The following is a 51,673-nucleotide window of genomic DNA, read 5'->3' on the forward strand; positions in this document are numbered from 1 at the left end:
AGAGAGAGAGAGAGAGAGAGACAGAGAGAGAGAGAATTTTATCGTTTTAGCTCTTATGTTTAGGTCTTTCATTTATTTCGAGTTAATGTTTCTGTATAGTGTAAGATAAGGATCCAGCTTCATTCTTTTTTTTTTTTTTGAGACCTAGTCTGGCTCTGTCGCCAGGCTAGAGTGCAGTGGTGCCATCTCGGCTCACTGCAACCTCTGCCTCCTGGGTTCAAGTGATTCTCCTGCCTCAGCCTCCTGAGTAGCTGGGAGTACAAGCACGCCACCACACCCAGCTAATTTTTGTATTTTTAGTAGAGACGGGGTTTCACCATGTTGGCCAGGATGGTCTCGATCTCCTAACCTTGTAATCCGCACACCTTGGCCTCCTAAAGTGCCTCCCAAAGTGCTGGAATTACAGGCGTGAGCCACTGTGCCCAGCCCAGCTTTATTCTTTTGCCCTGTGAATATCCAGTTTTCCCAATAGCATTTGTTGAAAAGACTGTCCTTTCCCCTATTGAATGATCTTGATACTCTTGTTGAAAATCATTTAACCATATATGTAAGAGTTTATTCCTGGCCTCTCTATTCCATTTCATTGGTCTGCCTGTCTGTCTTTATGCCAGTACCACACTCTTTTGATTACAATGGCTTGTAGCAAGTTTTGAAATCAGAAAGTATGAAAACTCCAATTCTGCAGTTTTAGTTCTTCTTTTAAAGATCATTTTGGCTATTCAGGGTCTCTTGAGATTCCATATGAATTTTAGGATAATTTTTTAATTTATATAAAACAGTCATTGGGGTTTTGATGGGGATTGCGCTGAATTTGTATATCACTTTGGGTAGTATTGTCACCTTAACAAAATTAAATATTTCAGTCCATGAGTACAGGATGTTATTTGTATTTTCTTTAATTTCTTTCAGCAACCTTTTATAATTTTCAATGTGCAAGTCTCTTGCCTCCTTGGTTAAGTGTATATTTAAATATTTTATTATTTTTATGCTATTTTATTTATTTATTTATTTATTTGAGACAGAGTCTCGCTCTGTCACCCAGGATGGAGTCCAGTGGCACAATCTTGGCTCACTACAACCTCCGCCTCCTGGGTTCAAGTGATTCTCCTGCCTCAGCCTCCCGAATAGCTGGGTCTACAGGCGCCCCCCACCACACCTGACTAATTTTTGTATTTTTAGTAGAGACCGGGTTTCATCATATTGGCCAGGCAGGCAGATCAGAAGGTCAGGAGTTTGATGTTATTTTAAGTGAAATTGTTTTCATAATTTATTTTTTGGATTGTTCACTTTTAGTGTAAAGTAACAAAACTGATTTTTATGTGTTGATTTTGTATCCTTCAACTTTGCTGAATTCACTTATGAGTTTTTTGGGTTTTGTTTTGTTTTGTTTTTTGTTTTTTGAGACGGAGTCTCACGCTGTCGCCCAGGTTGGAGTGCAGTGGCGCGATCTCGGCTCACTGCAAGCTCCGCCTCCTGGGTTCACGCCATTCTCCTGCCTCAGCCTCCTGAGTAGCTGGGACTACAGGCGCCCGCCACCGCGCCCGGCTAATTTTTTGTATTTTTAGTAGAGACGGGGTTTCACTGTGGTCTCGATCTCCTGACCTTGTGATCCGCCCGCCTCGGCCTCCCAAAGTACTGGGATTACAGGCGTGAGCCACCGCGCCCGGCATAATGGGTTTTCATCTCTTAAGACCATTGTTCTGTTGCCTTTTCAGAGACTCACTTGGCTCTTTCTATGAAGATTTGTTGTCTGTCTGGGGTTTGGGTGGGGTATGTTATGCTGAAAAAATAGGTCTAGACCTAGGGGATAAGATTGCTCCACCCAAATGACAGTGAGCTGGTGGCAGCGAGAGGCATGGGCTGCAGTGCCCTGAGCGGGTGGTGAAGCCTCCCACGCACACGGTTTTGCAGGATGAGCAGGGGTGTGGAATGGAAGCGGCGCTTGGAAAGCACAGTTGGGTTTCAGACACAGCATCCGAGACCCGGCCAGTCACAGCAAGAGGGGGCAATGGAGATGGGACGGCGTGAGTGGAGACAGGCCCCTGCATGCAGGCCGGCTGCTTTCTGACTGTGGGACTTGTGGCCTAATCTCTCTGTTCCTTTCCTGAAAGTGCCTCTTTCCTGATAGGGCATTGTCCCAAGTCCCCAGCTTGCAAGGGCTGTCGTTTTGGAAAAACAGGACATGCCCACACAGGAGCGTTCAGCAGATCCCAGACCACCCAGCCCAGGGTAGAGGCTGTTAGAGGGCATTTAGGCTCAGCAGATGGGTGGAGGGAGGCTGTCCAGTCCCCAGAGACCACACACGTCCTACCCCAGCCGTGGTGTGAAGCTGGGGCTGTCTTCCTTGACCATGGAGCGAAAACCATCCAGGACAGCTCTCCCCCCTCCACGCCACCAGCTGCTCCTGAGCCAGCTCTGTGGGTGCTGGGAGCTGCGCTGAGGATTTGCACCCGTCCCTGCCAGCCTGTGGCTTTCTGCTGCCGTGGTGCCCCTGCCCTGAACTCCCTCCAGGGCGCAGGAGCTCTGGGGCCTCACACCCACCCCACTGTTGGTCCTTGATTCCTTGACTCACACAATGTGTGCTCTGGGGCTGGGGCTGGGGCCTGGCTCCCTGGGGGAGGGTGCCTGTGGGGGTGACATGCCCCACGTTCCTTGCCTGAAGGCCACCTCGGGAGCTCTTGGGTCCTCTCTGTGGAGACCAGGCACTGAGGCTGTGGTGGAGGGCACGGAATCCGTAGGGACTCAGCTTTCTGCTCAGGCCCTGGGATGTGTGTTGGGTGGGCTTCTTCTGGAAAGTTCTGGTGAGAGTCCAAGGAAGAGAGGAGTGCCCTGGGCAGCCCCTCCTACCTTGTGGCTGGACCCGGTGGATCTCATGGGCCCAGGTAGAGATCTGTCTGAGCCTCAGTCTTCCCATCTCTGAAAGGGGGTGGCAGTCTGCCATTTGGTTCTGTAGAGGAACCAGTGATTTATTAACCGTGACCCCTGTGACCGCGTGATCCCTCAGCCCCGGGCTGTGTCCGTGTCTTACGGGAGCCATGGCCACTCATAACCCTCTGGCATTCCGCGGCCTGGTGCAGAGGCCAGTTCCTCATCGGGGAGGCGAGCCCGTCAGCAGCTAATCCGCTGATGCCGATGGGGACTGGCAGCGGGGGCCAAAGGCAGTGAGGCGGCTCCGAGGGGCCTGCTGGCCGCAGAGACCCTGCGTGACCGGTCACGGCTGCCTGGGATTGCGGAGGTTAAAAGGCTGGGAGGGCCGTGGAACAGGCGCCAGCTAATCCGTCTGGAAGATCACGAGCTGGAGACTGAAGCTCCTGGAGTTGGTGTTCTGTGAAGCCTTGAAGGCCACAGGAGTGGGTGGCCGTGGAGTTGATGCCGCCGCTGGTCATGTCGGCAGGGCAGGGACCTGTCTCCTGTGACAGGGCCTCCTGCTGAGAGCAGGCCTGGTCCTTGTCCGGGATCCCAGTTGTCCCCTGGGAGTGGCTCTCCACTGGTCAGCCCAGGCCGCTGCTCAGAAGTTGTGTCAGGTGGACATTGGAACGTCCGATCTCTGGGGCCAGCCCAGTTTGCATTCTAGCTCTGGCCCCTTTCCCGCCTAGAGAAGTTGGGAATACTCAGCCTTGTTTTCTTGTCCTGCCTCATGGAGTGGTGGGAGATGAGAGTCCACTCTGTAAGCTCCACGCCATCACCCTCCACAGCAAACAGGGACAGAGGTTCTATGGGTAACCCAGCAACAAGGAGGGCAGGCAAGGCTGGCCGGGACCCACCTCGGGGCTGGGGAACCTGGGACCATACCAGGGGTGGCAGCAGAGCAAAAGAGAGGCCCCAGGCTTGCAGCCAGACCAGCTGGGCCAAATCCTGGCTTTGCATCTCATAGGCTTCTGCAGCTCAGGTTCCCCATCTGTAAAATGGGCACACTGATAGTCCCTGTGCGGTGCATAGGCACTTGGAGTTGCACCCACAGTTTCACTGTGGCCTTTGTACTGTAAGAGGCTGTAATGTGGCCCGTCTCTCCCGGAGACAGGGAGGAGACCTCCGGAGCCAGCTAGGAAGTCAGCCCTGTTCTCTCTCCAGGAATCGGAGGGAGCTTCCCGCAGAGCAGCTGGTCTGTGCAGGTTGGGTCCTGTGATCTGGGACATCACCAAGCGTCATCACTGGCCTTCCAAGGTGATGACCTGGAGCATGTTGTGCTTTGGCTGTGGGGGTCTCCTGATTACCTTCGGCTATGGCCTTGGGACCGTCCAGTGCCTTCCTGACTGTGCCCACTTGACAAAAGGCTGTCTCTACCAGGATCTCCTGAAAGCTCTGGCCCTCCCTGGCCAGCTGCCAGGGTATAGAGACTGTGCACGTCTGTCCTGCTGCCCAGGTCGTGAGACCCTGTGGGTGGCAGCCCGACCCCACCCCCAGCCATCTGAGAACCTGGAGACCCAACCAAGAGGAACTCAGGGTCAAGAGGAGGAAGGGGTGGGTGCCGCGTGATGCTGGCCCTGCGCAGAGGCCCGCCTGGCTGGGGGCCCAGGCCTTGTTCCTCAGATGCAGTGGTTCCTCCCTTCCCTGGACCCCACCAGCTGCCATCGCCCCCTACATGGCATCTCCGGGGGTGTAACTGGGGAGCCCTGTGGAGTTTCACCTCCGTTCCCACTGCAGCCTCAGAGCTGGGTGCGGCTCGCAGGTGAAGACCCCACGCACTGTGCTCCACCCTCCCCTGCCTCCCTGCAGCCTCGCTCAGCACCGCTGTCCTGCGTTTCACGTGTTTCCTGCCCTTGTGTTTATGCTTTCGCTGTAGATGTGTGTATTCCTTAAACGATACACACTGCCATTTTGATGTTACTAATTTTCCAGAACCCTTATCAAACTCTGCTTGACCTTCTGCAACTTGCTGTCTTCACTCAGCCTTGTTTTGAGATCTATCCCTGTTGGTCCCTGACATGCATGTTTAATTCATTGACTGCTGGACTTAACATCAAGGTAGTCCGGACGGATCTGTGCTCGGTTCTAATGCAGCCGCGGGGAGCATTTCACTTCGGCTGTCACAGTCCAGGTGCGGCCACGGTGCTTGCTCACCGTCCTTACGTGTCCCTAGAAGTGTGTCAGAGGGAGGTTCTCCTCACCACCATGCTGTGCCTGTGGTTCCCCATTGTTTGGGCGGGCACCCTTGGCTCATTTCTGCCAGGCCAGGAGCCGGGAAATGGGACCTCTGTGCTCTTAGTGCGTGTCTCCCCTTGGCGGAGAGACGGCGTCTCACCATGTATTTATTGGCCACTGAGGTCTCCTCCACCAGGCTGTTCATGTCTTTGGCCTGTTTTCCCTGCAGCGTTGTTTGTTCTTTGCGTATCGGTCTGTAAGGGTTCTGTGGGTAGCATGCTGTCCGCTTCTCTCCTCCTGTTCATTGTTTCTCCGTGTGTGGGCTCGGGCCTGTGGCATCCCGGTGCCTGCACCAGGTAGGGCCAGGCTGGCCCAGGCACATCCCATCCTGCAGCTGAGGCAGATGCCAAGAAGAGGTATGCCTGCTGACCTCTGAACCCCATGGGACCCTGCTGGCGGTGAGAGCTCAGCCGGGGACTCAGTGTGAGCGGGTGGACAGACGGCAGCTGACCAGCATCCTCCCTGCAGCACGCACCCTCCAGGGCTTTCCCTGGAGATCCTCAGTAGTGCCCACAGTGGCACCTGCACGGCCCCGAGCCCAGGAAGACCAGACAAGCAGGTAGTTCTTCCTGTGCCAGGGCCCCCTCACAGCGATTTTGCCCCATGTTTTGGGGTCCCTTTGAGATTGAGTTGGAAGGAACCCCAACTAAAACCAGCTAAAACCAGAGCCTGGAACCCACAGCTCTGAAGTCACCCCAACTCCCAGTGAAAATCTAGGTGGGCCTTTCCCAGAGTGAAGCCTGCCTGTGTCACCCCCCAGCCCTGCCAAGGAGCTGGATGTCCACACCCTGTGCCTCAGCCTCCCCCCATGACACTGACGACACTGCTGTCTGTGCCTCCAGCCTGGTGCCTGGCCCTGCCCTCAGTCCCCAGGCCCCTTGGGCACTGTCTGCTGCAGGAGCACCCAGGGCTGCCCCTGCAGGACACTGCTCTGTAGATGAAGCTTCTCGCACCCCCTCGGAAAGGAGCGGGGGGGTGGCAGCCCCCCCATCATCCCAGCCTTGGAATGTGCCCCCGCCCCACGTGGCCGCAGCCCCATATTTGCGGCACCCCTGCTGCCGTGCCCCTACTGGCCTCGGACAGAAGGGCCTACACCTCACCGTCCACCTGAGAATTAGAAAGCGCCTTCTGCTGGAGGGCCTGCAGGAACAAAGGTTTGCAGCCCCTACACAGCAGGGGTAGCATCTCCCCTCTGAGTTATGAGCTTTGGAGGCTCCTGTGTAAATATTTACCTCTCTGGAGCATTGGTGACCTTGGGAGATCGGGATCTGTAAGCACTGAGGTTTTGTGTTTGCGTCATCGTGGCCAGGGTGGGGTGGGGGTGTCATCCTGGAGCAGGGAGCCGCCGGGCTGCGGAGCGTGCAGCTGCACTCTCCCTGGAATCCTGGTCCACATTCCCTGGCAGGGAAACCTTCGCAGCGGTGCAGCCACGTCCTCCAGCCCGACCGCAGCTGATGGAGGGAAGGCCAGGGAAGGTGCTGTGCTGTGGGGTGATGCCAGCGTGGTGGCACTGCTGAGGAGCGGAGGCACAAAGGAGGGTATTCCTGTCCCAAGGGTGCAGTCGGGGAGTGGAGAGGGGCTGTGACCGACTGCCACCCACTCCAGGCCAGGCCAGTCTCATTCAGGCCTCACTGTCAGGGGCCCCGTTTTGCAGATGAGTAAACTGAGACTCAAAGAGCCTAACTCACTCATCACCTAAGGCCACCGGTGGCAGAGCTGGGATTCACACACAGGCCCGTGCCTCCTGGATTTCCCCCAAACTCCTCCCAGTGACAAGGTGCAGGCAGGTCACTCCCCAGAGTGGGGGCCAGGCGTCAGCCAGGCATGGGGCTCATGTCCACCACGGTCCCTGCCTCTGGGAGGGTAACGCAGCTGTTCTGTGAGTGGTGGGCTCTCCAGGGAGCCCAGGATGGTGCAGGGACCCTGGGCAGGTCCCAGGGGACCGCCGGTCCACCCTCCTCAAGGTCCAGCAGAATGAGTGGCCACCTGCTGGAAGCAGCTGTCACCAGGTGTGATGCGTCAGCTCCCCTGAGAGGATCAAGGGCAGGCAGAGCAGATGGTCTCCCGGGGAGTTGAGAGGGTTGTGATGTCACCTGTAAGGAGAGGCCCTGCCCAGGCACTAAGCCGCGGAGAAGGTGGGCCCCGGAGTGAGAGCGGGTTCCAGCTCTGCCTGGAGAACAAGGGCCTCAATGGGCCAGACTCCAACCCTTGCCACAGCCTCCTTCCTTCCCGCCCACCGCAGCCCCCAGGGCTCCAGGCCCCTCCTCTCCTGCCTCTGTTCCCTCCTGGCAGGCAGGAAGGTGAGCAGGTCTGAGCAGTTGGTTTTGCTCACGCAAGTCCAGACAGGGCTGCTTGTCGGCCCACATCCTGAACCCTGCGAAAGTATAGGCCTCCCGAGTCATGCTTTCACCATCCAAGCAGGCCCGTCGGGAAGCCAAGCCAGGCAAGGAGGGGTTTGTTCCTCTGCTTTCCTGGAAGCTGGGCTGGCAACCTTCCCAGCAGAGAGCATTGTTCTTATAAAGTGGAGGGGTGTCAGCTTTCACCCCGTGGGTAAAAGGCAGGTAGTGGGACTGGTATGGCTGTTCCAGGACAGGAGCAAACCCCCATCCTTAAGCAAGTGGGTCAGATGGGGACCCAGGCAGGCAATGAGTCAGGCCAGCAAAGGCTGGAGAATCCCAGAATGGAGAGCTTAGGAGGCCCTCATCGCAGGGAGCCGCCTCCTGCGTGACATTGACCCTGTGCATTCCACACAGATCACAGGTGCTGCCCTGGGCCACCAGGAAGACCCTGGGGACCACGTTCCATGGTTTGCCACAGAGCCAGGGGATGATGGCCTGCAAGTGTGTGTGGCTGCCCAGTCACCCGTCCTCCCCAGTGCAGCCCAGCCCAGCCCGGGTGCAGGAGAGGAAGGCAGCCACTCCTGAGTGTCGTGAGATGCTGAGTGCTCCAGGGTGGGTCCTCTCACTGACCCCGTGAGGGCTGCCACCGCTGTGCAACGCTGCCGTGAGCTCTCTGATGGAACCGTGTCCCTGTCCCTGTCCTCTGGTACCTGGGTGCCTCCATATCTTCCCAGTGGCAGAGGGGTTTTGGGCAGCATCTGACTGCAGTGACTGTGTGCATTGCTGCAGTGCTGGGCTCCTCTCCCGAGGGGACCCGCGGGCAGAGGTCACCAGCCAGATGGGCAGGGCCAGGGTTTGAACCAGCCAGCCCAGGGACCTTTCTGGAGTCCTTTGCAGCTGTCCGTTAGCAAGGCAGCCTCCAAGGGATGCCAGGGCCTTGCAGTCTGTGACAGGTACTTGTTTCGTCCTCCTGCCCCTTAACCAAAGACAACTTAGCACCCAGGCAGTGGTCCTTGTCCTGAGGGGCTAGAGGCCCTCCTCTCACCAGGCCTGTACCACGCACCATCTCCGTCCCTGGGGAACACCCACACGGGGAAGACCCAGTTTCTGAAGGCTCGGACACACCTCCAGAGGATGAACATGGCTGGCAGCATCCCCTGGGGTAGGGGTCAGGGAGGGGAGCTGTATTCGGGTTCTCCAGAGGGACAGAACTTACAGGATATATAGAGGCAGGTGACAGAGGATTTGTTAGGGGAATTGGCTTATGCAATTAGGGAGACTAAGATGACCCGAGATCTGCCATCTGCAAGCTGGAGAACCAGGGAAGCCAGCAAGGAGGCTTAGTCCAAGGCCAAAGGCCTGAGAACCTGGGGGCTGCAGTGTTGGGTCCCAGAGCCCAGAGGCCTGAGAACGTGGAGTTCTCATGTCCGAGGGCAGAAGATGGGTGTCCCAGCTCCAGAAGAGAGAGGAGATTCGCCCTTCCTCCACCTTCCTGTTCTGCCGAGGCGCGTGGTAGATGGGAAGATCCTGCTCACGCTGGAGAAGGCGGTCTTTCTTTCTCAATCCACCAATTGAAATGCCAATCACAGACACACCCAGAAACAAAGCTTTACCAGCAGTCTTGGTGTCTCTTAACCCAGTGAAGTTGACACCTAAAAGCCACCACAGTGGCCTTTGAGTGAGGAACTGAGCACCCACACTGGGCTGCAGTGGCATTCTCCCAAGGGAGCCTCAGCCATTTATATCTAGGCACCTCCCAGATGTCGCCTTTAGCAGGCAGGCTAGATATCATGAAGCAGAAGGACGTTGGCAGGGCCAGCTGGTGGCACGTGCCCACTTGACGGGGCTGCCCAGCGGTGTCCCCCCACCGTGTACGCAGGAGCATCTGGGCCAGACAGGTGCATGTGCAGGTGGGACTTGAAGCTCAGGGTTTTGCGTGATTGGGTGCTGGACCTGGAAACTACGTTTTAGATACTTCGGTTTTGTTCTTACTGTAACAGTAATGCATGTTGATTCTAGAACTTGTTCGCAAGCACAGAGGCACTACATAGAGCTGTCCCCAGCCCTCAGGCGGCCCCGTGAGTGTTGTGCTGTTAGGGTCAAGGTCAACCCGCTCCCAACTTCTCCACGTGGCCCCGTGTCCCTGGGCACTTCACACACCCTCCTGGCCCTGCCTTTACTGTTCTCTGGGATGCTGCAAAGCACGCCTTGGCTGCATGTTTGGTCTGCATCTTGGGGCGCCCTTTCAGAGAACATGGGGAGTGGAGGTGTCCTGGGTGTGTGCCTCGCCCTTGAGCATCAGGGTGGGGCAGGCCAGGCCCCGGAAGAGCCTGGCATTTCCTCCCAGGAATGGGCAGCAGGTCGGACGTGTGTGGGCCCGGCTCCCAGGGTTTACACTGTGGGGGACTAGAGAAACCTGTGGTCAGCACTTTGGAGGAGCACACAGGGAGGGGTGAGGACAGGAGGGCGTTGCAGGCAGAAGGTGCTGTGAGCAAGGCCGTCAGGGGAGAAGAGGCTGGAGCTGGTGAGAGGCCAGGCCTTGCCCTGTGCAGAGCAGGGAACTGGCCGGCTGTCTTCCCAGAAGAGGCCTTGGGAGGGTGGACTGAGATGGGGGCCAGTGCAGAAGAGGCCCGACCACAGAGCCGTTGCAATGGGAGAGCTAGCTGCTAGGGCCCGGAATCAGGAAATGCCTGAATCAGGAAATGCCTTGAAGCCCAAGCGTGGCAGGGGCTTGGTGGGGAGGATCCCATGTGCAGCTTGAAGGAGTGAGGGGAGGGGAGCCAACCACCAGGCACAGGAGTAGCGGGGGGTTTGCAGAGGGAGCCACTGTGTCCAGGAGCCGCTCCTGTGTGCAGAGCCATTCCTGGGCCCCAAGAGAGGACTGGGTGCACCCTTGGGGAACCGCTAGCCCTACACCTAGAGGAGCTGCAGATGGTCACAGGGCCGGCGCTGGGAGGGAATGGATCAGATGGGAGTGTCCTCAGCTGGATGCTTAGTGAGAGAGCCCCCCACACGCACTCCCACAAGTGAACACACCAAGCATACATCAGTAAACATGCAGACACACACGCACCCCCAGCCTTGGCTGTACAGCCCCAGCTCAGCCTGACCCGTGTGTGCTGCCGGTGGCATTCTTTGACCTCAGGGTCCCCAGTTTAGCAGGTGGCCAGTGAGTCATGGGGCCTGAGACCAGGTGTCCTCCCCTAGCTATGCCTCTCAGACCCCCTGAAGCAGCAGCGCCAGCCCGGAGCACAGCACCTGGTCAGAAGTCCCCAGGCACAGCCTCCACTCTGGTCACACTGAGCGGCGACACCCACTGCCTCAGGATGTCCTAAGGGATGGGACTGGCTTCAGGACTCTGGTGAGAATATCTTCTGATTGGAGCATGACTTTATCCAGGGAGAGGAGCTGGCGGCACCGTGGAGAGCCCAGTCCTCTGCCTTCCCTCCCCTCAGGCCAAGCTGGAGCCTCTGAGCTGTTCCCATCAGGGAGACACCAGCCAGCACGGTGTCCCTGACTGCCTGGCAGCCCTGATGCCTGCGTGAGCCAGTGGGGCCCAGGGACGCTTGCTGCCCAGTGTCCATGAGTGCAGGAGACCCCGTGGAGGCTGGGCCCAGCGGGCAGGATCGGCTGCAGGCTTCAGACCAGCACACATGTACCCCTGAGGGTGAGAGGCTGGAGGACTCCCAGGGCTGAGCAGCAGCTGACAAAGCAGGCATGCCCTCACACACACACACACGCACGCGCACACTCATGTGCACACACCCCCCGCAGCAGCTCATGCTTTGGTGCCGGTGGTGACTCAGAAACATTCTGGAACAAGAATTCCTCTTTTCCTTACAAGTGGTTGGCACTTGGGGACGTTTCCTCGTGTTTGAAATTCCTTCCCACTGGTCCCTTGAAGAGCTGAGCAATTTTCCACTCTGAGCGGGGCTGCTCTTCCATCCCGAGCCCTCAGAAGTCTTTGGAATGGTCCAAGGATATTAGAGGAGATTCTTTTCCAAAGAAGATCTGCTGTCACTGCAGACACAGGAAGGGTGGCCTGGAGCCACACGCCCCTAGGAACCCCTGCCTGGCACACAGGGCACAGGAGCCATGGAGCCCCTGGGGATGTCTGCCCCACACAGGGGCGCAGGAACCATGCAGCCCCCAGGGACCCCGCCCCATACAGAGGGAGGGAAGGCTGGTTTCTATAGATCATTCAGGAGGCTGTCACTGCGTGTGTCCAAGCACCCAAAAGCCCAGACTTGTCAAACATTGTGATCCAGGGCTCCCGTTCCTTTCTTTTGCCCTCCCCAGCTAATGACAATGACAGAGACACTCATTTCTTGTCAGGCACATGCCATTGCACCCACCCCCACCACAGGCAGCACACGGTGGCAGCTCTCTCTGGCCAAGGCTAGGACGGGTGTGGGACTAGCTGCTCTGGAGGGCGAGACACACCCTGAGCAACTGGGAGGAGGGTCTGCGCCAGGCACCTCCACTTTGTGGGACTCATGGATTGACTATGGGGGCAGCTGGCACGGCAGGGGCCCTGGGTGTGGCCAGATGATGATGCCGGGCAGGAGCTGGGCCCAGTCCTGGGCATCCCCGTCCTCCACCTGCGTCACTCAAGGTTTTTCAGTTTTTTCAGTCTCAGCCGAAGAAATTAATTACCAACAGGTGCTAGACAGACAGTCCTGTGGGGGTCCCAGCTGTCCTTCCCTACTTGCTGGGAGAGGGACTGGAGCGGCTCAGCTTCAGGGACCAAGAACCCAGAGAAACCCCCGTGTACACAGCACCCCGAGTAGACACCTCCGCGAACACACAGCCCCCTTGGCGTGGCCCAGGTGCAGGGCTGGGGGCAGGCGTACCCTGGAAGCCCCACCTGGTCACCAGCACGGCCCAAGGTAACGCTGGTTTGGGAGAGGGTGGGTGGTCCCTCCGTCTTCTGCAGTGTCCCATCCCTTCCAGGGTCCAGGTAGGGATGGTAGCTGGGTCCTGGAGGAGGGCAGGCCCCCCTGCGTGGGCCTCCTGCACAGCCTCGTCCATGCCAGCTCTGCCTTCAGCTTATGCCGTGGGTTGGGGCTGGGCCTGTAGTTCTGGTTTCAGGAGTTTGAAGTCTGCTTGGGACTATGGAGAAGCCCCCCATTTTACAGACGAAGCCGCTGGGGTCCTTGGTTTGGTGAATTCAGCAGTAGAAGCAGAGCGTTACCCAGGCCGAGGTCTGACTCTCCCATGCTGCCCCAGCCTGGGTTTCACAAGACAACCTGAGTGCTGATGGGAGGGGGCTGGCGAGACCCCAACTTGGAGGTGGGGTATAGCCCTCTGCCCACCCAGAGCCACCCTGCGTTGCTGGGTGTTTGTGCTGCTGCAAGCCGGGTTTCCTCCGTCTGCTCAGAGCCCGGGGTCTGCTGCCCTCGCCTGCACCCCTAACCTCCGCCTGGCAGATGGGCTGTGTTAGCCGGGCCGGGATGAGTGAAGGGTTATGAGCCTCCCGGCCACAGCTTCCTACCCTATGTGCCTCTGTCTCTCCACCAGCTGGGTTCCCTCCAGGGAGGCCCGGACCACTGTGATTACCCTCTGCGCCCCAGCTCTCTGCCAGGGCCCTGGTGCAGGTCACGCGTGGCCTTCAAAGACAGAGACAGGCAGCCCAGGCCCCGCTGTGCTCCTCACCGGCATGTGAGCTCTCTGCTTCAGTTTCCTCGTCCACCGCATGGGGCTGGGCCTCAGCGTGCCTTCTGCTGCTGCTGTGGCTCTTCCTCGCTGGGCCTGGGGTGTCCAGGGTAGGAGTCTGGAGGACAGGGCACAGCCCGCCATCCACTCAGTCTCCCCACATGTCACACTGAGACTGGGGCCAGCAGAGCCTCAGCAGCATAATTTGCAGTCTACGTTGTGTTGACCTCTTATAGTTTGCTAAGATTGGGCCGGCCAGGGCGGAGGGTTTGCTCCTGCTGGTGGGCCCGCGGCCGAGGGCACAGCTGCAGCCTCAGTTTGCTCTGGACGGGAGAGCAGGACACCACCTCCCATGCTGTTGGGGTGCGTCGGGAGGCATGGTGCAGAGCAAGGAGGGAGCTGTGAGCTCCCTGCTGCATGGCAGGAGGCAGGCACTTGTGGAGCCTGCTCTGTCCCTCCAAAGGACAGAAACTGGGTCCTAGGTCCCACCTGAGCCCTGGGCCACATCCAGGTGTGTTTCTGCCCCGTCTGAGGCTGATTCTGGCATCCTTAGCCTCTGGTCCTCTCATTCCGAGAGCCTAGGAGTACCCCACGCACTTGTGCAGGAAGGAGAGGAGGTAAGGGGTGGGTTAGGCCTGGGCCAACCCCACTGGTGGACCTGGGGTGGCAGCGCCCAGGGAAGTGCTCTTTTCCTTCCTGAGAAGCTGCAGGGACTTGGCTGTTGAGGACACTCGTCGTGGGAAAGGGTTTTTTTGTTTTTTATTGTGGTGAAGTATACATAACATAAAATTTACCGTTCTAACCATTCTTAAGTGTACAGTTCGGTGGTATGAAGTACATTCACACCGTACAGTCATCACCATCATCCGTGATGACTTTTTCATCTTCCCAAACTGAGCTCTGACCCCATTAAACACGAACTTCCCATTCCCCTCTCTCCAGCCCCTCATGCCCTCCGTCCTACTTCCTGACTACGAATTTGGCTGCTCTAAATAGCAGATCTAAGTGGAATTATATGATACTGTCTTTTCACAACTGGCTTAGCATAATGTCTTTAAGGTTCATCCATATTTTATCCTGTGTCAGAATCGCCTTCCTTTTTAGGGCTGAATAATATTCCATCGTCTGTATGTACCATATTTTGCTCATCATCCCTTCATCTGTCGATGGACACTTGGGCAGCTCCCTTCTTGCTATTGTGAATGATGCTACTGGGAACATGGGTGTACAAATATCTGTTTAAGTCCTGCTTTTAGATTGTTTGGGAATATATCTAAAAGAGGAATTTCTAGATCGTATGGTAATTCTGTATCTCTCTTTTTTTTTTTTTGAGAAACCACCATACTGCTTTCCACAGTAGCTGTACCATTTTACCTTCCCACCAACACTGCAGAAGGATCCCAGTTTCTCTACGTCCTTGCTAACATTTCTTCCTGTTTTTTGATAATAGCCAGTCTGATGGATGTGAAGTGGAATCTCATTGTGGTATTGATTTGCATTTCCCTAATGGCTAGCAATGTTCATCTTTTGTGTGCTTATTGGCCGTTGGTCTGTCTTCTTTGGGGAGATGTCTACTCAAATGTCTGTTGCACATTTTTTAATTGGGTTGTTAAGTTATGGGAGTTCTTTATATATTCTGGATATTAATCTCTTATCAGATATATGATTTACAAATATTTTCTTCCATTCTGTGGGTTGCCTTTCACTTTGTTGATACAATCCTTTAATGCACAAATGTTTTTAACTTGTTTTTTTGTTGTTGTTGTTGTTGTTTGTTTTTGTTTGTTTTTGAAACAGAGTTTCACTCTTGTTGCCCAGACTGGAGTACAATGGCGCAATCTCGGCTCACCGCAACCTCCGCCTCCCAGGTTCAAGCGATTCTCCTGCCTCAGCCTCCTGAGTAGCTGGGGTTACAGGCATGTGCCACCATGCCCTGCTAATTTTTGTATTTTTAGTAGAGACGGGGTTTCTCCATGTTGGTCAGGCTGGTCTCGAACTCCTGACCACAGATGATCCGCCCACCTTAGCTTCCCAAAGTGCTGGAATTACAGGCATGAGCCACTGCGCCTAGCCTAAACGTTTTTAATTTTGATGAAGCCCAATTAATCTAATTTTTCTTTTGTTGCCTGTGTTTTGCTGTCATATGCAAGAAATCATTGCCAAATCCAGTATCATAAAGCTTTTCTCCTATGTTCTAAGAGTTGACAGTTTTAGGTCTTATCATTAGTCATTAATCCATTTTGAGTTAACTTCTGTGTATACTATTAGATAAGGGTCCAATTTCATTCTTTTACATGTGGAAATCCAGTTTCCCCAGCACCATTTGTTGAAAAGACTGTGTTTCCCCATTGAGTATTCTTGACACCATGTGACCGTATATGCAAGGGTTGATTTCTGAGGGCTCTTTATTGTATTCCATTGGTCTGTATGTCTATCTTTATAACAGTACCACACTGATTTGACTAGTGTAGCTTTGTAGTTAAGTTTTGAAATCAGGAAATGGAAGTCCAACTTTGTTTCGTATTTGTTTTGGTTTGGGGTTTTTTTTGTTTGTTTGTGTTTGAGACGCGGTCTCGCTTTGTCATCCAGGCTGGAGTACAGTGATGTGAACATGGCTCACTGCAGCCTTGACCTTGACCTCACGGGCTCAAGCGATCCTCCCACTTCAGCCACCACAGCAGCTGGGACTATAGGCACTCCACCACGCCTGAGTAATTTTTTGTAGAAACAGCATCGCACTGGTGGCAAGGCTGGCCTCGAACTCCTGGGCTCAAGTAGTCCTCCCTCATCGGCCTCCCAAAGTGCTGGGATTACAGACATGAGCCACCCTTTTTTTGTCAAGTACTTTGGCTATTCAAGATCCCTTGAAATTTCATATGAATTTTAGGTTAAGTTATTCTGTTTATGTAGCAAATACTGTTGGGGTTGTGATAGGGATTTCATTAAATCCATAGATTACGTGAGCAGTATTTATATCTTAATGATAGCAGGTCTTTCAGTTCATGGACATGGGATGATTTTCCATTTATTGGTGTTGTCTTTAATTTCTTCCATCGGTGTTTTGTAGTTTTTAGTATACAAGTATTTCACTTCATTTGTTAAGTCTCCTCCTAAATATTTTATAGTTTTTGATGCCATCAAAAACATGATTGTTTTGTTAATTTCCTTCTTGTATTGTTTGTTGCTAGTGAATAGAAATACAACTGATTTCTTTTAATTTTTATTTTCTTAACAACACTGTTAAGTTAGTTTATTACTTCTAACAGGTTTTTGTGTGTGGGGGTGGATTCTTTAGGGTTATCTACATATAAGATTATGTCATCTGAGAAGAGAGGTAACTTTCCTTTTTTCTTTGCAATCTAAATACCTTTTACTTATTTTTCTTACCCAATTGCTCAAGCTAGAACTTCCAGTACTCTGATGAATAGCTGTGGCAAAAGTAGGCTTCTTTGCCTTGTTCCCAATGTAGAGGAAAGCTTTCAGTGTTTCACCATTGAATGTGATGTTAACTGTGAGTTTTTCATATCTGGCTGTCTTAGTTCAGCCTCTATAACAAACACTATAGCCTGGGTGGCTCAAGCAGCAAGCATTTATTTCTCACAGTTCTTGAGATCCAAGTCCAAGATAAAGGAGCCAGCAGATTTGGAACTGTTGAGGGCTTGTTTCCTGGCTTGTGTATCCTCTGTATTTCCCATGGCCAAGAGAGAGAAAATCATCTCTCATGTCTTTTCTTATGAGGCCACCAGTCCCATTCATTACGACTCCACCCTCATGACCTAATTACCTCCCAGAGTCCCCACCTCCAAATGCCATCATGTTGGAGATTAGGACTTCAACATGAGTTTCGGTGAAACACACACATTCAGTCCATATAAATGGCCTTTATTACATTGAGGTAGTTTCCTTCTGGTTCTAGTTTGTTGAAAGTTTTTATTATGCAGGTGCATTGAATTTTGTCAAATGATGTTTCTGCATCAGGTGAGATGATCATATGGCTTTTTTCCTTCATTCTGTTATTGTGGCATACTACATTGATTTTCATATGTTGAACCATCCTTGCATTCTGGGGATAAATCTCACTTGGTCATGATACATAATCATTTTTATATGCTGTTCAATTCAATTTGCAAGTATTTTACTGAGGATGTTTTCATCAGAATTTATAAGGGATATTGGTGTGTAGTTTTCTTGTCCTATCTTTGTCTGACTTTGCTATCAGGATAATGCTGACCTTATAGAATGAGTTAGGAAGTATTCTTTTCACTTCATTTTTTTTGGAAAAGTTTGGGAAAGATTTGTGTTAGTCCCAGGAGAGCCTCTCGGGTCTCAGTGTGTGCTGGGAGCCTAGTCACAATGCCTTGCAGTCAAGGGTGTGGACACCCAGGCAGCTGCCTGGCTGTGTGACCCTGAGCAAGGCCTCACTGTGCCTGATTCCTCAACTGTAAACAGAGAGGAATGGTACCCCCTGCCCTGAAGTGGAGAGAAGAATGGTACCCATTGCCCTGGAGTGAGGAGAGGACCAAATGAGGACAGGGGAGGCAGCAAGGATGCTGCCTGTGCCATCAGCTGGCAACATTTCACGGTGTCCACAGTAGCCCTTGAGGACAGAGGGACCCAGGGCCCAGAGGGCACTGAATCTGCACATGGTCACTTGGCTGCTGGTTCCTCACTGGGCACATCCAGACCCGTCTGCCTTCAGAATCCTGCATTTCTGCCTTGCCACATAGGAAAGCCAAGAAGGGGAGGTGGGTTGGAGTAGGTCATGGGGCCCACTGAGCCTTGGGTATCCTGGCAACTGCCTCTTATTTTCCTTGTTCCTCTTGGAGCCTGTCTGGGGAGGCCAGGGCTGTGTCCATGGAGAATCAGCACAAATGTGCCTGAAGGAAGTAGTTTCAGGAAGCAGGAGGCTCCAGGGCCTGCCCACCCAGGCTGACACCCCTGTACCTTGTGGGCCACAGCCAGGGAATCCCAGAGCCTGAGTATGGGGGGGTGGTCCGAAGACCTCTTTTGTCTCCCCCTCCACACACACACACCCACACACCCACACACACACACACCCACACACCCACACACAGGCACACCCACAAGCCTCCCTTCTTCATGGTGGAGCCTCTCTACTGCCCAGTAGCCCGCCCTCTTCTCCCAGCTCTCCAGGCCCCAGAGCACTTGTCCTCAGAGGGGCCGCAGCTCCCAGGTGGGAGTGTGACGTGTCTCTGTCCTGCCTGGGCCACCAACCTATTGAAACTGGTGTTATCTTAAGGACAGCCAGTGCCTCTTGACTCTGACAGGCTGCCCCAGGGTGAACAAGTTTTTAAAGGTGGCAGGTCCCACCCGGCCAGTAGACAGGCTGAGAACAAAGAGGGACCCGAGCACTAGCTAGGGAGAGCCCTCCCCTCCCTCCGGGGCTGTGGCACTTCATGGGCGGGGCGCTGGGCCCTTGATCACAGCCCATCCCGCCCTGTGCCCCGTCTGATGCAGTAGAGTCAGTGAGTTGTTACTGGCCTGGTGCAGGCCATTCAGAGCACAGTGCCGGGGCTGGGCACAGGGCGTGTATGACAGAAGAGCCACGTGGGGTCTCAGAAGGAGGCTGTCAAGTCCAGGCTCAGGTTCCATGGGCCCAGAGGCTGTGATGTGAAGGACAGTGCTTCATGGAGTTTGGGGCAGGTTTCCAGCAGAGGGTGTGGGCCAGCAGGGCAGGTGCAGAGAGGAGAAGGCAGGGCCCTGCCCTCAAGGAGGCCCAGAGCCAAGCCTACTGGCTTCGGGGCCCAGGAATAGTGCCATCATGGTGCCCCTGTCTGTGTCCCTGCAGTGTGGTCTCAGCATGGACCCCCACCCTGTGGCCAGACCATTGCCCTGGGATGTTCAGCAGGCCTGGGTCAGCTTCTGCCTGGCTCAGCATGGCCATTCCGCACCTAGAGGCTGACCACAGGACTAACTGGATCCCATGTGGCCACAGACCCTGCTCACATAGCACTGGCCTCTTGAGCTGGTGGTTAATCCCGCCTTCCTTAACCCCCAGAGGACCCCCAAAACAGGTGCTTGGTATAAATGGAACTCGCCTTCCGGTGAAGGCACTGGTGACCTGAGGCCACCTGCTGGCCTCTCTTTGCCCTCTGTCCCCGTGGGCCCCAGAGAGTCTGGGAGCATGCTCCTCCTCTGGCTCCAGCCCCCCAGGCCTGAACGCCGTCCACACCAGCCCCCTGCTTTTGCCAAACATCCCCCAAGGCTGTGGCCCCGGAAAGCGCCCCTCAGGACCATGGTCTGCTGCTGCTCTCCCTCCAGCTTCGGAGGTCCCCTCCCCTCCCCTCCTGGGGTACGAGGAACGGTGGTTTCTGGGAAATCTGGAGCCACCCCAGTGTTCGAAAGGAAAGTGCCCAGCAGCTGGCGGCAGCCACCACCACCCTTCAGACTAGCTTTACTCATGGCTTTAGCGAGTGACATCATGCTTCATTCCAGGCCTCAAAGCCTTAGCCATTCCCAGGCCTTGCTCTGCCCAGGCCCAGGCTGGCCCTCGGGCAGGTTAATGGGGAGCCAGGCCAGAAGAGGAGAAAAGCATCATATTGTGTGACACGCCTGTGGCTCAGAGCGGGCTGTGCCTGGGAGCGGTGTGCTTCCACGGGAGACGGGGTGTGCGGGTGGGGCACTGGAGTGCCTGGCTAGTGTGGGTCCCCCTGTGTGCAGAGCAAGGCCTGGCCTTTGGGAGGGAGGCCCGGAGTGGAGGGGCAGAGCAGGGACCAGCTCCACCGGGCCCGTGGGTGGAACCACACAGGCTGCGGGCAGGTGGGGGCCGCAGCCACGCCAAGGACCCCAGACCCAGGGTGGTCTCCAGGGCCCTTTTGCAGTAGGAGTGGCAACAGAGTTGGAGAGGCGGCCAAGTGGGAGGCCTGCCTGGGCTCGCCCTGCCCGCTGCCCTCCCCCATACCCCATGTCTCAGGTGCCCTCCTGTGAGTCGAGCCGCCTTTTCCAGCAGGAGCCCGTCAGCTGATAGCACCCCCGCCTGCCCTTCCTGCTGCCCTTGTTCCTCTGCCCACCCCGTGGCCTTGTGAGTCATGCCCTCTCCCCTCCGCCCCTTCCCCCTGTGCCATTTGCCCTGGCCTGTGGCACACTGAATGCCCTCGATCTGGAGCCTCTGCACGGGGCACTGACCTCCCTGCTTCCCGCAGCCTTTGCTGGGCTGTCCCTGCCCACTCACATGCCCGCATGCCACGGCCTCCCTGTGAGCCTGGCCGCCCTCCCCAATGCAGGGGTGGGTCCTCCACCACCCTGCACATCCTCGCCGGGATGCCTGGCTGGTCCCTTCCAGCTCCTGGGAAGTGAGGTCCCAGAGCGCCGGGGTGAGGAGCACCGTCTTCTCCAGTACGTGTCTCGCCCCAGGTTGTTCTGTGTCCAGACTGGTGTGGGCATCCCTGCCCTGAGAAAGTGTTGGGTAGATAGCTGGGCCTGGAGCACAGGGCCCACCTCACCTCATCAGGAGCCCAGCCACAGTTAGAGCCGCTCCAGGCCAAGATCCTGCCAGGCATGGGCACCATGGAAGGGCACACATGGTGTGAGCAGGCCCAGAGTGCCTGGCATGGACCCTCTGGGCACTCCTCTCCCCAGACCTTCACCAGGTGGTCTCTGTGGCACTGGGAGGGCCTAGAGCTGGGCAGGGCCAGGAATCCCTGGCACTCTCTGGGCCCAGCCCCCTGGCCTCAATTCAGCCTCCTCACTGTTGCCCTGTGCCACCTCCCCTGCCGGCTCCATCCAGGCCCCTCTTCTGGCATCCAGGGGCCTTCTCCTGAGCCAGACCCTTCCCCACACAGCCACCCTGGGATGGAGGAGCTTGTCAGGGTCTCCCCTGGATGGGCCTCGAGAAGAGTGTGCATTCAGAGGAGCCTGCCAGCCCTGAGCAGGGAGGGTGTGGGACGGAAGGAACAGAGGGCAAGAAGCACCTATGGGGAAGTGTGTGTAGGCTCTTGGGGAAGAGCCTGTGGAGAGACGCCTGGCAGGCTACAGGGCCAGCGCCCCTGCACAGCTGTTAGCCACGTCCTTGCTGCGTTGCCTCCGTGAGGTCTGTCCAGGGCCTCCCCGTGGAAGGAGGAGGGGCCAAGTGACGGAAAGCAGCAGGACTGGTATGAAGCAGCAAGAGCCCCAGGCTGGAGAAGCCATGCCAGGTGAGGCACACAGCCTGTGCCTGGGCTCCCTCGAGCTCCACCTTGCCCAGGCAGAGCGTCAGCCTGTGGAGGGCCAGGTCCTGCAGCCAGGGGCTCTCCCTCAGGGGCTCTCCCTCAGGCCTGCTGAGCCCATTTAGAAGCCAGCTGCTCCCGCTGACGCACCTGCTGAGCTCACCCAGTGCCTGGGGCCCTCCCTGCCGGAGGTCTAGCGCCCAGGAGACACAGTGAGGATCCAGACTGAGGAGACCACTGCTTCCTCCTGCCGCTCCGGTGCCATGGCCACCCCAAACCTCCAGGACTCACATCTCACTGAGCGCAAACCCATAGCCCTAACTATGGGGTGCTCTGGACCCAGGGCAAGGGCAGTGGGCAAGAAAAGTAGCCCTCCCCCATGCCAGGACTCCGGCTGTCTGAGAGGGTGTGTGAAGCCCCCAACCTGGTAATGCCTTCCCGGGGTGCTCGGTAAAGACAAGAAGGACAGACAAGGGGACTCTACTGGGAGTTAGGTCCCTAGTTCCTCCTTGTTTTATTGTGTCAGCTGAGATCCCCAGTATGTGCAGAATTGCCTCAGACAGAGCAGACATCTTTGTCCTATTCGTGATCTTAAAGGGAATGCATCTGACTCTTCCTCATGGGGACCGTGTCTGCTCTAGGTTTTGGGGATACTTTATCAAATTAAGGAATTTTTTTTTCTTTGAGATAGTTTCATCCTTTTGCCCAGGCTGGAGTGCAGTGGCGTGATCTGCATTCACTGCAACCTCCACCTCCTGGGTTCAAGCGATTCTTGTGCCTCAACCTCTTTATAGGTGTGTGCCACCATGCATGGATTTTTTTTTTTTTTTTTTTGTATTTTTAGTAGAAACGGTGTTTCGCCATGTTGGCCAGGCTGGTCTCGAACTCCTGACCTCAAGTGATCTGCCCCCCTCAGCCTCCCAGAGTGCTGGGATTACAAGTGTGAGCTACCACGCCCGGCCAAATTAAGGGACTTCTATTCCTAGTTTCCTGAGAGTTTTTATTATGAATAGTGTTTTTAGCAGATGCTTCTTACACATTTACTGAGATGTATAGTCTGTTGCCGTGATGAGTCACATGTGTGGATTTTCTCCTGTTAAGCCATCCTTGCATACCTGGGGTTACTAAGTATGGTCGTAGTGTAATATGTTTCATATGCTCAGTTGGGTTGGATTTGATAACATTTTTGTTCAGGAATTTGTGTATCTATATTTGAACTCAGTGAGCTTAGCAGATCTGTCCACCAGGCTGCAGTTTTCCTCTCTTTTGCGTTTTTCCAACTTTGGTCTTGGGATTATGTTGGCCTCATAGAATGAATTGGGAGTGTCCACTGCTTTACTGTTGTCTAGGAGGGTTTGCTTACAAAAATCTGGTTCTTTTAAAACTTGGTAGAAAGAGCCTGGCATTTTCTTTGTAGGAATTTTCCCCCTAACTCTTTGTCTTGAAAAATGTTAGACTTACAAAGTCATTGAAATAGTAGCAAAATGAACCTCATACCTTTCACGGAGACCCACTGCTTGTTAACATTTTGCAGTATTTGTGCTTGTGAGTGGGTGCTCTCGCTTGCTGTTTACATACATGTGTATCTGTAGATACAGGTGTACTTACATGTGTATGTATATATGTAGTTATATACATGCTTTTGCATTTTAGTAGAAACATTGGAAAGTAAGCTGCAGACATTTCCTCAATATTTTAGGAAGATTTTAAACTACTGCTTTGATTTTTGCTTTTTGAGACTGTTGGGCTATTTGTGACTTTTATATTTGGACATTTTACACAAATAATTTGACAGTTATCCTCTCTCTGTCTCTTACATGTTCTCCTGGTGCCTCTGACCTGTGGTTGGTGAAAGCAGGTAAGTCTGTTCCAGCAGCTTCCTCTCTTTCCCTGCCAGCTGGGGTGGGCCCATCCTCACACCGGGCGTCATGCTGTGACCTCCAGGAGACATATTGTCTTGTGTTGTGCAAGGAGGAAACAGATGCCAGATGCACTCCTTGGGGAACTCGTCAGGGCCACACAGCTGTTGGGTGGCAGATCCCTTAGCAAGCTGGAGACCTGTTTGTTGGTGGTGCCAGCGGCACACCGGGTTCCCCTGGGAGCCACGTGCTGCTCATCTCAGGGACCGTGCACGTGGGTGAGCGGCAGACATGCCTTGTGGCCTATGGAGTCAGACACCTCTGGTGTCTGGGAGACTTTGGCTGCAGAAGGATCTCTGAGTCTCCATTTGCCCGTCTGCAGCGGGGATCTGATAGTGGCGACCATACCGGGGTTGCAGGAATAAAATGAGCAAAGTGCTTGATGGGGGGCCATAAAATGGCTGGGGGAGTCCTGGTTCTGGAAGAGTCGGCATTCCCGAGTCCCCCGGGTCACTGCTCAGGTGACAGCTTTCTCAGTGCATCACCCAGAGCTGTCGCCCTTCCTGTAAGTAAAGCCAGATCAGCAGGGCCACGGGAGTGTAGAGTTGGATGCTGCAGTTCACTTGGGCACAGAATGGCTTATCTCTGCGGTACGCTGTTGAGGCTCTGAATTTCTCTGTCTGGGGAAAAACAGTCTACATTAAAGAGCGTGCAAGGCCATCTCTCCCCAGCCGCCTCTGTGTTTATCTGGACTCGGGGGTTGAGGGGGCAGGCGTCGGCCCCTCTTCTCTGCAGAGAGGCTCTGTGGGGTCATGCGGGTGAGAACCACCAGGGCTTTGCCTGGGACCCTGAGACGAGTTGCTGTAGGGCATGGCGCCTGCCACCAGCTGTGGGCTCAGCAGGAGGTGGAGCCTGGAAGGGTCCCAGGGACACCCCCAGTGATCCTTATATGAGCTCTCGCCCTCTTGTCCCCGAGACAGGCTGATGACTGGTGATGGTCCTGTGGCTTTGGAGATGTCCTGAGAGGCTGCTGGGGAGGCCCTGAGCCTCCCAGGCCTCCTTGACTCTCCTGCCTCCTGTGAGAAAGTCCGGTTCGATCGTGTACATTATCCTTTTGTTGTTTGTTTGTTTTCTAATACATGATTGGTTATATAAAACTGGAAAAATACAGCAAAAGAAAAAATGGCCCAGGGAGAAGCCGTCTTCACACCTGGCGCGGGTTGCATTTCTGCTCCGTCTCTGCAGTTCATGTGTTTTCCAGAGTTGGCATCAGGCTGTACCCACAAGCTTTGATGTGGCTCTTTTGCTCACTGCGCGTGCAGAAATGAGCTCCTGTGTTAATGCAGAGTCCCCGCCCCGGAAAGGGCTGTGCGTTTCTACCGCCATGGAGTCACCGGGCGTAGGTATCAAGTCGTGCCGGCTGGTCTCAGGGCCCTGAGCTCTTTCTCACCTGGCAGGGACAGTTTCTTAGCTGGGTATGAATACTGCACACCCCGGCAGGACCTGACACTGCCTCCAGCCTCCGTCTCGGGCCTCCGCGTCTCTCTCTCTGGGCCCAAACAGCCATGGTGGATGTGTAGTTACAGGCTGTGAGGAAGGGGAAGGGCCATGTGAGTCCCCGCAGTAGCCTCAGCAAAAGGCCTGGAAGCAGAAGGAGTGAGGAGTGAGCCCCAGAGCTCTTGGCCAGGGCAACAGGAGGCCGCAGCTCTGGAGACAGGTCTCAGGCCGAGCCAGCCCGCCCCTAGCCGGCTGCCCTGCTGCTCGACTGCGCGCCCGGGGAAGAAGCAGGGCACCGTCACCTTCCCGTGACCCAGAGGTATGAGTGTGTGCGTTCAGGCAAAAGGGACATCTCACCTGCCGGCGTCAGAAGCCAGAAAGTGCCAGGCGGGCAGGTGTGCAATATGAATGGGCAGCCTTCATGCCCAACGAGCAGCCCCGCAGGACCCTCACGCCCTTGCTGGAGCCCTGCCTTGGAGCAGCAGGCAGGAGAATCTGAAGGGCAGTGGGACACAGGTGAGGAGGTGGTCCTCACCCCTTCTGCTCATGGAAGACCTCAGCAGAGCCCCATTCCAGGTGTCCAGTCAGCAGCATCTGGGGCTAGACTGCCCACAGCCACCTGGGCTTTTTGACAGGGGTCAGGCTCCCAGAAAGCCATCCGATCCGCCTGTTCTTCCCTCATTGAAGAGGGCTGGTGGAGAGCACCCCTGGACCCGGCGTCTCTAGCTGGCCCTGCTAGGGGGACGTTGCCAGCACCTTCTCTTGTGGTCCTTACGCTGGGGGTGACTTCTAGGACCTCCAGCAGTCACAGCCTTACCTGACACCTGCCAGGTGGGGGCGGTCCTAAGCCTCACATCCCAGCCCTCTGCCCAGTTCTCTGTGCACCCCACTTCAGTGCTGTCGGAGAAGCAGCCCATCGGGGGCCTGCTGGGGTCTTGTTCACCCTCACTGAGTCGGGGGGGCAGCTGTCCCTGCCCACAGCTTGGGACTGCATCTCAGGGGAAGAGGCCTCGCCTGCACCTTCTCTGGGGAGTGCCCCGGGCCCTGGGTATATCCACAGAGGTGGCTCTTGCCGGGGGACTGCCCTGGTTAGGAATGGCAGTGACCATTCCTGGGGCCAGGAGGTTGGGCGCTTCCTTCCCATCTGTGCCTTTGTGGAGGTGTGGTGGGTGTGGCCTGCGCAGCACCCCACAGTGTGTGTCCACCTTATGGCTCAGCCACCCCCTGCCCCAGAGGGTTCCTTGTCAGGGCCCAATGAGATCGTGCAGGTCAGGGGGCTTTGAAGGAAAACCTCTGGGCTTCCCCCAGTGTGGGGCCTCTGCTTCCTGGTCACTTGCTCCCCCACCACCCCAAGGGGAAGATGGGAGTTTCAGGCTCTTAGGAGGCATTCGGGGGGCCCCCTGCCTTGGGGAATGCTGTTCCCCAGGCAGCCAGGTGGGGCTTTGGTTCCTCTATCTGGGAGGGCTCAGCTTGACAGGGGGCAAGGCGTATTGTGGCCAGCAGCCTGCTCTGTTTTCTGAAACCTTTGCTGACCTTGTTTGGAAAGCCTGCACAGATTTTCACCCGCCTGCAGACATTGTGAGGGAGGGGCTGAGAAGGTATTTCCTAAACCTACACTAATAAAGCCTTTTGTGTTTTATTTTTTGACAAGTCAGTATTTTTAAACAAGGTCAGAAGTTTTCCGTTTTCCCACCGTTTAATAGCAGGGTCCTGTCCTTGAAACCATGAACTCATTTCCTCTTCTGACCGACCCGTGCACTTGGATGGCCTGCAAAGCCTGGGCGTGCAGTGCAAGCTCCCAGGGGCCCTCCCCGGCTTCCTGCATGTCCTCTGCTGCTCTGCAGGTCTGTCTGAATTCAACCCCCGGCCCCCTTGCCAAGCCTGCTCCTCCTCGTCCTCCAGGCTCCTGACCTGGAGTCTGATGAGGCCCCGACCCCCCTCTCCCTGGCACTTGCTTGCCTAGGTCTTTAGTGACCATGTTCCCGTCCCTCCAGGATGCTGTGAGGGCAGGACCCTGACTCCAGCCTGCAGACCTCGGCCGCGATAGATCCCCCTGGGAGGGAGGAATAGGAATGGCAGATGGGATGGGACTGGGACAGGGACTGTGATGAGGTGAGGGTCACACAGTTCACACCTGCTGGGGACAGGGACTGTGACGAGGTGAGGGTCACACAGTTCACACCTGCTGCACCTGCTGGGGACAGGGACTGTGACGAGGTGAGGGTCACACAGTTCACACCTGCTGCACCAGCTGGGGGCAGGGACTGTGTGAGGGTCACACAGTTCACACCTGCTGCACCTCCTGGGGGCAGGGACTGTGACGCGGTGAGGTCACACAGTTCACACCTGGTGCACCTGCTGGGGGCAGGGACTGTGACGCGGTGAGGTCACACAGTTCACACCTGTTGCACCTGCTGGGGGCCCCCACGCCTGTCCTGGGCTGGATGAGCCCTCACCCCTGCAGGTTGTTGTAGGCTATAATGCTCTCTACATATGCCACCCACCAGATCCTTGCCAGCCTTGGAAGTGGGTTTCTGTCTACCTGTTTTATGGAAACAGTCCCTGGGGCTCAGAGGGGCCAGGTGACTGTCCCTAGGCCACACAGGGGATAGCTGGCAGAGCAGGAATCCCACCTGTTCATCCGTCTGACACTGGGACCTGTGTCCCCTCTGACTGTCTCATCCGCTTCCTCAGCCCCCTTGCTGGACAGAGCTATTTTGGGGCAGACGGCACCCGTCCCACTGCCGGCCTGAGGGTGGGGTGGAGGCCCTCAGCTCCCAGCTCCTAGCACCACCCATCAGTGAAGAAAGGCCCTGGCCCATGGGGATGGTTGCCCAAGCCGGTGGGAAGCAGTAACTGGCAGGCAGGGACACCCACCACGGGCAGGGAGACAGTGTATGGACCCCCAGGCAAGAGTCAGCCTGGCAGGGTGGAGGCAGAGGCAGGGGTGCCGCAGACGGGCCTTCCCTCGAGCCTCACTGGCCCAGGTGCTGGTCAGAGAGCCCTGCCTATCCCCCAAGACCGCCCTGGTCCTGGAACCTTCCCTGCACAGTGCAGCCGGGCCCTCAGGGTAGCAGCGCTGGGCCGTAGCGGCAGGCGTCCAGGTTAGCAGCTTGACTGTGAGGTGGGATGAGGCCTTGGGAGACTGGGTGCACAGGCGCCCAGTGCAGGGCAAGGCAGGGCCTCACGCTGCTGGGCCCCAGTGGGGTCTGTGGACGCTGCCGCCAGGGCAGGCCGGAGAGAGAGCCACCTGCCCTGCCCATGAGGGGAGTGGGGAGTGCCCAGAACCCGGGGGCTGCCTCGTTCTCCCCACCTCCATACCACATTCAAGGGCATGGGACAGAGGGGTCACACTTCCACCAGACCCCTGGCCGGGAGGCCACAGAGAAGAAGGGGAGAGCCCAGAGAGCGGGGAACACGCAGCTCCCTGACTCTGGGAAACAGGCTAGATGGGGACTGCGGCCCCGGGGCCTGGCTGGCGGTCGGTGACCTAAAGCATGCAGTAGGCACTCCATCAGTGCGTGTTCTCTGGCATGCCGCCTGTTTCCTGGAGGCCAGAGGTCGGGTCACAGCACAGGGTGTTCTGGTGAGGCCCGGGCACCAGGCTTGCCGGCGGGGCCGCGGTGGTGGCATCCAGGGAGGAGTGGTTAGCAGGAGCACTGGCGGGTCCAGAAAAGCTGAGCTCAGCATTTAGGCCCAAACCACCGGGTGCGGGATGGGGGACTGCAGCCATGGGGTGCCTCTCCCTTTCTGGCTGTGGCCCTGGGAAACTCACAGCCTCTCAGGGGCTCAGTCAGCCCCACTGTTAAGAGGGACAATGGGGCCGGGCACAGTGGCTCATGCCTGTAATCCCAGCACTTTGGGAGGCTGAGGCAGGTGGATCACCTGAAGTCAGGAGTTCAAGACCAACCGGGCCAACGTGGCAAAAACCCATCTCTGCTAAAAATACAAAAACTAGCCAGGTGTCGTGGCACGGGCTTGTAGTTCCAGCTACTCGGAAGGCTGAGGCAGGAGAATCGCTTGAGCCCGGGAGGCAGAGGTTGCAGTGACCAAGATCACGCCACTGCACTCCAGCCTGGGTGACAGAGTAAGACTCCGTTTCAAAAAACAAAAAAAGAGATGGTACCTCCACAGTGTGGTAGGTGCTGCTGTGTGCACAGCACCTGGGGCACAGGGATGAGTGACTGGGGCACAGGCTGGTGTGTGCCCGTGGGTATAATGTGGGAGGGATGGCAGACACTTGGGGCCTTGTGTGACTGAGGACAGGTGGCAACAGGTGGGAGGGAGGCAAGAGAAGGCCCCTAGGGTGGGGGACTGCCTGGGGATGAGGGGACCAGGTGCCTGTGTTGGCAACCTGGGCACAGAGGCCATTGGAGGGTGGAGCCGAGATGCCTAAGCCGGGTGCCCCTGCCCTTGCTGAGCACCTAGTTGCAGACATGGCTGCAGAAGCCTGAGAGCAGAGTCCAGCCAGGAAGCCTACACCCTTGCAGGAAAGCCCCCAGGAAGAGGGCAGGCAGGAGGATGGCTGCGGGGCCCTGGAAGTGGGGCGAGGCTGTGGGACTGCCCCATGGGTGTAACTCAGCCCTGCTCCAGCTCCGTCCAGGCCTGTGTCCCTCGGCAGGCGAGAGGGCCACCCAGCCTCCATTTCTTGACCTAGAACGTGGGATTTACAGCTGTGGGGTCGGTTTTTGCCATTTTTATATCCAAATCTCCACAGTCCCGGGAGTCCGTTGCATTGTAACCCAGGCTTGCAGTGGGAGAGGTGCTTCGGCAGGAGTGGCGATAGCTCTGGAACTCAGGAAGCCACCAAGAGCTCCCTGCATCTTCCTCAGGAAGGAGCCGAGGTCTTCCTGCCAGCAGGCACCTCACACAGGGGTTGACCCACACCCCGGCAGCCTGGCCAAAGCCCACCCCTGTCACCCCTATAATGGGGGAGGGAGGGGTGAGGCCGAGGCTGCAGAAGGCATGCTCGTGAGGACCAGGCCATGGGGCCCAGCACCCTCCAGCTCTCACACAGTTCCAGGTGTAAGTGGCACTGCTGGAGGCCACCCCCTCACCTGAGACCTGGCCCGGGGTCACTTCCGCCATGGACCTCTCCCTGGCTGCTCCGAGCGGAGCAGACCGTCTCACGGCGTAGCTGCACAGTGACTCCTAAACCACCATGTCCTCTGCGGGGGGTCACTGGGATTGCCCCCCATCATGTGGGGTCCCTGCCACCAGGGAAGAACTAGGCCAGTGGGGAGACAGAGATGTGAGCACTGCTAAGCCCTAGGGCTGGAAACCTACCAGGGCCCCTTCTGTCCAGACAGGGAGCTGCTGCAGTGACAGAGGCCTGCGGTGCCCGCGGCTATGAGCGGATTCCTGTGCAGTGCCCCGGAGCTCCTAAGCAGTCGCCCAGGGGCTCTGGGGACACTGCCCGAGCTCTGTGTTGGGGAGCCGGAGAGTCCTGGCGTTTTTCACCTGCAGGAAAGTGGGCTCACAGGGGTGGCCTGCCCAGGACACACAGCTGTGGGCCTGGAGCCAGGTGCTTAAATCTGATAGGACAGCTGGTTTTTACTTGCTGGAGAGGTGACTTTGGAGGTGGAACTGAGTGGGTCAAAGTGGAGATGAGAGCCCCTAGCAGTGAGGACGGAGTCAGTGAGCCCCTCCCCAGGGTGTCTGGTCCCCTGAGGTCCAGAGGCCCCCGATGTGGGGCAGTCAGCACTGCCTGTGTTAGGAGCTGTGGCCTGCAGCACTTGGAGCCCAACATGCAGGGCTGGGCTGTGCATCCTGGGCACGCTCAGGCTTCCGGGCTGGGCCCTCTGCTTCTCCGCAGTGCCCGGCTCCCCTCCGGGTAGGAGCTCCTGGCAGGCACAGCTGTCTCCCCTGGATTCCAGGCCTCACCGGCTAGCGGGAGTTGGAAGGGACCGGGGCAGTTGCAGAGGCACAGAGGTGGGGTTCAAGCAGCCTTGTCCCTGCCCTGCCACATCCTGCCTTGCAGGGACACACAGACCTGCCCCCGACATGCCCTCCTGCCTCGGGGTCTCTGCCCATCTGGCTTCCCAGCAGGGGCTGGCAGTGCTGTGAGGACGCTGGCCAAGCTGCCCTCAGCTCCTCGGGCCACAGCCCAGCTCTGCACCGGCAGCGTTTTCAGCCATCTGCCGCGGGCCGGTGGGGGCTGGGGGGCTGTGAGGGATCAGAGAGACCCTGTCCGGGAGGCTGGAGGGAGGCCCCCCAGCGAGCCACAGCGAGGTACCACCGGGTTGGGGCAGAGTCCAGGGCTTCAGCTCTGTCCCTCCGGTGCCGCTGCACAGCCGCGGCTCCTTATGTTTAAAGTGGTTCAGCCCGCTCCTGCTGCGTCTTCACTGCGGGGCCGAAGGTGGTTTTTTCTTTATGCGACCACTCTGAGTCTTCACTGATTCACTGTGCTCTACGGGCTGTGTTTTCTGTTCCTGGTCAGGTTTGGGCATTGGTCAGCAGGGCGTCCTGAGCAGCATTGCTGGACCGTCGTATCCGCGTCGCCTCCGGAACTGGCGAGGTCAGCCTGCCCTTCCCAGCCCGGAGGCGGTGGCTCAGCAGGCGAATGGTTCTCTTCAGTCAGTCACAGCCTGGGTCCAGGTGGGTGTGGGCTCCAATCCCAGTGCCGCCCTGACCAGCCGTGTGTCCTGGGCCAGTTGTTGAACCTCTCCAGGTCTCAGTTTCCTCATCTGCAACATGAGAATAATTCATCCTACGGGGTTACTGGGTAAAGCGCCAAGAGTTCAGTAAATTAATAATTCAGTTACTCCTGAGCCCAGGCTGCTGCCAGGGCCCCCTGGCCTCGCCCGGGAGCCCAGCCTCTCCTCTCATTCAGGTCCTTGGTGTATCTCCCTGAATAGATGGATTAGGTTCAGAGGCCAAAACGGGGCAGCAGTTTATTTTTCATTTCCGTCCCTTTGGAAGGGAGCCCAGCATAAGCAGACCAGGCTGGTGGAAAGCCAAGGAAGCACCAGGAACCCAGGCTCTTTCTCTTCACTCTGCAAAGTGAAGCTCCTGCCTCACGGTCCAAGGGGACTGCTGGTGCTCAGCAGTCACGTCCGCTTTCCAGTCAGCAGGAGGAAAACAGGGCAGAGAAGGCTGTCTCTAAGGACATCGTGATGGCCAGTCACACAGCCACACCTGGCTGCACATCATCTCCTGGGCGTCTTCCTCCTCAGGGACTTTCTGCAGTTTTCTAGGCCTGTCTCTTGAGGGCCACGTGAGCACAGAGCCCTGTACCACCTGGACTCCCTTCCCACCCATCCGTAAGAATTCAGCTCCCCTGGGTGAGCCAAGGAGGCGCCCCCGCCCCCCATGCCGCACTTTGCTGGAGGTAGGCAGGGCAGGAGCAGCGTCATGAGGCCAGCGGGCACCAGCTGGCCAGTCCTCTCCAGACCCAGGTGCCTCTGTCTGCCAGAGGGGGCAGGGCAGGGAGATGCGCCTCAGTCCTGCTGCTCCCTTCCTGCCAAGGGACTGGGCTGAGGCTGGACCTCAGCTGACCCAGCTCCAAGCCCAGCCCACGCTTGAGGGGCTGGGTGGCCTTGGCCTCTGGTGTTGCTTCCTCATCTCTCCAGCTGGGACACGCCCAGGCTGTCAGGTCACTGGCGTGGGGCTCCCTGGGGTTGGGTCAGACTCGCCTGCCCTGCGCGGGTCCTGAGGCGAGAGGGGGCTCTCTGGAAGGGGTGTGGGCAGCGAGGACTGCCCCGTGTCCACACAGCACCTGACCACCGATGTCATGGGGCCTCTCTCCAGACCTGGGTATGTTTGGAAGCAGATTGAGTTAATGAAAAAAAAAACCTCACTACTCTTCTGCAGACGTTACCAAGAAGGGACAGCCTTAGCCCAGCATTTTCTGTGCTGCATTTGGAGAGGGGCTCCCCAGCCTGCTGCTGCCAGCTCAGAACTTGATGATCTGGGTTTTTCTGCAGGCAGAGGGGAGGGGCCCTCCGGCCAGGCCAGGCCTGTGCTGCGGCACTGGGTCAGGTGCAGGCACACCCGCGCAGGGTCACACCAGAGCGATGGGGAAGCCGTTCCCTCTCAGGCCGTGGCTCACATGCCTGTGCCTCCTGGTAGCGGGTCGTCTCCTCGGGGCTGTCTCCCCACCCTCACCCTCCTGGACCTGCAGCTGCCCCCTCTCAGAGGGAATGACACCGCGGACAGCCAGCCCGGCCTTGTGGCCCTGGAGAGCCGTGCCTGAGGGCCCCTTCCTGCCACAGGAAAGAGGAGGCGGCCACCCGCCCCACGTGGGGTGCTCAGCGGCCTCCACCCCGCAGTGGGACTTGGAGCCAAAATCAGACTTCCACTTTTTCTTTTTTTTTTTTTTTTTTGAGGCGGAGTCTCGCTCTGTCGCCGAGACTGGAGTGCAGTGGCCGGATCTCGGCTCACTGCAAGCTCCGCCTCCCGGGTTTACGCCATTCTCCTGCCTCAGCCTCCCGAGTAGCTGGGACTACAGACGCCCGCCACCTCGCCCGGCTAATTTTTTGTATTTTTTACTAGAGACGGGGTTTCACCGGGTTAGCCAGGATGGTCTTGATCTCCTGACCTCGTGATCCGCCCGTCTCGGCCTCCCAAAGTGCTGGGATTACAGGCTTGAGCCACCGCGCCCGGCCCACTTTTTCTAACAAACTGAGCAGAAGCTGCGCTGCTTGGTGCTGTCAGAGGCATAGGCACCAGGGGCCCCTGGTGGGGTTGGCAGCAGACAGTGCCGATGAGGGTGACGGTGGTGTGTTATGCCGTGAGCTCCCAGTTTTGGCATCCTCCTAGAGGTTGTCATTTCCTTCCTGTGATGAGGACCCAGGCCTCAGGGAGGCCTGGTCGCTTTCCGGAGAGAACCATCCTGGTGCCCTGTGGTGTCCCATGGGCCTGGGGCAAGGCTGGCAGTCAGGGTAGGCTGGGGTAGCAGGTGCCGTTGCTGAGTGCTGCCAGGTGCTCACGCAGTCCTCGGAGGAATGTTCTCCCAGGTTGCCTCTCTGAATTTCTGATGCCCCTTGGAGTCCAGGTTTGGTTTTGTTTAGAGACAGAGTCTCGTTCTGTTGCCCAGGCTGGAGTGCAGTGGCAATCACAGCTCACTGCAGCCTTGAACTCCTGGGCTCAAGTGATCCTCCCACGTCAGCCTGCAGGTAGCTCGGACTGCCCGGAGGTGCGCGTCACCATGCCTTGCCTGGAGTAGGGTTTTTAAAACTAATCACTGAAATGCGACCTTCATGGTAATGGCCTCTGTCCTCATAGTGGGACCCCTGGTCCCTGGGAGATCCAAGCGCACCATTGGGAGAGAGGACTTTCGGAGCCCGTCTCAGAGCTACCCTCACCACACCATGTCCTTGTCCTTGGGGGCTGGAATGTGACAGGCATGCTTGTGGCTTCACTGAAGCCGGCCCTCCAAGGACTCTTCCTCTGAGCCACACAAAACCATTTTCTTCCAGTAACTGAGTCAGAAGAAATGCAACAATATTTCTTAGGAAAAAAACAAAAAAGTTCTGTCATTCTGACTCTAAATGGCAGCATCCTCACCCACAATTAGGGAGCTTCCCCTCTGCTGGCACTGGTAGAAAAATTGCCATTGTTTCAGGATCTGAGTTTAGAAACGTGCGGGTTAGACCCTTGTTTCATGGAACCCACCCCCGCACCGCCATCAGCTTCGGGCATGGGAGGGGAGGGGCACACCCTGGACAAATGCAATGCAAGCAGGACTGGCGCGGCTGGCCCCGTGTGATGGCCCCTTTGCACCCTGCACCCTGTCCCAGGCAGCAGGGAGGCTTTCATGATCTTCATTATTTCATGTACATCATTCCTTCTTGGGCCAAATTTCCTATTAGGTTGTTTATGTAATGTTTAATTACAGACAATATAGAAATAGATTAAGAAAACGTTATGGTCACATTTGGGCTTATGGGTTTTCACTGAACTCTTACCTCCTGTCAGTTTAAACATTTTTATCATAAAATGCTGGAAAAAGTTCATTATCTCACTGCTGAGACAGCCACTGAATAGTCCATTCCTGTCTGGGTGGTGTTTTTTCTGAGCATATATGTATCTTACAAAACCATGACCACAGCGTGCTGTTGTCCTACACGTTGGAAGGGGATAGACCTTTGCTCGTGGAACCCCATGGTCAGCTCCAGGGCTGGTGCAGGCATTTCTCCATGTCTTCAGGTCTTGCTGGCACCCCCGCCGTGGGCTGCAGGACCGTCCACTGTGTGCCTGCCCTCAGCCTCCACCTGCATGGCCATGACTCCCTGTGGCAGCTCACACTCCAGTGCACACCCTCTGAGGCGGCCCTGCCATGTCTCAGCCCTTCCCGCCAGGGCCAGCACCTTCCTACAGGTGGAGTTACTGCACCAGCCCCTCACCAGGCTCCAGTCTCCTGTGCCCCTCCTTCCCCAGCCCAGCTCTGGACTTCCCACATGCCCTGAACCAGGTTTGAAGGCTCATTTCTGGCTGGAGTCCTGAGCTTCCGGAAGGCAGAGTCAGCAATAAGAAGATGCAGGCGTGAGTTTGGGTCAGAGCAGCACTCGAAGGCAGAAGAGACAAAATGAAGCCCCCTGCAGCCATGGGCGTGAGCCACTGGAGGAGCGAGGGACAAGTACCATGGGCTGCAGGGCCCGGCCTGGTTGATGCTGGCCTCAGCTGTTACCTGCCTGCCCCGCCCTCCTGCCTGGAAGACACTCAGAGCGCATGGGCTGTTCCCGCAGGATTTCCCTGGGGTGTTCTGTGTTTGAGTTGGGGCTCCCAGGCCAGGTCTAAGTTTGTCCTGTAAGAATCCAGACTCTGGACTTTAGAACTCGCCACGCCCTGACAGCAGTGTCTAGATCTTACCCGATTGTGGGACGCACTAAACCAGTGCCCAGAAAAATGTCAGAACAGCTTCAGGTCGCAGAGGGCATTAAACCAAGCATAATTAAATGCCAAAGTGCATGATCCAGGCGATCATTGTGTGTTCTGTCACAAGAAGCTGCAATTTGTGCAGACTAGAATTATTTCATAGTGCATTTCAAGTTGACGTTTCGTGCTTCATCTTTGAAATCCATGTGAGTTTTGCACTCAGGGCCATTACTCATCCAACCTCGTTTTCCTATAGAGTGAACCAGACCCTCCTTGGTCTGGCCCTGCCTGTGTGCCTTAGCCTCACTGGCCATGCCCTCACCTCACCCGCCTCGGAGAAGCTGCCCTGTTACCCGCAGAGGGTCTCAGGGGCCGGCCCCTCCTGCCACTTGTGAGAGGGAGGGACGTCGGCCAGCAGCACAGACACAGGCAACCCCAGCTGCTGATGTGGCGCCTCGGGGATGGCCACACGTCACAGCTGCTGCCCACTGACTGGACGGTGGTAGTGAGCAGCCAGTGGTGCGGACAGGGTCTCCCCATCACCCTCGAGTGACCAGTGTGTGCCCCATTCAGGAGTGAACGCTGGGAGCCCTGGTCTGTCCCAGTACATGGCATGCATAGGTGTCCACAGAGATCTGCTCTGGCGGCCAGGGTGCTGTGAGTGCCATGCAGCCGGACCACAGCTTGGGGCTGTGCTCACAGAAGATGCCAGAGGTTTGTCACCCTGAAAGAACATCATTTGCCAGCAAAGTCACTGGGCAGAGTCCCCAGCCTCCCGCATCAGGTTGGCAGCAATGAGGGAGATACCTAAGGAGAGAAATGGCCCTGTTTGCATCCCCAGGGCACTCCTGGACGGTGAACCAACCACCAGCCGGATGCTTGGGCTGGGCAGGACCTGTGGTTCCTTCCCAGAGTGGCCACGGAGCATTCAGACTCATTAATGCATGGTTAGTTACTAAACCTCAGGGCAACCCCCACTGCCTTGGAACCTGGCCACCCTTGAGGTGGTCCGCCTTCACTGATACCCACAGGGGCCCTCCACCCCTTTTGTGGAGCCTGTCTTGCTCACCACAGCAGCGTAGTTCATAGGAGGAGAGGAGAGGGGAGAGGAAGTGCTGAAGACGCCTGGGATTTGTTGGGCATGGAGGTAGCAGGGGGTTGCAAGCAGAGCAAAGGGTAGAGACGGGGCGGGGCGCTCTGGGGACGGAGGCTCTGGCTTGACGAGACTGGTTCGCCTGGAAGGCCAGCTGGGCCTCTCAGGCTGCCTTCTTGGGTCTCACTTTTGTCTTTCTTCCTTTCTTTTTTTTTTTTTTTTTTTGGAAGGGGGCTGGGTCCTTGGACCCCGGGCGGCTGCCCCCTCGCCCGGCTAATTTTTTTTTTTTGTATTTTAGTAGAGACGGGGTTTCACCGTGTTAGCCAGGATGGTCTCGATCTCCTGAACTCGTGATCCGCCCGTCTCGGCCTCCCAAAGTGCTGGGATTACAGGCTTGAGCCACCGCGCCCGGCCTTTTCTTCCTTTCTTTAAACTTTGATTCACACGAAGTGTTTGGGACATACAAAAGAACTTCATAATGTACATAGGAAATAAATGGTCACAGTGAACACCTGTACCCCCAGCTGCTCACCGGAGGCACGAGAACATGATCAGCACCACGTAAGGCACTGTGAGCACCCGGTGCCACCCCAGCCCCACACCCCAGGGCTAGCCTCTGACTTGAATTTTCCTGTTTCAGCTCATCACTTTTTTAAAAAAACAGACTGGGCTCAGTGGCTCACGCCTGTCATCTCAGCACTCTGGGAGGCCGAGGCAGGCTAATCAGGAGTTCGAGACCAGCCTGGGCAACATGGCAAAATCCCATCTCTACTAAAAATACCAAAAAATTAGCACACACCTGTAATCCCAGCTACTCAGGAGGCTGAGGCAGGAGAATTGCTTGAACCCAGGAAACGGAGGTTGCAGTGAGCCCAGATCACGCCACTGCACTCCAGCCTGGGTGACAGAGCGAGACTATCTCAGTAATAATAATAATTTCAACAGATATATATATATATATCCCTGAATAGTGTTTTCTGGGGGTTTATTTTTGAGAACTTGATAAAATACACGTTACCATCCTAATCCAGTCTTGATGTGCAGAGCCTTCTTCGTCACGTTTCCCATGGTGGTGTGAGTAGCTGCCGTTTGTTCATTTTTATTGCTGAGTGGAGTATGCCACCGTGGAGGTGAGCGCGCCACCATGGTGGGCATTTGGAGCTGTTACCAGAACGCCACTGCAGCCTCCCCCATACCTCCTGTGTACACAACAAGGTTTCTCTGGGATGTGCATCTGGGAGAGGACTCGCTGCATCTTGGGGTATATGTACCTTCTGCTTTCCAGTGAAGACACTTGGAGATGGCTGTTCTCACTGTCTCATTCACATCCGCAAGCAGATGGCAGGAGGGTCACCCTGTATTCGTGCCTACTCTTTGCCGCTGCCCGGCTTTGCCTTCCCACCACTCTCCTGGTATTGCCTGTGGCTTCCTGTGCCACTGCCTTGGTAACTGACGCACGGGAGCCTCTTTCCATACGCTTTGTTGGTCGGTTTCCTCATTTTCTTTTACTTTTAATTTTTTTAAGTAATTCATATACGTACTTAAAAACAGATAGTTCCAATTGGCTTATGATGAAAACCAGCAGATCTGCTTTCTCTTTCCAGCCGCTCCAGAGAACCATTTGCAGGTTTCTCAACGTACTTCTGGTGTTTACCTTCATATTTCTAAATAACGTATAGTGCCATTTCTTAATTTATTGATTTAGATAGTCTCTGTTTACTTTGTTTCAATAGATGGTGAAGCGTTCTTACACCCTCACACAGTCTGTCCTCACCCCACTCATCATCCACATACAGTTAAAGCTCACGTTTTATTAAATCAGTATTCACTGTTACAGTAATCACTGTTTACATGATGATGCCTTCAAAACCATCATTTACCTCTGAGGCAAGTAGTATACTTCATTTTCTTTTCTATGTAGCTTTTTGTTTTTCCTGGAATTCATGATTGCCTTGTATTTTTACTTGCCTTATTTTCTATCTTCATGGATCAATTTTTTCCAAATGATTCCAGAATCTGCCACACACCTACCATTCGTTTTTTCCCACCAACTACTCAGTTGTGTCAGGCCATCTGTCCATCCCCCACCCCACCCCCTTTTTTTGAGACTGAGTCTCTGTCACCCAGGTGTGATCTTGGTCGACTGTAGTCTCCGCCTACTGCATTCAAGTGATTCTCCTGCCTCAACCTCCCAAGTAGCTGGGAACACAGACATGTGCCACCACACCCAGCTAATTTTTGTATTTTTAGTAGAGACATGGTTTTACCACATTGGCCAGGCTAGTCTCGAACTCCTGACCTCAAGTGACCCACCCACCTCGGCCTCCCAAAGTGCTGGGATTACAGGGGTGAGCCACCACGCCCGGCCTTTGCCCCTTTTTACCTAGAGCTTCTGTTCCCTTGCTCCTGTCAGGCCCAGTGGGATGTGTTGCTGACATCCTGGAACTGCCCCTGGGTTGGAGCTCCCGGCTCCCAAGTTTGCTTTTTTTTGTTTTGTTTTGTTTTGTTTCTTTTCCTTTTTTGCTAAATTAGATACCTACTCCAGGATCTTCCTAAAATAAGATTCACAGAAGGTGAATTTCCTAAGTCTTTGTATGTCTGAAGACGTCGCTACTGCCCACACTTGATTGATAGTTTGGCTGGGTATGAGATCGCATTGGTCATTTTCCCTCTGCCTTTTGAAGACCTTGCTCCATTGGTTTCTAACATACGGCATTGCCATGGAGAAGTATGCCCTTTATGTATTGTTTTTTCTGTTCAGATGCTTCAAGGGTCAACTTTTTAGTCATCTGCTCAGTCCCCACATTCATTTTCTCGGCACTTGGTGAGCCATTTCAGTCTCAGTGAATGATGGACTCCAATTCTGGTTATTTTCTCATCATCTCCTCTCCTCTATTTTCTCTCTTCCCTCTTTCCGGAAGCCTTGCTGGCAGGCACTTGGAGCACTTGGATGGATAGACCCTGCTGGATAGTGGTAGGCACAAAGCCCCCTGCTTTGTGGGGTCCCAGGTGTCACTGCAGGGAAGACTGGTCTGGGGCGCAGACCCTTCAGCAGGGGGTGCAGGGCCGGGATTAGATGAGCCTGGGCTCCTGAGGGCAGGGGCTGGGGACCACCTTGAGTGTGCAGACCATTCCTCAAACCTCTGAGCCGTGAGCCGCCCCCTTGGCACCTCCAGAGAGCACATGTCAGAGAGCTGACTAGATCCGGGGTGGGCCATTTGGGGAGTCCTCTGCACCTCACCACACCCCGCCCTCTTCCCACTTCTGTTCGACGACACCACCCCACGTTTTGGCAGATGACAGACTGGAGAGTAAACAGCAGATGCATCTGGCAATGCATGCAGTGGAGGAAAGAGGGCAGAGCACGGGAGGTGGGACAGGGCGAGGTGGAGCTGGGGCACTGAGGCAGTGGACAGCCAGGACATGCCTGTGGCCAGCAGTGCCTGCAGTGTTCGGCAGAGGGAAGGGGACAAGGCAGAGGGGAGGGGAGGGCTCTGTGTGGTGGGCATGGGACTGGACGCCTCTGGCTCGTAAAGAGTGCCACCGGCTCTGGAGGGTGTGCCAGGTAGGGGCTTCCATGCCTTTCAGGCAGGGGTAGGAAGGAACTAGATGGTGGCCAAGGGCAGGTCACCCTCCCTGGCTCAGCTGTCACATCTGCAGAAAGGGACAGGAGCACACACATTTGGCTACTGGCCTCACAGGCAACTTCTAGAGTCTGCGTGGCCGTTTGTCTATACCACAGGCCGTGTCTGGGGGACAGAACCAGGGGACCCAGGGCATGGCAATGTTCTGAGCAGGGAAGGTGCACAGGGAGCCGTGGGGACAGTGTAAGCCCCTGGGCCTTAGGACGGGGGCCTCGGTCAGCTCCTCAGGGTCCCCCAGGCGCAGTGTCCGTTGCATCATTTTGTTGCAAGATGCAGAGCTGCTGGACCGGCACTGCTAATGAGAACATGCGTGTCTTTGCACACACCTGCCTCCCTGGTGTGGGTCCCCAGCAGCTGTCCCTGCAGCGGGAGGCCTTTGGTCCAGAGGGTTATTTGGGAAATGGACGCAGGAAGGACAGGTGAGGCTGACAGGCTCGGTCATTCTAGGGACCATGAGAGTTTCGGCTGGCTCAGGTGCCCCTTGCCCCCACCGTTGCCCCTGTTGGTGCCTGCTGGGCCTTCTGTGCACAGAAGTCCTTGGCAAAGGAGAGAGCCAGGCCTGGGGCGGTCAAGGAGAAAGTGTCACCTCCAGTGCTGTGAGGGCCCCAGACTTAGATGGCTTTCAAATGAGTGTCTGTCTTCAGCAGCTCACCCTCCCAGCTTTTTCAGAAACCAAAGAGTAAATTGCTCACGGCTTCTCTAAGTGGCTCGCACACGAAAAACCTAAGTCATTTCAATGGCTGGGCCCAGAAAACCGAGCCCTCTCCTCTCCTCCTCCCTGTCTCTGGCCCCCAGCTCTGCCTCAGTTGTACTGGGGTCTCACTGTCCCCTCAAGACACTGCCCCTGCAGGGAGGCCTTTGTTCCCCTCAGCTGTGTCCCGTAGAGAGGATGCCACCATCGGACACGTGATAACTGAGCCGGCTGCCACCCTAACCCACGATGGTCAGTAGGTCGTGTGCCATCTGGGGCTACTAGAGCCGGCCCACTGTGTACACCACACGTGCCCGCTGGGTGCTCTGGGCTCTTCCTGCACTCCTGCACTGGCAACCGCTTATCTTCTTGAGCTGGGTCTTAAAGGTGGAGAGGTCTGACCAAGGGGCGGTCACTCACACTGGCATTCCAACGGAGGGCATGGCCCATGCAGAGACCAGGGGTGATGTACCTGTGTGCTCCTGCCTGCAGACCACGACGGGGCTGGGGAGGGGAGGGCCGCAGGCCACACTGCGCGGGTGGCAGGTGGGTGCTCCAGCCTCTCCACAGCAGAAGCCCCAAGCTTCGCAGGGGTGAGGAGGCTGTCATTCAGAAAGGTCGCTGCCAGGGAGAAGGGACTCAGAGAAGGGAGCCTGTGGCTGTGGCCCATGCTGCCCTCACCACCAGGCTCCTGTCTTTGAGTGGCCAGGGACCACCTGAACCCCCAGGGGACCTGGGTATGTGCTGACCTGGCATTTGCAGTCATGTGCCCTAGTGGCAGCTGCTCGAGCTTGGCTGCCAAGACCCACGGTGTGGTCAGACCGTGTGCAGCTGAGGAGTGAGTTCCTCCCCGGAGGGGGAAAGCCCTCAGGGGTCCGTGTGGCCGTCACTCACAGGGTCATTGACTGGGGCTGGGAGGGCAAGCCTCTCTGTTGGTTGGCGCATCACACTGGTTTTCTGTGTTCAGAAGAAACCCCTCACGCTGCCCTGTCTCCATTCGTTTGGTCAGGGCCCCACAGGGTGGGGAGCGGAAGTCCATGCAGCCCTATGCCTCCCGTGGACACAGGGTCAGCTAGGAAGGCATGGATGGTCTCTCTTCTGAGCGGTTAGGGCCTTGTGAGCCCGAGGTGGGAGACAGAAGCCTGCCCCGGCCGCCTCGGGCCCTTAGTCCCTGGCCCTCGGTCATTTTTGGTTCTAAAGCGTTTGTCTCACCTGCTACCTGAAGAAGGTCCCACCCTCTGGCCCTTGAGGCCCTGAGTGCCCAGGAGCTGCTGCCATCAGCACAGATGGGTGGTACCAGGCAGGCAATGGGTGCAGGGTGCTCGGGGAGGGCCAGGTGTGCCTTGGGGCGCGTGAAGTGGGAGCCTGGAGCAGGGAAGCTGAGGCCTGCTCTCGCCCCTGCTGGGACTGGAGGTGACCCTCCCTGACCCCTGCCCACCCTCTGCTTCTGCTGAGTGGCTCCTTGGGTGGCACCGTGCCCAGGCTGTAAACAGCTGGCGAACACTGCTGGTCTCAGGGGGCTGTGGCTCTGGGACCTCCCTGGATGAGGTATTGGCGGCTTCACCCACCAGCAGGAAAAGTCAGGTTGTCCCTCCAGAGGAGCCAGGCCAGGCACTGCAGGGCGCCGTGGTGGTCACCCTGGGTAGCCGTGTGACCGTGGCACGCTCCTTGGCATCTCTGATACCAGGTTTTGAAACGGCTGTTGGAGAGCTAAATGCAGGCGTTGGTTGGCCTCAGAGGTGAAGCCCAAACCCCTGTAGTGGGGACTTTGACTCCGAGCGGCCCTGGTAGCACCCCTCATGCTGCCACAGCCCTCACCTCCTCTCCCTGTCTCCTTGCAGGAAGTTCTACTACATCACCCTGCTACGAGACCCCGTGTCCCGCTACCTGAGTGAGTGGCGGCACGTGCAGAGGGGTGCCACGTGGAAGACGTCGTTGCACATGTGTGACGGACGCACGCCCACGCCCGAGGAGCTGCCGCCCTGCTACGAGGGCACGGACTGGTCGGGCTGCACGCTGCAGGAGTTCATGGACTGCCCGTACAACCTGGCCAACAACCGCCAGGTGCGCATGCTGGCCGACCTGAGCCTGGTGGGCTGCTACAACCTGTCCTTCATCCCCGAGGGCAAGCGGGCCCAGCTGCTGCTTGAGAGCGCCAAGAAGAACCTGCGGGGCATGGCCTTCTTTGGCCTGACCGAGTTCCAGCGCAAGACGCAGTACCTGTTCGAGCGGACGTTCAACCTCAAGTTCATCCGGCCCTTCATGCAGTACAACAGCACGCGGGCGGGCGGCGTGGAGGTGGACGAGGACACCATCCGGCGCATCGAGGAGCTCAACGACCTGGACATGCAGCTGTACGACTACGCCAAGGACCTCTTCCAGCAGCGCTACCAGTACAAGCGGCAGCTGGAGCGCAGGGAGCAGCGCCTGAGGAGCCGCGAGGAGCGCCTGCTGCACCGGGCCAAGGAGGCGCTGCCGCGGGAGGACGCTGACGAGCCGGGCCGCGTGCCCACCGAGGACTACATGAGCCACATCATTGAGAAGTGGTAGTGGCGGTGGTGGCCACGGGGAGGCCTCTTGGGGGGTGTGGGGGGTAAAACAGGACAGACAACAGGTCCACCCAAGACTGTCACGGGGAGAGTGTCCCACACCTGCTCCACAGAGATAGCTGCGTCCTGAAATAAACAGAACAGGGACATAGTGGGGCTGGGCGGGGATGGCGGCTTGAGGAATCGACAGGTGCAGCCAGCGGGTCAGAGGAAAGCATGCTCGGAGGATGCCACGGGCAGGGCAGGGCCTCCGGAGCAGGGGTTGTGCTTGCTCTCCTGGCTCCCTTGGATTTATCACGAAAACTGAAGGTTTGCACAAGAGACAAGGACAGCAGAACATGGACCTGCCAGGCCAGGAGTGTGCCCCTCACCAGCTATACACACGGCACTCGCTCTTAGCTCCTCTGTCCAGGCTACTAGGAGTGAGACCGGCTTCTGGCAACTGCCCCGGCTCCAGGCCATCCCATAGGCCCTCCCCTTCTGGCTGCCCCCGATGCCCCAAGGCCTGGGGAGCCCCCAGCTCACCCATCTGTAGCTCCCTCAAGGTCAGGGCCCAGCCCATCTGAGGCAGAGAAGACTCAAGTCCCCAAAAGCCCACTCCGCTCCCGCCCACGGTCCTGCTCCATGCTTTCGGTCAGGAGGCCAAAGCTGATGTTCAGGCCCCACCCACTCCCCACAGTCCTCAGACCAAGGAGGGGTTTGGGGAGTGGGCCCAAGCTGCATTGCCGGCCCTCTGTGGGCCGACTGGCAGCCCAGGAGTGGGGAGGCTTTGGCCGGAGATGCTGCCACTTGTGCCTGAGTCCCTGGCTGGCCTTTGGAGGTGACCACCCTGGCAGACGTGGCTCAGACTGGAAGGGCTGGGGACCGAGCGCTCCGCTGCCTCTGTTCTCCTTTCTGACCCACTGGGATTTGCTAGCAGGCTGCCCAGCCCCATCACCGAGACACGTACTCAAGAGCTCAAATACCACTGCTGCCACCAGCGTGCGGATTAAGTTCATCAGGCCTCCATCGGCTGGAGCGTAGGACCGTAGTCCCTGCCCAGGAGCCATACCCTCGGACCACAGTGGCTCTGGATGGCCAGGAATGGGGACTTGAGCGTTCAGATTCTCAACTAGCCTTGACAAAACAGCTGTAGGTGGCCTCCCTGACACCAGATACTCAACCCTCCCCACCCTGGCTCTCCTTGCGTTTCCCCGCGCTGCCCACCCCCTGGCAAAAGGCTGGCCAAGCTCTGTTCCCAGCAGCCCCGCAGGTTTCCCCACTGGCTGCAGTGGCCCTAGTAAAAGCCATGTTGCATATCTGCTGTAAGCACGTGCCCTGTGCCCTGTCCCCATCCCTTATGCCTAGGAGGCCAGGCTGGTGTCTCTAGGAGGGCCCCCACAGGCGCCCTGGGTCCCCCAGAGGGCAGACGGGTGTGCTCAGGCCGCAGGCTGACTCCGATGCAGGGCAGTGGGCTCTGCAAGCCGCCTGGCTGGGGTTGGCAGGGGCCCTCTCTCCTGCCCCAGCTTTCACTCAGCCACCGCAGCTGCCCCACTGTGGGGTGGAGATGTGGGTCACCACGGGCTTGGGAGCAAGCGCCTTCTGCAGCACAGGAAGGCGAAGGTGTGGTCAGGTGAGGTTGCTACCCCTGGAGGTGTGGCATACGGCCCCACCCTCAGGCCTCCTACACTGGCCCCATTTTGCTTTGGGGTCCAAGGACAGGGCGGTCAACAGGGTAGGGTGGGCAGCGTGCTAGCGCAGGGACACCTCTCTGGGTGGATGCATCGCACGAAGGAAGTGAGTGCCAAGGGGATGTAGCGGTGTGGTTCTTTCAAAGGGAGGTCAGGGTCAATGGGAATCTGCTCGGACACTCGACACTGGGGTGGGTGCACTCCTGGGAGGAGGAGGAGCATGTTCAGGGGAGCCTGGGGTCTTGCACAAGCCACATGGGGCACCTTGGCCTCCTGGCAGGAGGTGGACACCCAGCCAGAGGCCTGGCTCAAGGTGGCCTCACCTGGCCACGGGCGTCCTGGGTGCACAGGCCCGAGCGCAGGTTGTTTTGTACATATTGGAGTATGTGTTAACTTATGCCCCGCAGCCCAAATCACACGGAAGCACGGGTCTCATCTCAGTCTCTCCGCTGCATTTGGAAAGCAGTCTTGGGCCCGCGCCAGGCTGAGGTGTCCCGAGGTGGTGGCAACTGGCAGTGCCCTCAGCCCCCGAGTCTCCAGCCTGGCACTTCCCATTCAGGCCACCTGCTTTGGGTCAACGGTTCCTTGGCCAGCAGCATCTCCTAAATTGTAAGAACTCTGTCCACCCAGGGCCCTCCCAGGGCTGCAAGGACGGAAGCAGGCAGGCAGTGGAGCTAACAGCTTAGTCACCAGGACCCCCAGGCCTGCAAACGTCCCTTCCTGGAGGGGGAAGCCAGGAACAGCAGAACTGCCCATGAAACAAGGCTGTGAACTTTTCGGGAACTGGAACTGTTTAACTTGAACCCAGGATCGTTTAAAGCTTTATTTATTTATAGCTTCTTCTTAAAAAAAAAGTGTTGAGAAGAAATGTTTTGGTTATTCATAACAAAAAAAAATGAGTTGATGATGGAAAAGCAAGTCATAATCATCTAATTGTTTTTGTCTAGGTCGAGAATGAATGTTAGCCGATGAAATAAACTCTGACAAGGAGTGGTGGGCGTGCTGTGGTCTCTGCGGCATAGCTGCCCCTCCCAGTGGGGGTCTCACGCCGAGTCCCAAGGGCGGGGTGCGTGGCACAGGTGCAGGGGGCTCAGTGAGGACAGTCACATGAAGGCATTCTGAGGTCGGGCGCGGTGGCTCAAGCCTGTAATCCCAGCACTTTGGGAGGCTGAGGTGGGCGGATCACGAGGTCAGGAGATCGAGACCATCCTGGCTAACACGGTGAAACCCCATCTCTACTAAAAAATACAAAAAAAAAACAATAGCCGGGCAAGGTGGCAGGCGCCTGTAGTTCCAGCTACTCGGGAGGCTGAGGCAGGAGAATGGCGTGAACCCGGGAGGCGGAAATTGCAGTGAACTGAGATCCGGCCACTGCACTCCAGCCTGGGCGACAGAGTGAGACTCCGCCTCAAAAAAATAAAATAAGGCATTCTGAAAGAAAAAATGGGACTTTGTCATAACCATAAAGAGTAACCATTTATTCATCATCAGTGACAGTATTTGGGAAGAACACCCAGCTGAGGGGGAGGCAGGCGCCACTGAGTTACATTCTCATTAACCTCTTCCCTCCCTGTCTTTTGAAATTTTGAAAGATTTCAAATGACAAAGAGGGTGGAGGAATAGTTGATGGACACCCACATGCTCTTAGCCTAAATTCTTCACCTTCTTTTATCCTGTGCCCACACTTTCTCATACACGCACACATGCGCACGCCTGTCTGAAACATCTGAAAGTAGACTGTGATCATCAGAATACCGCACTTCTAAATCCCTCAGCTCGTGTCTCCTAAGGACATTCTGCCACAAAACTCAACCCTGTTATCCCAGCCCCCAGATTTTCTAACAATACAATATTTTCCAATATCCAGATCTTCCGCTTGTCCTAGAGATGTTTTCAGAGCATTTCGTAGCCCCAGGACCATGATCCTCTGTGTGCCTCTCCTGTCTCCTTGAATGGAGGAGTGAGTCTCGGCCACCCCTTCTTATTTCCTATCTTTCTTAGGATTGACTTATTTGACTAATATGGGCCAGTTGTCTTAAAAGGTCTGCAGATGCAAGTTTCCCAGTGGTCAGATTTGGTGACATTGGGCAGGAAGGCCCTCGGGCGAGGCACCTTCCGTCAGCCCAGGTGTCTTGTGGCTCTGTTCCCTGGATGAGGGAAGTCCAGCCTCCCCGCTGGGGCCCTGGGGAAACCCAGCCATAATGGTCACCTGCCAGCTCGTATCTGCCACCATCCCAGTGACAAAGGTCACCGTGGTGTTTCTAGGAGGGTCAAGGCTTGTACCCGCCACCATCCCAGTGACAAAGGTCACCAAGGTGTTTCTGGGAGGGTCACGGCAGAAGTAGGGCAGGAGTCAGAACGAGCCAGAAGGAGGCTGGGCACAGTGGCTCACACCCAGCACTTTGGGAGGCTGAGGCAGGCAGATCACTGGAGGTCAGGAGTTCAAGACCAGCCTGGCCAACATGGTAAAACCCTGTCTCTACCAAAAACATAAAAAATCATCCAGGCGTGGTGGCACGTGCCTGTAATCCTAGCTACTGGAGAGGCTGAGGCAGGAGAATGGCTTGAACCCGGGAGGCGGAGGTTGCAGTGAGCCGAGATCGTGCCACTGCACTCCAGCCTGGGCAACAGAGCGAGGCTCCATCTCCAAAATAAATAAATGAAGTCCACCTGAGCCAAAGACCCAGGAGGCTCGGGTCTGCCCCCTGCCCAGCCCTCATCCCCACTTCCTGTCCACTGCCACAGAGTCCCGTGAGTGTCAGGCTCACCCGATCCTCTGAGGTCCCCTACCCCCTTCTATCCTGCCAGGGAAGCCCACATCTGTCCTTGCTCCTGGGCCTCTGGGTTTGGACAAAGGCAGCGCCTCCACCACCCAGCCTCGTGGCCAGCACCACACGTCTCATCCCTCCTGCCCCGGCATTCCGTCTTCACACAAGAGGCTCCAGCCATGGCCAGCCACGGCCCCATCCCTGGACGGGCCTACTGGGCCTGCTCCCCACTGCTCCCCTTGGGCTTCATGCCAAAGCCATCAGGCCAGTATCAGTCCTCACACCCTGCTCAGCTGGGGGCACCTCTGCACACAGTGCTGGGTTCTCTTCCTCGGGGAAGCTGGGCCCCCACGACCCCTACCTAGGTGTGGTCTCCCAGGTGCCTGGCTTGGGGTCCCTGGTCCCCTTCATTGTGGCACAGAGAGGAGCCCATCCTCAGGCCACCCTCGCAAAGGTGGGAGCCCCAAGACCTCTCCTGGGAATGTACACCTGGACTTGGGGAGCTTCCAGACTAGGAGGACGAGGGGGGTACACAGTGTATTCATGACATGAGAACGCCTTCCTAGGAGGGCCTCACCTCAGGGCTCCAAGGACAGCCCTGCAGGGAGAGCCTGGGTCTGGCTCCCCTGACATGTAGCGGCAGCAGCAGAGAAGCCTGCAGGAGTCTCTTTGTCAGATCAGGTCTTAGGTTCCAAGTGGACCGCTGGCTGCTGTTCGCTCCTGCGCCTCCATTTCCTTCTCTGTGAAATGGGAAAGCTGGGCCAGGCGCAGTGGCTCACGCCTGTAATCTCAGCACTTTGGGAGGCGTAGGCAGGCAGGTCACCTGAGGCCAGGAGTTTGAGACCAGCCTGGCCAACATGGCAAAACCCCATCTCTACTAAAAATATAAAAAATTAGCCAACTAGTGGTGGTGGGCGCCTGTCATACCAGCTACTCAGGAGACTGAGGCAGGAGAATCACTTGAACCCAGGAGGCAGAGGTTGCAGTGAGCCAAGATCATGCCACTGCACTCCAGCTGGGCAACAGGCTTCATCTCAAAAAAAAAAAAAAAAAAAGGGGGAAGGCTGCCGTGTGGATCCAGCTGCATCAGGGGAGCCAGGCCTGGCCCCACACCTGCCCACAAAGGCGGACTAAACGCGGACCACAAATGAGCCACCTGGAGGGCTTGTTGAAAGCACAGAATCCTGGCCCCACCCACACTGCCTTGCAGCTGCCACGCAAAACCACGTGGGCCCAGCCTCTCCTGTGGGCACACCCACGCACTGTCCCTCTCTCCCCCCTTTCTTTCCCTGAAAGGGCCATGACAGTTTTCCACGCAACCCTGCCTGGCCCTGCCATCCTGCTCCCAGCCCCACGCTGAGAGGATGCCTGTCTGCCTCCCTCCTGCCAGCCCTGCTCCCTGCTGCCTCTCACTGGCCTCCAGCTCTGTCTGCACGAACACTCCCAGCTCAGCCCCGGGCCTCGGGCTTCAGGTGGGACCTGGGCTCCTGGGGCAGATCCAGAGGAGGGTCTGAATTCACTACTAAAATTCACTACTGAATTCTCTACTAAAAATACAAAAACTTAGCCGGGCATGGTGACGGGCACCTGTAATCCCAGCTACTCGGGAGGCTGAGGCAGGAGAATGGTGTGAACCCGGGAGGCGGAGTTTGCAGTGAGCCGAGATCGCGCCACTGCACTCCAGCCTGGACGACAGAGCCAGACTCCATCTCAAAAAAAAAAAAAAAAAAACTACCTACATCCTGTTAAGTCAGTCGTCCTCCTAGCAGGGACAGGGCATTCACACAAGGTCTCCCTCACCCCGCCTTGTAGAGGGGTCATTGGTCTCGCCAGGACCGCCAGCCACTGCCCTCAGCAGCTCCACTGCAGGCGTGTCCAGGGCGGCCAGAACTCGGAGTCTAGTCTCTTGGCTCGGGTGAGACAGAGACCCCTTCTGGGACCCAGTCTGTCCCCTCTGATGCCCTGCTCTGAGCCACCACCTCAGCCCCAGGTCCCCCTTGCACCTCAGCCGTGTCTGAGTGCCCACAGCCGTGTCTACTGCACTGCACCCCGCCAGGCCTGCCAGACGCCCCTCGCAGGATTCCAGGTGGGTGCCACGGCCCACCTCCCAGCGCCCGGCCCTGGCAGAGGCCACAGCCGTGGAGGGCTGAGGTGGGGTGTCTTCCCTTTCACCTGTGCCCCCAGACTTCCCCACCCCTTGCACATTCTCACTGTCCCCTGCGACAGGGCGTCCTCACTGCCCTGTGCACCCACCCCACTCTGTGGCTCCTCGGAACTCTGTGATTTCTATGCAAGAGGAAGCCCGGGGACTTTGGAAAACACTTTTCTTTCTCAAACAAAAAGCCAGGCATTCAAGACAAGCGTCTCCAAGACTCCAGGGAGTCGGCCTGGAGCCGCGTGGCTCAGGCTCAGGAACGCCTCTTTGTTCCCCGCGGTGCCCGCCCAGCCCAGAAGCCGCAAAGGCCGGGTCCCAGGCTGGGGAGCACTAGGCAATGTGGTTCATGAGGCTGAGCGGCTGGGCTCACTGCTGCACCGCGTCCTCTGCCTCGGGCGCAGGAAAAGCTGGAAGGGGCCCTCGGCTCCGGGAGGAGGACTTCCAGGAGAGCTGGCTGAGCTAACAAAGGCCGCCTGTGTGACTCATGCGCTTGCTTAGGAAGTGGCCCTGTGCAGCCTGGCTGCTGCTTCTGGGATTCACCGAGAGGTGCCGCTCAGGAAGTGGCCTGAAGTCGGTCCCTTTCCGGCGGGCACTCCATGAAGGCAGGGGTTTTTCAACCTGGAATATCTGAAACTCAGGCATGGTGGCAGAGCCTGCTAGCTATGCCTTGGTAGGCGTTCTTCCCTCCTTTCTTAGCAGGAGAACCACTACGTATCAGCGGTGACACAGCCAGTCGGGATCAAGACTACACTTCCCAGCCCCCTTTCCAATGACATGTGTTGTCACTACACCCGGTGGCCAACAGTGTGCAAGAGGAAATGTTCCTTGCCGCTTTGGGAGACAATCCTGAAACAGAAGTAACTTCCTCCCTTTCTCCTACTGAATGGCTACAATGAGGATGTGATGACTGGAGCTCAAGCAGCCATGTTGGACCATGAAGTAGATGCCATGTGGTGAGGGTGCTCGAGCAACAAGATAGGTCCTTGATGATTGTGGAACCACCCTAATAGCTGTGGGATGCCTACCTTAAGACTTTATCCATGTCAAATAGAAATGTGTGTTCTGGCCAGGTGCAGTGGCTCACATCTGTAATCCCAGCACTTTGGGATGCCAAGGCAGGTGGATCACCTGAGGTCAGGAGTTCAAGACCAGCCTGACCAATATGGTGAAACCCCGTCTCTACTAAAAATACAAAAATTAGCTGGGCATGGTGGTGCGCACCTGTAATCCCAGCTACTCAGGAGGCTGAGGCAGGAGAATCGCTTGAACTTGGGAGGTAGAGGTTGCAGTTAACGGAGATCATGCCACTGCACTCCAGCCTGGGTAAGAGAGTGAGACTCTGTCTGAAAAAACAAAAGAAAGAAAGAAAGAAATGTGTACCTTGTTAAGGCCAGTGTCGCTTGGGGTTTCTGTCCCTCTCAACTGAACCACTAAAGATCAAATTCCTACAAAGAGCATAGCTGGGCCGGGCGCGGTGGCTCAAGCCTGTAATCCCAGCACTTTGGGAGGCCGAGACGGGCGGATCACGAGGTCAGGAGATCGAGACCATCCTGGCTAACACAGTGAAACCCCGTCTCTACTAAAAATACAAAAACTTAGCCGGCCGAGGTGGCGGGCGCCTGTAGTCC

The 51,673-nt window shown here is 56.7% G+C and overlaps 1 protein-coding gene across 1 annotated transcript; it reads left to right on the top strand.

Annotated features, from left to right (window-relative positions):
• The first annotated feature begins 22,220 nt into the window (after positions 1 to 22,220).
• LOC116269134 (heparan-sulfate 6-O-sulfotransferase 1-like) lies at positions 22,221 to 46,112 on the top strand. The gene is made up of 2 exons (XM_031651155.1): positions 22,221 to 23,159; positions 42,745 to 46,112. Exon 2 carries the CDS (start codon positions 42,845 to 42,847, stop codon positions 43,451 to 43,453), a length of 609 nt encoding a protein of 202 aa, XP_031507015.1. The 5' UTR covers positions 22,221 to 23,159; positions 42,745 to 42,844; the 3' UTR covers positions 43,454 to 46,112.
• Positions 46,113 to 51,673: the final 5,561 nt, after the last annotated feature.

Source organism: Papio anubis, chromosome 10, assembly GCF_008728515.1.
Source record: "Papio anubis isolate 15944 chromosome 10, Panubis1.0, whole genome shotgun sequence".
In the NCBI taxonomy this organism is placed as follows: Eukaryota; Metazoa; Chordata; class Mammalia; order Primates; family Cercopithecidae; genus Papio; species Papio anubis.

Bases quoted from the DNA above. Each gene is read 5' to 3' on its own strand.
- LOC116269134 (XM_031651155.1), top strand. From the start codon at position 42,845: ATGTGTGACGGACGCACGCCCACGCCCGAGGAGCTGCCGCCCTGCTAC.